Source organism: Varroa destructor, unplaced genomic scaffold (genome assembly GCF_002443255.2).
Source record: "Varroa destructor unplaced genomic scaffold, Vdes_3.0 BEIS01000003.1, whole genome shotgun sequence".
Taxonomy (NCBI): Eukaryota; Metazoa; Arthropoda; class Arachnida; order Mesostigmata; family Varroidae; genus Varroa; species Varroa destructor.
In genome coordinates this window covers 6,150,207-6,222,295 of record NW_019211456.1, presented here as the reverse complement: position 1 = coordinate 6,222,295, position 72,089 = coordinate 6,150,207, and the positions used below count along the sequence as shown (strand labels likewise).

At 39.3% G+C, this 72,089-nt stretch overlaps 4 protein-coding genes and 1 long non-coding RNA gene across 14 annotated transcripts; 2 read left to right on the top strand and 3 right to left on the bottom strand.

Moving 5' to 3' along the window:
- The first annotated feature begins 1,791 nt into the window (after nt 1-1,791).
- On the top strand, nt 1,792-6,300 carry Nthl1 (Nth-like DNA glycosylase 1). Of its 6 annotated transcripts, XR_002672383.2 has the most exons (7): nt 1,793-1,931; nt 2,495-2,695; nt 2,809-3,018; nt 4,153-4,426; nt 4,951-5,116; nt 5,465-5,856; nt 5,985-6,300. XR_002672383.2 is itself a non-coding variant. In XM_022799746.2 (6 exons), exons 1-6 carry the CDS (start codon nt 1,908-1,910, stop codon nt 5,589-5,591), a joined length of 1,002 nt encoding a protein of 333 aa, XP_022655481.1. In that variant the 5' UTR covers nt 1,793-1,907; the 3' UTR covers nt 5,592-6,300. The 6 variants fall into 6 exon arrangements, 5 of the variants coding, with proteins under 5 accessions (XP_086839747.1, XP_022655481.1, XP_022655482.1 ...); XM_022799746.2 differs by having other exon boundaries at nt 5,465-6,300; XM_022799747.2 differs by having other exon boundaries at nt 1,798-1,931; nt 2,362-2,695; nt 5,465-6,300.
- Nucleotides 6,301-12,410: 6,110 nt separating this feature from the next.
- LOC111248170 (uncharacterized) lies at nt 12,411-21,147 on the bottom strand. 5 transcript variants are annotated; one of them, XR_015323768.1, is made up of 5 exons: nt 21,015-21,147; nt 19,261-19,559; nt 16,734-16,850; nt 14,356-14,502; nt 12,411-13,636 (listed from the first exon to the last, which is right to left on the bottom strand). XR_015323768.1 is itself a non-coding variant. In XM_022800024.2 (4 exons), exons 1-3 carry the CDS (start codon nt 21,076-21,078, stop codon nt 16,734-16,736), a joined length of 480 nt encoding a protein of 159 aa, XP_022655759.1. In that variant the 5' UTR covers nt 21,079-21,147; the 3' UTR covers nt 12,411-14,502. The 5 variants fall into 5 exon arrangements, 3 of the variants coding, with proteins under 3 accessions (XP_022655759.1, XP_022655761.1, XP_086839748.1); XM_022800024.2 differs by having other exon boundaries at nt 12,411-14,502; XM_022800026.2 differs by lacking the exon at nt 14,356-14,502 and having other exon boundaries at nt 12,411-12,968.
- Nucleotides 21,148-27,844: 6,697 nt separating this feature from the next.
- Nucleotides 27,845-53,887, top strand: LOC147756450 (uncharacterized). The gene is made up of 3 exons (XR_015324675.1): nt 27,845-28,201; nt 52,111-52,486; nt 53,588-53,887. It is a non-coding gene; the product is annotated as an uncharacterized LOC147756450 (long non-coding RNA).
- On the bottom strand, nt 36,797-39,408 carry LOC111246380 (uncharacterized). Its single transcript, XM_022795874.2, has 2 exons — nt 39,378-39,408; nt 36,797-39,156 (listed from the first exon to the last, which is right to left on the bottom strand). Exons 1-2 carry the CDS (start codon nt 39,397-39,399, stop codon nt 37,259-37,261), a joined length of 1,920 nt encoding a protein of 639 aa, XP_022651609.2. The 5' UTR covers nt 39,400-39,408; the 3' UTR covers nt 36,797-37,258.
- A 243-nt stretch (nt 53,888-54,130) lies between the features above and the next one.
- Nucleotides 54,131-55,976, bottom strand: LOC147756449 (uncharacterized). The gene is made up of 2 exons (XM_086984857.1): nt 55,799-55,976; nt 54,131-54,976 (listed from the first exon to the last, which is right to left on the bottom strand). Exons 1-2 carry the CDS (start codon nt 55,962-55,964, stop codon nt 54,318-54,320), a joined length of 825 nt encoding a protein of 274 aa, XP_086840983.1. The 5' UTR covers nt 55,965-55,976; the 3' UTR covers nt 54,131-54,317.
- Between the last annotated feature and the right edge of the window lie 16,113 nt (nt 55,977-72,089).

Sequence of the window (72,089 nt, the reverse complement as noted above, 5' to 3'; positions counted from 1 at the left end):
GATTTAAGTCCACTGGATTACGATAACTTATAGGTGTCAAAAAGAGCAATAAATAGCGTCGCGTGTTATACCGTCGATTCTTTCAAACAAATCACAAAAGTACATAGCTATCGATAAGCTTTATTTTGCTCGGCGACAAAAGCTATATATACTGTACTGTACGTGCATGATTCGCAGATTCGCGCATCATGACACGTGTTAAAAGAAAGAATACAGCTGTTCAGAAAAAGGTGTAATTTGGTCTTTACTCAAGCTATTAAATAATATCTACAAATGATATAGCGAAAATAGAGAGATACATAAAGCATACACGTCATTTACCCGCTAAAACTTTATACAAAAAATAAATAATATGCTGTGATAGTGGAACAATAATAATTAATCTAACCTAATTGTTGGAGCTTAAGACTGTGCCTCGTTCTTACGCAATAATATTCGCAAACATTTTTGAGGAGTTTCGAGGCTATCTAGGCTTTTAGACGTGAACAGATATAGTACAATGGTATTTTAGCTTGCCATGTGTAATTGTGTGGTGATTTCAAATCAAGAGTCAAAATCATCTTAAAATAATCGCTGAAGAGTCGGCTAAAAAGCAAGTTACACGACTGTCAACGGCGCAACGTTCTCTTTACAGAAGAAATACAAAACACACTAATTATAGATAACTAGTCCAAAACATTCAACGGTATCGCCATAAAATTCGATTTGAAGAATCTGTTTTTTTTCTTACAGAACAGTTGAAAATAACAGTAGTAAACCAAATCAAATTTCCAAAGAAAACCGATACAGAAATATGGTTAATTTCATAATACATTACATAAGATATTAACAATCATTTTTATTTAGTTTAAAACTGTATTTTATCAATGGTAAACCACAAGGATTTGACCTTCATCTAGGTCCTCATTTTTAATTTTTTCGCCGCATTATGTGAAAAGTTCCCAAGAATGATAAAAACGATCTAAAGTTTTTTTCGAGTCGGGCTTAACAAGGAAAAGCAACTTAATTATCTCGACGATCTTAATTTGGGATACGATAGTATGATTAGAGGTAACTATATGTACTGTGTATACATATCAGTAACATGAATATAGTAATATGAAATTCAAGCATTCAACTTACATATTTGTAAGCATAGGACTTTCTGGAAAATTTAGTTGATCTAACCATTAGATCAGACGATGATATATGTATATTTTTGACCTATCTTCCACAATTTGCTAAACTTAGAGTTCAATTAAATTAGAATATGAGGATTTACAAATCTAAAAGACGTTTAAGAAAGACGAGTTGCGAATTAGTGCTACCTGGATACTTTCACGGATAAATGTTAAAATTCTGTCAGACCTTCCCCAAGCAGCGTTTTTTGGATAACCAGGCATGATCGCATAGGTATTTATAATAAGAGCCTATATGTACATTCAAGTTGTGTTGCAGACAACGATGTAATTCTCTATTGATTGACATAGCATCTTACCGTATATTACTCCACGTTCATTTTTTTTGGATCATTCGTTTTTACTAGATGGACAGGGACAATATGTTGTGCCCCACATAATCAGATAATGTCATCTGATTCTAATGTCATATTTCAATGAGCTTTAGAGTTCTTAATATACGGCAAACAGTGGCTTCTCCTGCAATTAGTGGCAATTAGATATATACATCACGTGTTTACGTGACTAATGCATTTTAATATGCATCTGCTGGGCATAGTATCGAAGAATGTTAAACATTTACATGATCAAAAAGCACACGTTTTAGCCCTCAGCTCGCTGTTCTAGAAAAAGCCAGTATTTGTTTTTGTTTATACAGATCAACCTGTCATAGCAGACGCTAATTCAGCTGGTAGTCAAACGGGTTGTGCGCCTTTGGTTAGCATTCGATTTCGACCAAGTGCTTGACTAATGCAAATTCAGCAAATTGAAAAGGTATACAATGCAAATGAGTTTTGTTAGATGACAATAAAGCTGTGTAGAAAAGGTGCCGTTTTACCTAGTTCAACCATTGCCGTTGAAGTTCATTAATCAATAAAGTTAGTACAAGTTGATTTTTCTACTCTGTTGTTGCTATTCCCGTTCGCATGATACCAGTGATATCAATGAATCAGGTAATTATTTTTCGTCTCCTTCAATCAATAGCATATTGAACATCTTCGGTACGCCATTAGTTCCATTCAAGTCACATGCTGTAATATAATAATACCTACTGATATTACCGACTTGTACAATGCACAGTCCAGACATAACTTGCCTCTGCTGGTTTATAGCAACGTCGATATTATTACTGTGATATACGTTTGCTTTACAGATAGTACCTTTGTAACTAATTTAATTTGTTTTTTTTTTTATGTATTTTCAGTTAATGCGTACGCTCGATCGAAATCATTCTTCGTTATCGGGACCATTATATTACTCTTTCTATTCTGTTTTTTTAAGTAGTGTCATTAATACGTCTAATACGTTTCTTTGAAACACCAATTTGATGATTTAAGATGCCTCAGACAAGGTCGAAGACGCAGTCATCTGATAAGGATGCTGCACAGCAGCTTAACAAGGCTGACTTCAAGTTAGCTAAACCTCGTCAGAGGCCTGCTAAGGGCGCTTCGCTGGAAGGAAAAAACTCTACTATAAAGAAGCCCGAGAAAACGAAGAGGCCGGCTGAACGTTTGGTCGAAGCAATTAAAAAAGAGGAAGTAAGTACAAGGTTTATGCATAACACACACTGTTCGCTGAACATAAATGCATTTTATATAGTCATGCGTAGCAGATGTGCTGGTTTGCAAGTAATGACAAACTGAATTTATAGGAAGGCCAAACTTCTTTGCGAAGTACTACATCTTGCGCGGGCGATATCGAAGATTTAAGCGATAGTCAGTACAAGGCCAAAAAAGCGCACTGGGAACCTTTGAGATGGATGGAACTGATTGATGGAGTTCGCGCTATGCGCTCCAAGAAAGATGCCCCGGTAGACACAATGGGCTGTCATATGTGCGCCGATCCTACGGCTTCACCAAAGGTACGCGACGTCTAACGTTTACTACAAAAAAAGCGTATGGCTTTACTATAACGTAATACAGATATGGATGAAGGTTATTTGAAGAATAGTCTCAGAAAAGTTTTCTGCACCGGAAACAGCGAGTTGGAAAATAGTGATTACTTTCCAATTGTGTACTTCTCAGGTACTCATATCACGCTAGACAGAGAAATAAAATATTAATAATATTCTTATATATATTCATAAAAAACACATATATGCTGTCATCAAAAGTTGTAAGACTTTTGGATTCGAGAAAGCTAAATCCGGCCCCAATACAAGGTCACATACTAATCGATTTTTAAATATCTACACACGAATACAGGATAATCTATTGATGATACATAAAATACCAACTTATGGATGCAGACAAACCACTTGTACTGAAATTGGCACAGAATACCATTTTTTCGGGTTTGTAAACTTGACCTGAATAAATTCGAATGTGAAAGTCAAGTAAATTGATCTATTTTGTTGTATTTACCAGCCATGTTTAGAGCGTCTATTCGTTTTGCGTCTGGGACACTAACGGCGAGTAGGCATGGAAGAAGTCATTAATACAGTGGCTCAGAACAGCTTGGAAATTTAAATACCTCAATTTCTCTTCAATCGTAGCAGCTAGGGCTATTCTACGTTGTTTTGAATGTACTGCACAAATGCCTAATGTCCTGTTCACACAACAGCTCAGTCTCACAGGCCAGGCGAAATATTGAAGTCTGGTTCAATAAGCAACTGGAAATCAACCTTAATTTTGTATCGAGAATCGTATTCTTAGTTGACTCACATTTCTACCTCTCTCTCGATTAATAAACATGTAGACATAGAAGATCATTCAGGCCATTTACAAAGAACGATTTACATAGATTAAGCAATCGCATCCGATTTACTTAACAATTTTGTGTTTCATTTTTTTTTAGCGTGTGAGGAAATCCCGAGCTAGTCACGTAGGAGATATAACATCGTAAGCGTAGTGGCAAGCATTGCCGCTTACAATATCATATCTGTGTATTGTGCATATTTGACAAGCTCATTTCATTTATCACAGCACGAAACCGAAACACCAGAAATGGATAGCCTTGTACAATTTAAAGAAATCTTTTTAATTTTTTTTGTCAGGAGACACGCTTTCAGATATTAATATCACTGCTTCTTTCGGCGCAAACAAAGGACGAAGTAAATTTTGCCGCGTGTTGTCGTCTACGAGAACATGGGTTCACTCCGGCCAAATTGAAGGACACACCTGAAGAGGAGATTTCGAAGTTGATCTTTCCCGTTGGATTCTATAAAACAAAGGCAAAGAATATTAAAGCGGTTTCTGCGATTTGCTACGAGAAGTATAAATCGGACATACCACACAGCATAGAAGATCTTTGCAAGCTACCGGGCATAGGTACACGCCAGGTCTCATGCGTTTGTAGTTAGTTTATTATACAATATAATAAAATTAATTACATATTCCTATATATCAATCAATATATGGGCTAGATACTGAACATATAATGCTGCGCTTGTAATTTCGACCTTTGCTTCCGTTCTAGTGTGCTTTCTGTTCTTTTCAACTACAGAACTAGGTATAATCGATAGGTCCCCGTGATAGCTTAGTGGGAAATATATTTGCCTGCTAGTCTTAGGGATACCTTGTAGTTCGAATCCGAGCATAGACAGGCTTCGTTTCGTGCTGGGAGCCAGCCGTCCGATGGAATGCCTGTCATACTAGGCGAAAAACACGAACCATCAGAGGTATTATCGATATGGCGAATATTGTATGTTTCAATACGATGTAACATGATAATTTTTTGAACAATGCGCATTTTGGTCTCGTATAAATTAGACAATTATCTGAGGCAGTAGTCTTATTTTTGGATTTAGATCTAAAATAGGATGATTTGAATGTTACTACATCGGTGTGCATAGGCCCAAAAATGGCGTATTTAGCAATGAATTGCGCATGGAACGAGACCGTTGGTATTGGCGTCGACACACACGTTCACCGCCTTGCGCAGAGATGGAAATGGCTTCCGAAAGGAACAACAAAATCACCGGAGGATACTCGTGTTCAGATAGAGTCGTGGGTGCCGAGGTAAATCTAAATCTGTGTATAAGCTTGCAAGCATCTCAGATCTGCGCAGCATTGATTGAATTGGTACCACGTGTTATATTCAAAGTTCTTTCGAATTTAGACAAGGATAATTTCTTCCGCACAGAGGCGGACTTAATGGCTTTGTAATATCTGTTTACGCTAGGTGAAAATATTATAATGACTGTCGTATTTGGATTAAGCTATTTCATTTTTCTAACATGGAAAGCAACCTAACTTAAATTGGCTGCTTGTGATTGAGCACCAGTTACTCGAAGTTCAGTTCTATTGATACAGCGGTGAAGTCCAAGCGTTCACGATATCAATATGCGTTTTGTTGCTTCTTTACAGTTCGTTGTGGCAAGAATTGAATTGGCTCCTGGTGGGTTTCGGCCAGACTGTTTGTCTACCAGTTAAACCGAGGTGTTCAGAATGCAACGTCAACCATATTTGTCCTAGCGCCTTCAAGGCTAAGTAGCAGGCATTGGTATAAGTGGAATTAAACGAATTCTTAATAGTGCTAAAGGAAAGTTAAATCGTACTCAATCGCACTTAATATAAGGAAGTCTCGCATTTCCTGCGTCCATTGCTGTACGCCCCTGTTGTTTGTTTTAAACACCAAACTGCTGTTCCTATAAAACCAGCATCTGTTTATTCCATAAAAGGCGCGTCTACGGTAATCTGATGGTGAGAAAAGTAAGTCACATTTCCTGCGTCCATCCGGCATACCGTGCAGGGAAAAGGTTTGTATCAGACGTTCAGTCGAAACCTTGATTAGGCTTGGTTTAGCATGAAGCCTGCTTTAACAAAAGATATTGCTTCCGAATCGAGTCGAAAGGCAACGGAGCTGTTACGTCTATGCTTGTTTCAGATGGCGAGTGGCAAGAACGGTATAGACAAGAAAAGCCATACTCAGCTGAATCTTGAAATGTATTCAATTGCCAGACGATTATAGTAATACGTTCGGTTTACCTATAAACTGTACTATGAAATCCAGTGAGCCTGTAGTACCTGTTATGCTGTAAAATCTCTAATGATTTTTTTAAAATTTAAGTATAAATGTGGTTATGTTGATTACGCTTTGCGGCCCAATGGTATAATGCTACAAGAGTGTGGAACAACGTAAAAATGGCACAGCGAAATAAACGAATTGAATTTATAGAGAGCTTTCGTGCTGTCATAACTAATTCCAAAATCCTTTTTCTTTTTTTTTTGTTGAACTATATAGGTTAACCTTCGGAACAATTTGTCTATGTCCCTCTCTATTGAGTGCGACAGGAGTATCAAATCGTAATATGCTGACGCTAAGGGTATAACGAGATATATACGTATTGCATTTAGTGGAACCAAGTTGTATAAAATCGCAGCGTGCCTAAGTATTTTTTGTCCTTGACATACCATTTACTTGGACCGCCACGGTGGCACGTAGGCAAAGCGTGAACTGACAAAGTCAGCAAAGCTCGTAATAGAGTCCGGACTGTAGTTGCCTTGATTTTGGAAACTGTTTTGTTTCTGCAATTTTTGTGGGAATATATATTAGATTTAATTCATAAACAACAATTACTGAATACAATGAGTTGTTGAATGACCTAAGCAGCAGCTAAGTAATACACTGGCATACTCAGTGAAATTAGTGCTTAATCACTATATACCAGTTTCATTTACCTGGGGGTAAATTGCGTAAGTCTAAAGAACCTAATATTCATTTTTCTATGCTTTTCGTATTACAAAGTATAGCCTATCTCTATCTAACGTGCACCACCTAAAACGTGCAGGTGACTTATGATGCTTACAGCTGTGGTTTCAAGTGGATCGACTGAAACACCACAACAAGCTATCCCTCAGTTGAGCATCAGCATGTTGTAGGTATGATTTTTTCTAATTCTGTTTGTAATTTTTTAAGCTCTCTTTTCAAACTCGAATTGGGAGTCCTTTTTTTTTCTGGTTTACTCCGCGTTTTGCCACGATTAAACTTCACTCAAAGCGATTGATAGGTTTGTTCTATGCGTAGGGAGAGCTAGAGTGTCCACTGTGTCCGAGTGGACTGCTGAACGTTGGCTTACCCAGCTTTGAAGTGGCTCCCTTTATCTAGAGGATGCACGCTGATGCAGGCAGCCACTCAAGTACGGCTGGGACGTGTTACTGAAAAAAGGCAGTCTCACAAACCGGCTGAAATCACATAGTCACATTAATTTAAGTTAGCGACAAACTAGTATGCCATGACTGCAAAAGATACGGCGGTTACTATTATTAATATTGCTCCCTTATATTGTATAAATATCTGCATTATAGAGATTTTTTGGTTGCCAGAAAAGAAGCTTAACTAACACGCCGTTGTCCTGTTTAAAAATTCCATTGTATCTTTGAAACGTCGCTTAAGATTCAACCCAGTACTAAACATCTGGTGACTTTACTTCTAAAATGTGTTGAGCTTTACAGAGTTGGTATATTTTGTTCACCGTAATGACTACCTGGTAAGTTTTTGTTACTGGGTCTTTATATTGCAATAATTTCTTTGTTTAGTGGAGCAGAAATAAAAGTGGCTTAAGGTTGAGTTGATTCGCGTTTGTTTTTGTAGCTAGGAATTATTACTATTGTTTCTAGAACAACTGTCCATTGAAAATGTACACAAGAAGCCGGAGAAAAATATGAATAAGCACGTACTCTCTAAACCGTAATTCTGCCAAGGAACTGCAATAATGGACTGGTGGATATCTGTATGGAGGAAGAAAGCGTTAAACTAAATATGATATAGAAATATATAAAGGAAAAAGTGGCTGAATGAATGGAGAATTATTTTCTGCAACAAAAAAGTGAGTAAAAAAAAGTTCTATCTCACTACTTAAATTATCTTGGACTATTGGATTTAATACGATAAAATTATAAGACTCATAATTTGCATGTAAGAAACAGGTTCTGGAATGGCAATCGGCACAAGGAGATCATTATGCCTGATTGAAATATATGCCAGGGTCATTATTATTAGATTTTTCATTGTTCGTATCGGAAAATACATACACAGTTAGAGTATTTCACAAGTCGATCACACTCACACTTGTCCCGAATTGATAATAAGATTTGCGCAACAAATAGTATTCGCAACCTCGCTTTTTTCATACAGATTGAAAGAACAACTACATCGTAATACATTAAAATCTTCCGCGGAGTTTGCCACAAGTATTACTTTAATGTTGATGAGGTTACGAGCAAGTTACGATCGGAAAAATTCTTTTTGTCACTGTAATTATCTGATTGACAAAGTTGCACACCGGAATGAAGCAAATGGAAGTGCTTTCTCGAAACAGTCCTCGACATTCTCCCTGTTTGCAAAACCTTCCATGACGATTACCGAACGCATGAGATTACTCATAGAGGGGCTTTTGCATTTGCATCTTTCTAAGAGGGATATACTTTAGTTTTTTAAAAAATTAACGTTGCGTTTATTAGCATTGAGGCCATGATGTTGAGTTCATTTATTTGCAATGCCAATTTAAACATTTCGAAATACAAAATGGCTGTCGCTTAATAGGACATTGTGTAATATTCAAGCTAACCTTTTAGCTCCAATTCTGCAATAAAAACGATGGTAAATTCTAGCCGACTTATTAATAACTTCCTTTATTGTGTAAATAAGAACGTCTTTTTAAAAAGCTTGCGGTATTTCAAATGCAATCTTAAACATCAGATTTATTCTTTGCGAAAGCGGTATGTATATATTTTTAGACATTTTAGCCTTTTGTCGTAGAAACAACATTAGAACGAAGTGTTAGTAAGTATACGCGCTTATTGAATAGGGTTGATTTAATGATTCATTTGAGCGGTTTCTTTCGGCCACAACTTATTACTAACGTCTTATTATATTGCCTAGATAATTTTTTACGTACATATTTAAAAACGCTTGATTTCTACTGCGTAAAGCAACGCGATTTTCAATAACTTGGTAGACGCTGCACATTTGGCTGGCGCAGCTTACTCGTATAGCGTATCGAACTCGTATAGAACTTATCTTACATTTACAAAAGGAAAAAAAACATACTTGCTGGAAGTCGCTGCACGCTTTTAAGAACCGCGACTATGCAGTACTCTAGAAATAGAGTAACCGCGATGTCGCGTGAGTCGCTACACGGTTCAAAATACGTTATGCTGAGCGGCTTATGTGTCTACACCACAGTTATTATAATGTACAGTTGATTTCTGGGTTTGTCATAGGGCCTGTTCGATATTGTCTTATATTATTTAATCAGCTGATATGCCTATCTCAGAATGAGTACCTAATAAAAAAAAATTTCAATGCGTTCAATTTTCTTGCATGTTGCCATTTGTCAGAGACAAAACAACATCGCTGCGGCAAGGCAGGCTGTCACCACTTGGGTAACCAAGGTGAGAATAAACACTGAAGTAAACATGCCCCTGTTGTTATATAGATACATGTAGATAATCTTCCTGAAACCATCTTCATAGATCATTGCAGTGCAGAAGTTCTGAGAGTTCAGACGATTCTTGACGTAATCTAGCGCATTCCGATCACCGCAGTACTCGAAGTACCCCTGGATAAATTCAAGCGTGGATGCGTCGATTTACCAATTTCGTCAGACGTCATTGCGATGAGTCCGAGCATAAGGTCAGACAAAAACTGTTTTACGTTCTGCTCGTTTAGGCGGACTCCGTGACGACGACAGTAGTTGTGATAATGACGAATGTGACCAGCACCCAACGCATACTAACACACATGCGGATCACCACATCCGATCTGGACAAAGAGCCCCAGTAGCATTCCGATGATAATGATTAGTATAATGGAGTCGGAAGCATGTGAAAAGTCTCATAGTCTATTAGGCGCCTGAACTCTATTCAGTATGTACAAAAAAGTGCGCCAATAAATAAAGCAATTAAAGCTATCACCGTAAGTACGACGCTCAAAGTAAAAAACACGCATTGCGTTATACGAAGGGTGTTCCTGTTGATCGTTGCCATTGTAATGAAACGTGTACGTTTCCTTGTGCCTTGAAAACAATGTGTTTTGTTTATGAGATTAAAATCATTTTGTAGAATAAGTAACATCTACAGAAGCGCGCATAGTCTCAGCGGTCACAAGTTTGGCCAACAGGGACTTACTTCAACCCTAGAGCCAGAACTTACTATTTGTCGGAGAGCTTTATTTTGGAACCGGTTAATGGTTCATTGAATACAGAGATGTTCGAAGGTTTATATGGCGCGTACATGTGTAATCTTTCTAAAGGCACACTAACAGCGTTTCATGTGGCCCTCATTTGCAACATAAAAAGCTTACTTCATCCACAATTTCATTCACATTTAACAGTGGTGATACATTAGGATTCGTCGAAAGAGATCAATCGGCAGACTACAAGCGAGTTCAGAATAATTATCAGGCCACTATTAACTATTAACTGATGACAATTAAAGTATAAAACTGTAGTTAAAAGGCATAGTAGAGATGAGTAATTAAATAAATAGAGTATAAACAGCTAATTTCCTGGTGGGTTTGGGAAAACCAATCGTGCTTCTCGCAGCAGATCTTAAGTTGGCCCGACAGAGACCACAGGATACGTAATCGCTCCATACAGGTTCAAAGGCTACTTCTATAGGAGCTTGTTGATTGATTAGATGAATTTATCAAAAATATTTTGTGTATTTTAAGTTCCATATATTTGTACTTGTTTTATCTGAGTCAGCTTATTGCAGTTTAAAGAGTTCAGAGTAGGCTGCTAGACAGAATTATACTATTATTTATTATGAATGGGGGCTTAAGGTAAGCACACAACTGTTGTTTGCGCGATCTGCGCACGTATACTATATATGTATTTTTACTATAAACCGTACTAAGGAAAATTCTAAGGATTATTTTACTCAGTTTTGGTGATACATATGCGGAACTTGTTGGGTTTGGTAGTCTAGAGCAATGCTCTACGGCGGTTCCGCACCTTAAACTCAGAAATATCTTTTAGGCTTGATACAGGCACTTGGTGTACTCTATAGTGAATACAAACTTCAACATGTTACCATAGTACAAGATATCGCGACTAGCCTGAAATTTACACGACAAAAGAAGCTATCCACTTTGTGAGAGTATCCTATGGAGATCCAAAATGCGGGCAAAATAATCACAGTCCTCGAAATGATAATTTGCTAGCCTCTGTCCACATCGACGTATAAACGGTCCTTGAGCCTATTTGACGGCCGATGAGAGCTATCGACTCGCAGTAAGGTTCAGCCTATATCATTGGCAATTATAGCTTTCACCAGGTGCAAAATAGACCGCACTTTTCTTGTCGACATTCCATGGTCAATCGTAGATTATAAATACAGAAATACTGTATGATTATTTGAGCTCAAACATAGATTACTTCTACGGCCCTACGCTCTTCCCCTTAGCAGCAGCGAGGCAAATTCTGGTCCGCTTGCGCAACTATACTAAACAATTCCACTTAATATAACGAGTAAGTGTCACCCGTCCTAGGGTCTTCATAGTTGAACGTATTACAGTAGTGAAGCTGCGGACAAAAGTGAACTTGGGAACACATTTTTCATTCTCGGATTAGATAATTAGACTGAACAAGTTCCCTTGCACTATGGAAAAATTTAGATTTTCCCAAATGGTCTCTAACTTGAGGGAATAACCATTAGGTACGAAAGCGTTAACATGCTAAATTTATTGGCACATAGAATTTAATTATTCGCTTAATGATTATCCAAATGCTTTTGTCTGTTCGAAACCGTCTGTTGATTTTACGTAGCAGTGAATTTGTCTCCTCCTTTACATCGAACATAACGGAGGTAACAAGGAAGATTATCATCAGTAACTCTAGTCACTTTCAAAAGTTTAGAGAGATCTAGAAAGCGTTTAGCGATCATTGAAAAATTATAGAGTGCGAGGTGTGAACCATTTTTAAACAGTAAGGAAAAATGAAATATGAAAGCGTAGAATTATTCTTAAACATTTAAAAATACTCAAAAAGAGATCTTGAAAAAATTGGACCAAAAGAAGAGCCTTTTTTCATGGACGACACACGCAAGACGAAGTATTGGACGGATGAAGCAGCTAATTCGTTAGAGGATAAAAAAAGGCTAACTACAGAATCAAGATGGATATTTATCATCGGTTTTCTCAGCTCATGTTTTTGCTAAGGGTATTATATTCTTAGCCCCATTGTATAGAAATTATAACTAGAATCAACTATTTTTGGATTATTGGTATTCATTATCAGATATTGTACTTTTTCCGTAGAAGATCATAGATAATTCTTATTTATTCTTTCTCATTTAACTTCTATCATCATTATTATTATTTCAACAATACAAGAAGAACACTTTGGGAATTAATCCTAGTCATAATCATTAGAATAGCAGTTTGCCTGCTGTTTATGCATCAGTTCTTTTTTTTTTACAAAATTTTGTTATTAATTAACGCAGTACGTGATAATTAAACTGCTCCAATTACTCCTCACGTTTTCGATGATAAATCAAATTCTATTTATTATTATAATATAATTATTGATATAATCATAATTATTATCGTCTGTTTATCATTTTTTCTGGTAATAGTCAAAAACTTCATAAATACAGCTCTGCAACACAATATATATTTCAATATCAGAAACAGTTTGCGTCATATGGATTGTATGAGTCTATATAAAACAAATTTGTTTTATATATATATATATAAGAAATGGTACTAGGGAATAACGTGCGACATGGTATCCACCGCAATTTCTTTTGCATCTGGGGCGCCTGTATGTATTGTTGGGTTCGGTTTCCTATAGAGTCTTTGGTGAAGCAAGTGACGACATTTTTGTTTAGAGGTTCGCCCCGTTTCGCTCGTTGTTCTTTATCACACCTGAAGCAAAGAATTTCCTATCAACCTCTGCCGATTTCTTTTTTCTCGGCTCTTGAGATTCGTCTTGAAGGCTTACGTTATTGAGAACTCGAAGCGACAGATTGCAATGGTGAGTCGATTAGAAGATACCCGAGACAATTTCGGGTCATTATGTCTATCTAGAGGAAGAAAGCTTTGATTCGACTCAAATGTTCGGGGTTCTTTACTGAAGGATCCTCGAAAATTATGTGCATTTCATACGTTGCCATCGGAACTATTTCGAAATCAGACCAGCTAAGACCGTTTGCGAGGGACATGTAGTGAGGCGGTGTAATCGTCTATGCGGCCAACACGGCTTTCCTGCATCTGTTGTTGACGTGTGCAGTGAAATATGTGTCGGTCACGGAAAGGAGCAAACCCCAAGTTTATATAGGCAGCGACCTGACAAAAAAACAATATGCCAATGACCGTTGTACTACGTCCCTTTTTCAACCCTATCGTCTTCGTCTTAGTCAGTTTATAAATATATATATATATATATATATAAGGTAGCTTAGAGAGGTGGTTATTTAGCCTGTAGCAGCAGGTGAGAAAACTTTATGACCTTCGTTTCGTTTCCTTCTATGACAGTTCTTCAGGTCTTTGTTGTAGCATGTTCCTACCACCTCATGTGCAGCTGGTATAATAACCTATGAGAAGTAATAAGATGGATACTATTAAACCAATCGTCATACCTAGTACTATAAGAGAAAGTTGAGCAAAAATAAATCAGTGACATTGGCTATTTGTAACATAGGAAGGTGGCATCGTTATACACAAGTGTGCAAATCTATATAACCTCCATGTGATCAGACGCCCTCTGTATTGAATCTTACTTTGCCTATTGCATCATACATATATATATATAAGGTTTACTATATATGTGTCGACATATAGATCGTCAAAAATGGGTTCAAAAAGCTGCAAATAACAAAAGATCAGAATGCCTCCTAAATATATCTATGTACATTCAGTGTGGAAAACAAACGATCAAATTATCTGTATCTTGTAGTTTAGTGATTCGGGGCTGTACGTATTTACCCCTACAACCAATCTAAAACAAGACAAACTGGGTTTTTTTTGCAGCTAGTTATGTTGAACGTTAATACATAGGAAAAAAAGCAAACATGCTTCGGCTAGTACCGCGTGCAATCCAGGGTTCCTATTACCTTACGACAATAACCAATAAAGCTGCTGCTGAGTCAAGTACTAGATTATTTACTGTGTGTATTACAGAGGATGATGTCTAACAGCTCAACGAGTCCGTACGATAACCCTCCTAGTAATACACGTGCATCTAATCCATATGTATACTGCGTACATGTCGTGCAAAATTAACAAGACTGTCTCAGGTCCTTTTCAGACCTACTTGCTACGAGCAACCGTCAACTTTTCCGCTGTAGGTTTAGGCTGTCCATTGTGTTTCCCGAAAGACGCTCAGTTGTACCCATCCCACTTTGCAGGTTTTATAACAGTGCTAATACGCAGTATTGTCCAACAGTATACCTGTAGAAACCTGAAATATGCACCAGACGAAATGTGCTGCAATATGGCCTATTCGCTTTAGATGTCTTTGGGATATGGTATCTAGCCATAATTTTACTCGACGAAATATCTCTTTCTTCGAAGATTAGCAAAAAATCTGCTAGTCAATTGCTGACTTTATACTTTACTTAGAGAAATATACATACATGCGGACTAGTAAAGTCTTCTCACAACGGCGACCTGCGGCCTATTCTTGGTCGAAGGCTGTAGTATCTAAGCAAACGTACCTCAAACTTTGCTTGTCTGAAGCCTATTGCTGGCGCAATATAAGGACACTCGTATAATCATGGCTGAAAAATCTAACTTGAGAACGCTTGAAGAAATATTGAATTGGGAAGTGAATATAGAAAGTTAGCTCCGCTACTTTGCTCCCCTGAGAAAGGCGCTGTAAGATATTCTAACTTCAAGATGCTTGGCTTTAAGAGTATATAGAAGTTTAGCATAAAAAGAATGTCTAATGAACATATGTATATATATATATACCTTTGTGTATACAGGCTACGGATTAAAATGTTATAATAGAATAAACTAGCATAGTTACGCCTAAATTATTAAATTTTACCCTGATATAAATGATCTTCAAAATCGACCATTCAATCAATTGTATAGAGTTAGCCGGTCACTTCATCCAAATCGATCAATCGGTACATTTTATGGTTCGATCTAAACTAAACAACAAAAATCCACCCGAGTGAGAGCCTTGGAGGTTCACGCCAGATTACGCCTATGTTTAGGTTCTTTAGTTAAACATTGTTTAGGTTTCTGATGAAAAGCTTAAGTGTGTTTTGCAGCAATTCCATACGAGTCTACAGTCAAGTAAGAAACCTACCTAACTCATTCACGTATTGAAGATAACTTCAATAAGTAATTAAGGCTAAACGTAGAAGTTGACTGCTGAAATGCTGCGGTATCTTGTGTACTTGTAAACATTATTACATAACGATTAGTTCATTACCAGATATGTTAGGTGCTTTACCGGAACCGAAGTTGTATGCGCTTGCAGTCTCAACTTTAAGCGTACGTTATGTATACAATAGAACCTAGTTATCTTCCCTCATCATGATCGGAACACTCTCTTGTATCTACTTTCAAACTCATTCAGGGCGCGCCACCTCTGAAGGGCACAGCTATCAACAGAGTGAATATGTGACTTCAAGTGAACGTCCTCTAGATGCATGCTACCGTGATAGAGATGAAATGGCTGGATTTCTGTATCATGTAAATGACGTGCCTCATACATAGATCATTTCGTCACTTCGATTCCGTCGTCTTGTTGCTTACAAGTTTTGTAAAGAGTACACGAACACAGACCCTGATAACCGACAAAATTCTACAGGCAAGAACTGGTGACCGGTTTTCACAAATCTTTGTGCCGGATCGTTATGCGACTGCAGATTGTATATGACATTAAGAATTATTAAATAAAGGAGAGTACTATGAACTAATCAACAGCTGGCGATCACTTCAGCGTTAACTCCATACAAGCATGGATCCTTGTTTTGATAGGACTCATGTTCTCATTCTCTGCTGAAAAATAAAGGTATCTATATCCGAAGAAATGACGTTGCCTTTATAAGCCTATTGACAGCGTTGAGATTAGACGAAATTTGCCATATGAAAGAATTCATTTTCGGTTGTATGGCTTCCTCTCTTTCCTCTCAAATTTCTTTCTACGATTCATTGGGTAACCGTTTAAAGGGGTACCTGCTGCATATGTTTTCTGTCCTAACATCTGAAACTATAAACTCACGAGTACCGGCGAATCACTTTGTAAGCTTAGGAGTCATATAAAAACGAGAAAATAGCGATTCAGATCATCTTGGCTCCTGTATAACTCACGTTGATAATATCAGCACACGGCCGCCATATGTAATTATCTTTGTCTAATGATTATCAACGTATTCAAGTCCCTGCTGTAGATAGCAAATGATAAAAATATTGAACGATTTCTTTAACTGAACTAAAGGGAGCTCCGAAAGGGGGACGTATCTAGATATGATTTCGATCCTTCTACAGACGCATTTCTGATTTAATCTGCGTGCAATAGGGGTATTCTAGGCTGTAAACCGGCGTCAGTCAGGTAATCTTTTCTTAACATAATAGCTGATGCCGTGCTTTTGCTGGGTAATCTAGGAGATACAAATAACAAAATAATTACACGAACAATAAACTTGATTTCTTGTCGTTGAACGCGGTACTCACCTAGACAGGGCTGTTGTTCGTGATGCCGTTGATAATATTGATTCGAAGTGAAGGCTCACGGCGAATCGCGAAACCGAACTCAGTTTCATTATCGCTTCGAGGCGAAAGCGGATACATCTGTTAGAGTAAACAGTGGCTTTAATAGAATTATTACAATAACTTCGAGTAGTTCTTCACATACGAGAGGTACATGTGAAAGTGAAGATCACTTTCTAAATCGCGTCTTACATACGCTTTCAGGTGACCAAAGGACAGGGACTTTAGCAAGTTGCGTCTTCCTTCATAAGATACCTTAATATCCTTTAAATAAGGATATTAGGCGATTCAAGCTAGAGCTAATACAATGACCGAAGTCACTAAGACTAGCCGACAAATATGCCTTGTTCTTTGTAAATCATTGAAGATCAAGACCGTTCGATATTGAAGTTCCACTGTTGCTATGACGCGCACAATGGTATATTATGTCCTAGGTGCTTCCGTCGTTACTGCTATATGAAGATCAGTTGTAAACTAATTGCATTTGTGCTGATCCTAGTGCGTCGTTACTACAATTGGCGGTGCGACAGGAGAGCAATTCGTCCGAACTGAAAGACTAGTCAAATCGAGTATAAATAGAGCGGTACGACAAGTTACAGAGCTACTGTCTGTATTAGAGAGCTTTACAAAATGTCCCGTTGCCGCTAAGTCTAGCATTTCTCGAGTAATTGAGGCCTGGGCAATCGATCAGGCTAGTCGCATAAGCGTTTGTTCGGGATTCTTAACGGATTTTCACCAGGTCCAGTTCAGCGCTATATTCATCTATAGGCAGCATTACGTTTTGGGATGAATTCGAAGCTCGCCTCTTCTAGTGGCTTCTATGGAAGCGATACCCTACACGAAAGAACGTTATGTGGTGTCTTAGGTGATAAAAGGTTGTCTATGTTCATCCGGAAGAAGCAGTTTCTACTCAGTTGCGTCCAAGACGTGCACTTCAAGGCGTTCAAAAGAGACACCAAGAAATCGTCCCTGTGTGACGACTTATGAACTACCAGACTGTAGCATCGCCGTCTGGCCTCGCGGAACTTGCGAAGCTTGCACACGACTATCGAACGCAACGAGATAGGCAAGAGCCGAAGTGTCGCCGGCGTACGTAGTTGGCTAAACTGCTGTCCCTGCTACGGTGTGTCAAGTCTTTTCTTTTAGTCTTTTTTTAGTGTGCAAAGTCTTCTCTTTAGCAACTAGATCGGTGCGTTTGCGCGGTGCCCGAAGCCATAATTATGTTTCGTCATTCTGGAAAGACAGGTAGACATGTAAGCATTCAAACAACCGCACAGCAGATACTGAAATGCTTCTATATTGGCCCTAGTATATATTCATAGATTAGGATGCTGGTGTGAAGGTTGCTGAAGTTTGAACTCTAGATGGCCGAAGGCGTGGGCTCCGATGCTTTTTTCCGGTTATTAAGGGCGGCTACAGTTACAAAGGCTATCGGTTGTAGGATATGTTAAGGGGCGTACGCTTTAACGCCGACGTGTGTCGTCTTCGCAGTCAAGGTGAATGGCTCAGGTTGAACACACGGAGCAGATCGAAACTAGCCTGGAGCGGAGATGGTCCTAGACCGTATATTAGGACACGCACGTCGGTAGCATAGCCGAATTCTATGCATTTCCTTCACCATTACTATATAAGAATAAGGCGTAGAGCAATTAAATCGCCCATACGTGACAATATGCCACATTGTCACGTATATCATTGGCTTTAAAAAATATATACATATGTATATTTATAAACAATGTAATAGCAAGCTAATAAAATGAGCTGAAATAGTGTAACAGTTGCGTAATGTCTACAATTCTGCGTAGGTCAGATTTATTGAGAGAGACGTATTGAGCTAAAGGGTTTTATCGTGAGTCACGAAGGCGATTTGAAAAAACAAAACATACGACGTTTGTGGGGGACAGCGAGTGGGAACTGTATTGATAACAAAGCTAGTGTAGCTTTAATTGGTTTGTTTACATATAATGTGTGATACGAGAATTATGTGAAATAAGTGTAATTCTCGTTTAACTTATCGATATGCTCGAAGAATAGTTATCTTCTTGAACTGTGAGAAGTCCACAATTGGTCAATGAAAAAACAACATTTAACTTTGTTGAAGCGAAATTGGTCTGGGTGGCTGATGTGCATCTATTCGCGCGTGTTGCCACGCTAGCTATGAACATGTCGCTATTACCGATTCAAAGTTCATGTCCAAAACGGCATATCATTAGATGAGTCAAAGATCCGTTCCCCCTAGTGGGGCAAAGTTCTTGATGCTATGCTGAAGCGTTCATTCCGCAGATTTGTTCATATAGTAGAAATAACTTGACGAGTTACAAAAACCCCATATCACGCAACTACTATTAAACAACGAACGTTTTCTGTTCAATAAAAATAAAACTGCGTCAAACGAGTCATTTTATCACTGCTAACTTAAACTGAAAGTCACCAAATAACTTATGTTTATTAGCATATAGAATAAACACTATTGGAAGTCGATTCTACTCACCTCTTGATTTCCATTTTCTGCGGCGAGTTGTGCTTTCGCTAGTTTTTTGTTCATGTAAAATCCAGCCTCGGCATACTTCATCTTAAGTACCTTATCATTTAGCCGTAAGTTAGTCGGCAGTAAACAAAACTGACGCGTGTGGAGAAATTGTCGGCCCGAATCCAGACTAAAGAGGGGCGGTTGTATAATGATCGAGATGTTCATAGACCGTGACTGCATTATTTGATTACGACATTGCCCACCCGGCGGGGGCATTCTATCGGCGAACATGTTCACGGTGTCCACTAATTTAACGTCAACTGCAATGATATAGAAATCGGATTAACAGTGGTCATCATCTCTATCAGTTTAAGTTCCAGCAAAGAGCTTCTTTCCCACTGTTACGCTTAGAAATGTCCAAATAAAAATCGTCTGACGCCTAAGACAAGATAAATACCTAATTGCGGCTTTAACTTTTTAAGGTGAAGATTCAGCAATTCTCCAAACCCTTACCAGCCTGTTGCATGCTTCTCGTTAGTGGTTTTTTGCTACATGACAAACAGCAGCAAAATGGTACTGAATAATTTTCGCAAACTCTTATCAACTGATACCAGGAAGATGTAGCAGCTTAAATGCCCGATGGTCTCAGAGTGATTAAATGGAACATAACTAAACATTATTAAACAGATTTGTCAGAAACTTATCTTAGCTCTCCCTATTTCTCGTATGACCTGAGTAGATGTAGCCGTGTCCTAGTGATGTATGAGCTGAGCAAATATTATTTTTTTACCGTCAACAGGCCTGACTTAACTGATCAGGTCAATACAATTGATACCTGCACAGATAATGAGAATAGCAACGGAAACATAGATATTCTATGCGGTTCTCCGAGAAACTGTACTTTTTCCTTATTCTGCCAGAAACAAAAATAGATTCGCCTTATAGTACGAGCGGTGATTCTTCCGATCGAGACTTGTTTTGAATGACACCAATAGCGACGAGATAAACAAACGCTTGCAGTTTTATCGCGATCGTAAGGGCAGGTCTTGATAACGTTATGGCGTATCGTACAACGGAAAAACAATAAGTTAATCTAGGCTCTAATTTCGTAAGTACATATAGAATGTATCCCTCAGCAAGGAGCAGAGCCTTGATTCGCTCCGTCCAAATAGAATACTAAGCGACATGGGCAATGCAGCTTGGTTCGGGTGCATTCGACCGTAGTCTGTGCGACGAACCGAAATCTGGGGCAGTAAAACCTGAAAATTGTTTTTGCCCACGACGCGACGACTTGTGATACTATGACCCTGTTCGGTCCATAACGCCCACGGGAAGAACACTAGCTTGCAGCAAGATAATATCGGTTGCACGCGTAATAGAAATACGATAGAACCGTGTCGGGTCTATACCTGTACACCCAGCTAGACATGGCCGCTTGGATGAACGCCAACTAAATGATACCGCGGTTTAGTCTGAGAGAAACCGTATGCAGTAAATTGGCAAGAATAACTTTGAGAGGTTCTGCTCATATCGTCCGTGTCATACGGTTCCAGATTAGTATTTTCCAGCAGTCATCGTGAGTCACGCAGGTTCACGTTGAGCGGACACGCATGTATACACGAGTTCAACGACAAACATATGAATGAGCGAGTTGTTCCTATTGTAAATTATACATATATGGATACATGTAACGTTGTATCGTCTACGTTGAATGAAGTAGGGCGTTTTCTGATCTAACTTCTTGGGCTTGGAAATTAATCCTCAGATTTATTCACCGGCATGAAGAATCAACTGTAGCTGTAGTTGTAACACAAATCGAACACCAACGAATTTACACATTTTATCTTCCCTGATTGTACTCGTTGTGGTGGTGGCGCTCACCGGCGATCTAACTGCAATAGGTAATGGATTATGACACTGATACTGGAACGGGCTCCGATTATACTATGGGTACTCACATATATAAACGAAACAGGAAAGGGTAATGGAGTACTGACTAGATATGAATTAAATTCAATGCGATCTTTCCGTCCATTTATGAAGAAATGAATGGAATAGTCTTATACGCATACGGACCGTTACGCTCAATTGACCTTTCGGTGCCCCTAATCACGCCACCCGCAAGTTCGTATCAAGGTTACGTCGGCGATCTCTGCGCCGCTGAATTAATTCACCATCCATCGCTCGGAGCTGATAAATGACAGAAGTCATAACGACGAACGCTGCATTATTCTAAGATCTGTTAGATCATTCCTACCATATGCAGGCAGTGGAACGGTTCAGGACGTTGTGGAATGACGTCATAGTGACTGTAGGCGGCACGTACAACAGAATTTCAGAATAGTACTTTGATTATATCGTCTTTCATCTCCCTCATCGCTTCAATTAGAAATAATGTAACAGATGATTGGATTATGAAACGCTTATGTTATTGACTGACCGCGCACCGTGGCCAGACAGAGCCGTCTGTTGCTTGTCATATGATGATGGTGATTCAGGAGCGGTGAACGCGTTAACGTACCGTTCAATCCTTCGGCGCGGTTCGTCTCACGAGCTATAGACGACCGTTGTCGCTACTGGTGGGTAGTAGAAGTGCTCGTAAACGGGATTTGGCCGGAAACGAATCTTTACAAAGCGTTTCTGTTGCCGCGTAATTTCCGGCCAACAAAGCTAAAATTATAAGGTGCGAGCTTTCCTTTGTGGACATGACAAGATGTATCTACTGGCTTCCCTGTAAATTACAGAAAAGTAGCGGTGCCACTATCACGAGCTATATGCAATGTAGCGTATAGTGACTGCTAGCTTAATAATTCTTGATGGCATCAGTGTTAAATAGGTACGATAATATCTTGCACTGGCCATCATTTCCCGCGCCCCAGGACGCAGCGATAAGCAGTAATTAGGGAGTTTAATTAGGCGTTTTATTCAATAGAACAATTTTTACCAGATACAATCTGTTTCTGTAAAAAGCCTGCGAGCCGCATATCGTATAAACTGGTGCATTTATTACCTGTCACGATGCCGTTTGAAATCGTCAATAATATTTGTTAGCAGTCGTCACAGGTAGTGGATTCACAAATGGTGGATAAAGCACAGAATACTATTAGTTTCTATCGATTTCGATCAGGACATTTTTGTTGTCACACGAGACGCATATGGAAAGTCCTTACTGCAGCCTGTACACGACGGACGATACACGGTTCAGAGCAATGGAGAAGAGCCTGCTTGTCGATAATATGTTACAACGAAACTAGACAAATCGAAATTACATCAACCGCTTGAAGTCAACTTAAACTGTATGTTTAATTTCACGGTGCACGTGGTATCGCTTGACCAGCATATGGGTTAATATCTAAATGTTGTCAAGCATTGAAAGCTAAATAACCCCGCTAGTGGGTAGGGGGTACTAGTTCTGTATACGTAATGTGCTTCACAAGAACAACCCTGTGTTTTCTTCCGTTTCACCATTAACGGTGACTCCCTTGATTCATTGCCTTCGTGTAACTGTTAATTACTTTACACTCAATGTAATCCCTTCACTAATTGCATTTTCCATAGCCAGTGATGCGAACCCTAATCTCTACTCTAATCCATGTGCTGTTCGGGAATCTATTCCACCCCATACTGTGCTACCGTTCAGTATCAATATACGCGTTCAATTTATACTTAAATGGAGTCATCTTAGCCTTGAAATAATATCGTACACGAGAGTTGACATCTCGTATGTATAAAACATTGTTATATGCTATGTGAATATTTCTAGCGCACCTATATTAATACAAGGCAAAAATAAACACACGTGGGCCTACTGTTTATTTAGAAGATTACACAGATTTAGGAAATTTTCCAGCCTAGAAGAAACCCAAAGTCGTGGTGGGATGGCAAACGCCATCCCATCGGTAATAACATGGTCGCGTTGCATGCATCCTGGAGAACGTCCTAGAGGTTTAGACAGTTACTTACAAGCCTGATACTTACATTAAATGTACGTGTTACGGCAAGAACGGCCGTGTGGAGGCCGCGTTCCATAACATTTTCCTATTTGCGCTATTGTTTACTATAGATAGCTCGTTCATTTTTCGCTTTTCCATGTTATCCATATCAGCTCAAAAATAGGTTACGATCCCCCTTAGTATAACACACTAAGATACAAAAGCTGTGGCTCTTCCCTCGAACTGGGCTTATCTCATGATACAAAACGTACACTTGTTTCACGATCCTAGAACTTACTTAAATAGGTTGATTGTCGTAGCATATTTTGCGCTTCGCGTGCAGATAACTAGGTACTCCTAGCCTTTGAACAGGATCCATCAAAACCTGCGATAAGTTAACACATAATAATGCAGCTTCAGAGGTGTAAGTACTGAACGCTGAAGTAATATCGGAGGCAATAACTAAATCGAAAGTCTTAGTACCTAAATGTATACGAAGATACATACAATCATTATAACTTTATTAAAACTGGAAAAACGTAACTCCTCATCACTAATGCTGACGTTGACGATGAGATGAACTCAGCCGGGATTCAGTAGTTAATGAGAAGCGAACAGAATGTGTTACTGAGGTATACTTTTACAGGCCTCAGGCAATACGCTAACTTTTCAATTTGCAACGTATCAAGCTGACCAAATTTCATCAATAGAGTAAGCAAAACTCTTTAGGTCCCTATAGTCCTGTCAGTTCTCAATGGAGCAAGTATGGAGTGGAAGTCCATAATCGAAGAGTTAGGGTATTTGTTCTGTACAGGCACGGGAATTGGCTAAACAAACAAACAAAAAAGCCGTAAACAGTGCACCCGGCACGAAAGCCCTATCACTTAGCGGATACAGGTCACTGTCTCCATTTGGATGCGGTCGTCCGACGAACATACGTACGCACACGTGGTTGTCAAGTCGACAAAGAAACAAGCCTGCTAATCAGAAAATAGCCTTCCATCTCATTCGCGCTGAAAAATAACATCGGCATATGCGGATCGGGACTGAGGCAATAAGACAAAATATAGGCAACCATTGAAAAGGGCATGATCCGCAAGTTAACGATTTTCGTTGACTACAACAACATTCGTTTAGATCAGCCTCAAGATCCCTTATAGCACTTTATTTGCACGTCCGGATCGTGGCCTTATCTGTAGATTTGGCGAAATCGTAGAATTCTAGTTCATAGCGTAAATTAGAACAACTTATGGTATAGAGTTTAAAAAAGCTAGCCGAAGATCAATCTTCCAAAACAACATTTCGTTTCTTACCTTATCAGAACGTGATGCACAGAGTACGCCTTATTGTTATATCCTATAGCCTCAACTGAGTGACAATTTGGATGGAGATGATAATGGAAGCAATGAGAAAGATGCCTTTTTACAATCATTTTATTCAGAAAGGTTTATTTTGAATTTCATGCAATAGGTACCAAAAATCTGATTTTCTGTTAGAGACTAAAATACGGTACCTTCTACAGGTTTTGCAAACACCGACGATTTCATATTAATTGCTGACTTTGTTTTGATAAAATACTTGGATTAGTTGATTAATTAATAATCGGAAGTGAAAAATCAGAAAAGAAGAAAAAAATTGGAAGTGTCGAGATCACTTCCACGTTGGAGCTGCGGAATAATCACAGGGGCGAAATGGGGTAAAAGTAGCGCGAAGACTTATTAGACTTAATGAAGACACGGCATGATTGACATAAACAAATAAAACGTATGAGAATATGACGGAATGACTTAGACAACACAACGGGTTTAAAAAAGAAGAGAAGCGATGAAAGAATCGCAGCAGGAAGGCTTTGGCTCAGGAAGCAACAAGGTTCACCATAAAGGGTAACAGGATAATAAAAAACTGCAACAGTTCTTATATATATATATATATATATATATAAATTTGAAATTTGTATTTAAGCCGAGCAGATGGGCTCGCTTTTAGGTTAAATTTGAAAAAGTAACAGGGTCATGTTAGGCAGACCTCTGCCTACACATACAATACGGAGTATGCGCCAAAAAAAAGTTATAATTAATTGGTGCGGATGCGCAAACGTGTCCGGGCTCTATGTGACGGCGTGTCGTTTTCAGGACCCCAACTTTGGTGCTCTCGTACTTTTAGTCTCATGTCACTCTGTATATGCCTGTATGAAAAGCGTTTTACCTTCTACTTATATACGTACATCATCCTTGTCAGTTGAACCAAAGCTGAAAAAAGTGCTTTTGCCACTGCCGGCACGTGTTATGTTTACGCGACCTCAGTTACCTCTTGCAAGGTAAAGGCACGATTTTGGGGACTGGGGTTTGGAACTACACCAGATTGATCTAGGTATGGAACTGTATAAGATAGTATTATTTCAATGGAAACAAGATATGTCCACAGCTAGATTCGTATCCAGGCCATCTCGTACGTGTTTTTATGGGGTCCCTCTTATAAGTTCGATATCCAAACCGAACTATTCATTGTGCACTATTAGAATGAACAAAGATTTCACAGTAGTAACATTTTGTCACCATTGTAGTGTTTCAAATTATCTTGCAAACATGACCTTTGATTGTTCTAAATAAATTCCAAATAAAAAGCTTTTTTTTCAATGCACTATAGTTCAGCAAAGTGCTTTCTATTATGTTATGAACGGAACCATACACACACATTTTAGGCATACGTGCTTTTGACCCGAGAACTTAAACGAATAACGCTTAAAAGTTACTGAAATGAGAAGCCAGTTAATTGTCTTAGTTCACAACACTTGGAACCGTAGGTTTGATGCTTTGACTCGGAGCGAATTTCCTACGCGTTCGACCATATATTCCTGCCAATCCTATTAGTACGGTTGAAGGATCAGGGCGCATCCCCAAAAAATGTGCAAACTTGTTCGGACGAACTGGAAAAACTGATTTTATATTTATGATGTACGCCTTTAACTTGAACGGCCTTGAAAACACGAGAGAAGCGCAACATTCTAGCTTTTATTTATTTAAAAGAAATAGTTATTAATCGTTCTAGTTTATATATGTATATATACATATATATTATACAGATTTTTGTGAATTCTTTGTTTATGTCAATGGAGACTTCTTTGGACAAAGGCGTGCCCTATTGGGCTTGCGTTCAAACTAGTAGTCAATAGCTGAATGTACCTGCTAGCAAATCATACGACGAAAAAATAATGCTGCACAATTCGTTTTTCAAGTATTTTATAACTGTAAGTTTTGAAAAATCATACAAAACTAAATTTTTAGCCAAGAGTGATCACCGGATATTCCTTGCCTCAGTTGGAAAGCTCAGTTGCCTTGCTATCAGGAGGCTATGGATAGAACCATGATACGACTGACGAATGCAGGAACCCTTGGAAAGAATTCGATTAACTTCCGGCTAGACAGCCGTTACGTAATGGGATGCCTTCGATGGGCCAACGTAAACGAAGCTTTTTTGAGAGGCGGCTCGTTCAAATGATTCAGCGAAATACGTTTATGTCGGCTGGGAGTTTTACGTGGTTCGCCGCACACGAACAGACGCCATCCTCTTGTGTTTCTCTAACTCGAAGGAGAATTTCTTATTAGCCTAATAAGATCGCTATCGTAGAGAGGCATTTGCATATGGTAGCGGTACACCAACAGTATGGGATACATTTCTAACTGTAACTAACGTGTGACGGAATTAAGGTTACCTTATTAAAATGGACAAATTTTCCGCTGCTCAATCTTTAGGCCCTTGCTGTCCGTTTAATGGACATTCACCGTTCATTTTTACGATGAAGGGTAACGTTCATACCCTTTTAATCCGGCAAAGAAAAAATCGATCGGATATTCTAGACGCCTGACATTTGTAATTTGTATCTACAAAAGACGCAACGATAATAAAATCCAAACAATGGTGATAAATTCACACTTCCTGAAGTGATTACCTTTACTATCCTTGAAAAGACGGAACGGGCTGAAAGCGTATAGACGTTCTAGCTCAACCAATGTTTGCGGTGTACTATTTCATATACTATTCAACGATTGAGCATTTAACTTTATCCGGAACATAACAGGAGAACGTAACGTTGTGTAAATTCGTTCGTAAAAACAAAGATGGATGCAGTCTAAGTGGGTAATTATTTTTATATAAATATAACAGGAAGCTTTTTCGCCCATAGTAGATCGTAGCAATATGGACAGTGGAGTACACCCGTTTTCCGGTGTACTACGCGGATGCTTTGTAACTTAAAGTCTAGGTTAGATTAAACATAGGTTCGACACAAGCAATAAGGTTAGACAAATCCTGTACAGGCCACTTGATAATGGCTTGCCATTCTTAGAATCTCCGACAGATTAACTTATAGGACGGACAGTGAGTAGTTAGCAAGAGCTACTACTCAATTTCTAAAGCATTGCGCACTAAACACTTACCTTAGTAATACCTCGATCACCGATATAATGGACACTTAGTAAGCTGAACAATTTTACAGAACCCACATGGACTTAGTCGTTCAAACTTGATAGATTGGCGTGCGCTCAAGGGATTAGTTCGCGTATAGGCCGTCCTAAAGTGTGGAAGGTATATTTTCATAAAAAAAACATTTATCTTTTCCCTACTTTGCGGCCTGTCGTCCCTTAAGTATCGCAGCGAATTGTCAAAAACCGTACTATTGTCTATTTTGTTGTCTCAGTTCAGGTACTGCGTTGTCGCGCTCACGCAGCGCTACAGAACCTTGTAAATGTTACCACTCCTGCCGATAACATGTTGATTTGTTTTTATGATCTACAGCGACAATAGATCATCAAAACTTATATCTTTAAAAATAAAAGAACGCGTAAGAGGTTGTCCATTTTCTAGCACGGTAATCAAAAACAGATTCTAATAGGAACGAACCGGTAAATCAACATAGAATCATCTGATTTAGCAATTCGTGATCAGAGATTTACGGTTTGAAAATCTATAAATATTTCAAGTTAAAGCTGAGACAGATGACCTACAGTGTTCCATCAATCCTTCACAACAACGTACGTAAATTGATAAACTATTTCATTCGAAAAATTTAATATTTTTGATGTTTATACATTTAAGGCTAAGAAGAGATTTAAGAAAACGTCCCATTTCTAAGATGAAAAATTACAGGTAGTTATTACAATGTCTCGCGGCGCTTGGATCATTGTTAGAATCCAATTCTTGTAATTACTTCTCCCTCTATACTTTATAGCAATGGGCCTTTATAATAGATTTGGTGGTTCGCAGGGCGATTATTTGTTCCAGTCTTCGCTGTCCCCTTCAGGGACGATGCAGCTCGTAAAAAAAATGTACGATCGCATGGCCAATTCGAGGGTGCATCTATTGGTAAAGCTTGATTTTTGTTTTACGGAACCTTAACCTTTTTTTGATGTGGGATTGCCCCTTAGAATTTATCCTCTTATTTTAAACAAAAAATGCCAATACTTTTTTACTGCTTTGAGTTTTTAGTGTCTCGCGCTTATGTTTAGGTACAGAAGAGTCGTTATCTAGTTATTTTTCTCTTAGTAGTTCTACTGTGTCTGCATGTGATTTTTTTGTCTAATGTATCTTTGTTTTCGATCGATTTTTTTAGATTGGCCTTTTTACTATTAGAACATAAACATAATAAGTTTTGCCAAATTCGAATTTGAAAACTGTCACTTTTTCTTAGAAATTTCTTAGAGATTACATTCAAATTTTTCACTACTTATTAAAATAAATATTGCAGGTTATCGTAATTTTAGAGAAGGGTTTAAATATTTTTACAACCGATTTTCTAACAAAAAACTAATAAAAATAGGTAGGTATTCTGCTGTGTCGCTGTACCATTTTGGCCAAACATGGGAAAAGTCATTGGGCGTAGTTGTCGTGAAACCTTTACGACGAATATACTGACGTATATTTGTAGTCAAATATATCACTAAAAAAAAAATAAAAAAAAAATAAATAAATAAATAAAATCACTGAAAAATCTCAAACCAATTTTAAAAAAACGTAGAAATGTGTTTGCTCGAAACTGGTATCTATCCAATGGGACAATTCCACGACCTTTTTCGATAGATGGAAAAGATTTGTATCGATGTCTCTGGAACGGTCCTACCCAAACGTTTCTTTCTATTATGCAATCCCGTTAAGCATAGCTGGTGGCCGGCACAAGACGATATGAGTCGAGACGTAATTTCGAATCTGGACGACTTGCCCTTGGCTCTAATAGGCAAACATGCTGCCACTGCATCACAAGGGGCCGAAAAAACAGTAGTATCTAGAAAAAAAACTAATTACATTTGTAGATGCTCCCTAATAATTTTACCAATGAATTATATTTTTTCGTAAATCCCATCGTTTTCGAGAGAAATGTCCAAACCCATCCTATGGTTACACCGTGTATTTATATATGCTAGACACAAGTGCAAATAATAAGTAAATTGTCTTTGATAGATTCTACCGGGAAACCAGATATCTTTTTAATTAAAGTACCATTGAACATAAGAAACTCTATTTAACGACACTGCGTTCGGCCAATACGCGGGTTCTCGCATAAACGCCGTTCCGAGATTCAGGATCGAATCAGAGCATCGATTAGAGACGTGTAGGCCATAGCATATCGAAACTGCCTCGTCTTGGAATGTATTCTCGCCAGGATTACATCGATAGGTTGGATGAATGAGTATTCATAAGCCACATCAGGCTAAATAATCATTTAGATCATTTCCGGTCTTCGAAGTCGAACGAAAAAGAAATACTGCCACCCCGTCTTAATAGTATCTGTCCCTCTCTCGTTGTTCAGATATATCAGCTGGAACGGTGCCGATTAGCGGAAGCACCCGCAGTTATAGTCAGTAGCTTGGCTGGAACTTTCCTCACCATAGACACCGTTTCGTTGGCAATTTTCTCCTGTATGCGTGTCGGTTTCTACTGCTATAGCTAATACAGCGAGCCAACTTCATACGGCAAATTCGATGCTGATCTGCTCGTGCCCTTTACAGGATTGGAGCACTAATGCACTAAACATTACTTCCAACAAATCCCTAGGCGCCATATGTCGTCTCTTTCCTTTACTCGAAATAAAGACGCACACGGATCGGCCTTCCCTCTTTGCCTAAGCAAATTATAATGAATCATAGTACTGAACGGATTTACTTGAATTTTATATAGATAGACCAGGATGAGGCGAACGAAAATGCATGATACCATGGGGAAACAATCCGGAATCGGAAATAGACTGGAAACATGAGCTGCCAGCATCTAACAGAATATATTAAGGTAAAACAAAGAGAATCCGGCAAGTTCTGACTCGAATATTGTTGTTCTGGTTTTTAGTAAACGAGTTTCAGTGAGCCATGAAAACTACTCGAGTCGAATAGCTTACGGATTTCGCGGCAGACCCAGCCCTTCGTACATATCTTGCCTTCCGGAAGAAATCTACTACTGGGTCTAGCGTACGCTATTGACCCAAAATATCGTGGGAACCAAATTTTCACTCTGGTGAAAGGCCCCGTATAGGGAGAACACGGTGAAGTGTTGCGGGTTGCGACAGAGACTGATCCACTTCAAAGTTTATAAGTGTTCGTATCGAACTATATTTATTTACTTCAAGCGAATTGACAGAGTGGGACGAGCAGGTGCCATATAATTGAAGTTGGGATGAAGAACGAATATGTAAATTACTTTTGTGTCAAATTGTCACTCTGATCATAAATAGATGTTTTACGGTAATCACAGTTACTGACATTAATAGGTCGATGCAACTAGGCCGTGGCATAAAGCACCTGTACAATTATATAGCTCAAGGTATCTGTCCGCGGGTCTACTGCAAATGTTATGTACCACAGCTTTGTAAGGCCTAGTCGGTCAATTGAAGGGCATCACTGTCAGCGATGAGCCTATAAATTAGGCAATCATAAGTAATAAGCAAAGGAAAACAAGTTTTTTTTTTAAGACAGCACTCGACGAAATTTCGAGGGGGCTCACAGTTGCCCGTTCTCTTTCATCTACCATAGTAATTAGAGATTTTCGCTACAAAGTATATTTTTATTATCCAGGCAATTTACTAATAAGAAAACCATTAAAGTCTCAATATAAGGCCGAAAATGCATTGTATAGCGTCGGACTAAGTGGGTTAGCACACAAATTGCATAAAGTTATGCGTAGTAATGGTGCATAATTTGACTGAAAATAAAATAACCACAAGGTTTAAAATCACTTTTATCTCGCTTTTTATGCTAAACAACCTAATATTACCCTTTGATCATATATGTCCTACGATTGATAAATCAGAGGATATACATATGGCTCCAAACATAAACTACCCGTCCATACATGCTGTAGTTACAGTGAGGATCTTTTTACTTATATACGGGTCTATGACCACATGCCTCTTTCCCATAAACGGACACGGCTGCTGAGAGCAAACATAGAAAGATAAAAACGAACGAAGCAACTCTATGCATAAACGAACACAGTCTGATTCTATTACTCTTTTTTTTTGAAGTGTATAGCGAACAGGGTTCTGTTCAGGAGCATGTATGTACTTGAAGATAATATGCGTTCTACAGTATTCCTGAGCTTCGTATGGCCATTTGGCTTCGGCCGGACGCAGACGGTGAACTCGTCAGCGCAAATTCGCACAGACACAGGTAGCGCGTGTCGTATTTTGGCGGCTAAAGAGCCTCTGGGTATTTAGTAGCGCTTCGTCAACTTCATATACTTAACCCGAGGGTGGCTGGTCCCACAGAGCTAAAAACTATGTAGGAGCAGGCGGCGTGCTGTATATGTTATATTCATGATGCGGTCCAACAGAGAGCAGTTGCTGAAATAGCGGTGGTAGCAGTGGTCATGGTAACGGCAGCGATCAATACGACGTAAGCGATAGCTGCTAAAGAACTCGTTCTACTGTCGAATTGGCTGGAGTTTCCAAGGCGGCTAAGCCCGCGCTTGGAAAAAGCTACCCCGCACACTTACTTATTCGGAAAAGTCGACGCCTCTACTACGGGTGTAGAGATAGCTGGGCGTATACATTCATTAGTCCAATTGTTCAGATATTGTTGTTTCAACGAAATCAAAAGAAGGAGGTTTCCTTAAAAAACAAATCTTAAATGACAGGCAGCCTATATCAGGCTGAATCGATATATAATTTGACTGAAACAGTACAATTACATTTGAGATGCCTGAACGATGTATGGAAAAGAGAGTCCTCCTGCCATAAACTACTGTTACTCCCACTAATTAGTTTTGGGAAAGCCGAAATAACGTGAAACGAAAATCCTTGAAGGGTTATTACTCAGTATATTTATTAAACAGATCTTCAATTACGTGCGATAATTAGAAAGTGATTCAACTCACGGGCACAACGCATTTCCCACTCATCATTGTCCGAATTTTTCGCTCGATTTTTTCCGCGTCGTATGATTTTTAAGGGCAACGAAGTCGTTAGTTGTTTCTATTTAAATTATCTTCCATTAAAAGCGATATACCTACTAGATGTATTACTTTTACTGTGATCATATTATATGCGGGGTCACGGTAAAGGTCACAGGTGGAATACTCGAGCTGCTAATATGTCCTTTTCAAAGAATCACTTGCCATTAGATAATTCGAAATTGTGATTGCTCGATACACATTATCCGTTAGCACAGGCGTACATGTCGCTTCGCTGATTGATGGGAGCGGCAAATTAATGTATTTATTTGCAATCTTCAATCAAGTGGCAACTTTCTTGTATTCCTCATAAGCGGCTATAGAAAATAAATACACAAAACACGATGGCCGCCATGGACGGCTCCAGCTATTGAATCAATGGTCTGAAGGTTTTAGTGTGGTAAAGGATTTGGATACGGTACGGGAACAACAACTGATGATTATAGGTATCCCTAATCTTATTTCGAAACTTCTGTTTGCTTGCTATGGTTACTACTTGTAACTGAAATCCTAATACTAAGAAAATGTTTTCTCGCATTCAATAATTCAACAGCGGATCATGATGGCGACTGACGCGTCATTTTCCAGCAAATGCTACAATATACATCTATGGATGCACGCGTCTCTACTGTTGACACATCAGATAGTGATTACCATAGCTAGGTAAAGCTCTGCATGCCCGTTCATATACGGTGGATCAGCATATTTAAGTTTTCTTCTATAGATAGCAAGCCAACCTCTGTAGATAACTTCCTGTGACTATGCATCCTTCTTCTTATTACTCCCGCTCCCACATATCGCGCCCCGTTTCCTCTTTCTTTTTCCCTTCCAGCAGCGGCAATAGAAATGCGAGAGAATTCAGTAATGAGATAGGCACATCCCACTAGGAAACGTTTGCGACAATAGAGTTACAGGAGCTCCTTGTTCTATACATTGCCATATGTATATATAATGTCCAAGTACACAGCAGCGTGCGAGGGGCCATCTCCTCAGTGAGGTCGGCTTTTTGAAGATGTCTAACTCTGTGTGGGGCCATCCCTGTTCATGTTGAGCACCTCTCGTTCAGCTCAGTTACTCTCTCTTTTTCTATTGGCTACTCTATCACGCGTCTATTGAGGGCGTCTGCTTGCCTCTTGCTAGATTTCCGTAAGAAGGACGACGCAGTCTCCTCCAGCGTTTCGCAGCGAACCCGACTGTTTTTTGAGTTCCCTTTAGATAGTGCAATTACCTCCCCCACCCCTGTAACACACCTGGCGCAAAGCTTTCTCCGTCTCGTCCCTCTATTCTAAACGGAAAAATGTCTAGATAGCGCTAAAAATAGAACCCCCTTTGTATTTCCATAGTTGTCTTCACCATGACTAAGACATTGATGTCAAATTTGGGAATTTGCGCTACTGGGAGTAACAATTCCTTCACGGAATTGGATTTTTGATTAGTAGAAAAAGACAGACTCTTTGTCTAGGTTGAACTCAAGCAAGGGTAAAAGCTTTCTGTAATTTATCCTTCTCGAAAAACTGCCCTCATTGATTTTTGATGAGGGCAATTTTTCGAGAGGGATACGTTAATCGAATAAATGCCAAGGAGTGTTTTTTTTTTTTTTTTTTCTCAATTAGTACTCGAATGCACCGTCGAACAATGTCTTGTGTATTAGTTTGTTCTGCTGTATCGAATATGCTTTGTTTAACAGTGCTCGAATGACTTTAAAGTTGCTCTTAGTACCATATTAAGTATATCTTCAAGCACTAGTCCACGTCTTTTATCAATAAATGTTTCTCCGTACTAGGATAATTTGAAGAAGTTTAGGTAACATTTATGATTTTGAAGTTGATGCGGCCGTGAGACAAACAGACAGGCCATCTTGTACGTTTTTTGCGTTATTATACATCGCAACAAGAAATATACAATAGAGCTGTGAAGTTTGAGAATAGAATACCTTTGGTAATAATAATATCGAAAAAAAGATAACTCACTCTAGAGTTATTAGCTGTGGTACATTAGGGGGATGAGATACTCAATGTTTTGAACAAACAATCGGAAAAAGCATCTCAATAATGTACAAACCGTTTACGTTACTACGAGAGTCAGGCATAATAAGATGAATCTTACGTATGGCAAAGGCTACCATTTGAAGTTGGTAAAAATTCACCTGTTTTGTGGTACGGCTCTTCTATGGCGATCCATGAATTTCTTGTTACTTAACTACCCAGTATGCGTGCAAAGGGAGGTACACGTCAAACGCAACTAGACATAGCCAAATGGAATACTTTATCTAGCGTATTCTTGAAGATAAGCTGATTTAGAAGAAAATAGCCACGCTAGATCTTATGGCCTAAAGGTAGAGGCGAAATATACATTGATCTTACTGCAAAACACGAATAAGTCGTTTCTAATATATAAATGAGTAACTAGCGTATACAAACATTTTTTTTTATCGTTCGTTTTTTAAGTTTAATTCTCGGAAAAATATGTAGCTCGCTCGCATTATTAGAAGTTAGTTGGTAAATATTTAATCTCCTTTGATTAGGCGCACCTTCGGCCTCTCGCAATCTAATTTAAAGGCTTCACTACAAATGAACGGCAGTGTTGTCAAGATAGCACTGTCCATGAACAATTTTGGTTCAATTCGAAAGGCCGCTTACAGGCGCATGACCGAATGGTACTGCAAAAACTTAAGCGCTTGCACGCAGACAAGCTATTTTTTTTAATAAACGGCCCAATTTAACAGTATCACTGTCGCTTTATTTGCTTTACGCTATGGCAAGACGCCGCATAGAAGAAAACGAATTTGTAGAGACGCGTGAGCGTAATGGGTTTCTTTCGAGTTCATTACTTGCGGTCGATTTCTTGAAAGTTTCTGCCAAAAAGTCGTTTTTTTTCTTTTAGAAGTGGAGTAGCTAAATGTTCTATCTCAACAAGCCATGTACGTAACCGTTATTCTTGAAACCCATCTACGGAAAAAGTCTATGGTGTGCGCTTCTGATTTTTTACAGTGAGAAATCTTCTAGCATTGCTAACAACCCTTATGCAATTCTAAAAGTTATTTTAGAAGGCGCAAAAACGAGTCTATAACTTGTGGAAATCGGCCATTCACGATGTATTCGGTTTGGCCACAACGCCGTCATGTGGGCATATAAATACTATATCGGCTGAAGATTGCCTAAATATCCGAAGGAATGAGGCACAGTCAATCGCGGTTACTATCGGCTATTTTTCTTCACGAGTCGCATATCTGCAAATTTAGCTCAGCGTTTGCACAATTCTCTGAAGTCGCTCTCAGGATACACAGCCCCATTACGTTAATTTAGCAATATTTTGCTTCCGTTTTCTTAACTCCCCGAGGTTAACACAAAAGTGCACCTGTGTCCTTAATCGAGTGTACTAGTTAATCCCATGCGTTGGTGTAAATAACGAACGTACCACACAACTTTCCGGCCAGGAACTCTCCGACGTTGACTGCTCGAATGTAGTTGACAAAGTCTAAACAGCCTACCTTTGCCGGCTCTCCTATACCGCGCGGCAGGTTGTCCATAAAAAAAATGAGGTAAATTTTATTTTATAGGTCAAATATGCACTGTAAACGCCTTAAGTTGCTTTGCGAGCCTTCCGTACAAATCCCATGCCAGCGAAATTAATTGATCCATAAGTAACCTATGTTTACTAGACTTACGTTTGAATCCGGGCAAGACACACGGTACGTTTCGTGGTGGGAGGCTGTTGTCCGATCAAACGGTGATATTGGACGTAGAACTCGAAACAAAGATATCCATAAGTTAAGGGGAGGGCTTCGTTCGACACAGCAGTTCTATGATAAACTAAATATAGCGTGACTAGATGGACAATGTTCTCGTCACGCAGGGCTGCTCATTTTAGCATGTTTATTACAATAACTCATGTATATAAGCACAATATGTAGTTTTTTTTTAATGCTACGTATAGTTATAAGGCACGTGGAGTACATAATGGAAGCGCAGCTAATAACCAATTGGTCACACTGTTGTTCTGTGGGCCAAGGGGAGTCTGCCTATTCTTAACCAGTTCCAGCAAGCCCTCTGTTTTTTCTCAATTTACATTATTATTATAGATAATTAACAAAACTGCATATCAGCTCTGAACTAGCAGATCTAAGCTTATATTCCTTAAATACGACTCGCTATAATAATCGATGATCACACCAATCTGTTAAATATCGTTGTTTCATAACATTTTATTGCATAAATAATTTATCTAATGTATGTACATGTAAATTTACATTTTTATACTGAAACGTTTTCTTCGAGACATTTCTAGGCAGTCATTATACAGGACTAGAAAAGTCGCAATGGCTGGGTTTGACACATGTACACTGTGGTCGGAATTTCGTGATAGAGTGTTATATTGTGTTCTAAATTCAATATATATAGATACACAGTAACAGTTTTAGACAGAGGGCGTACCCAGTTACCTTCTTCAATCTGATGAAAAGCTAAGAAAAATGTTTCTAGTTAAAGAAACGCTCTAGACATAATCAGCGTCCGCTGATGAGCTTAAACATGGTTACGAATTCTATAACATTGTCTAGGCAAGGGCAAGAATAAATTAGCTTAATTGTTAAAGCGAGGTTCGCTAGTTGGCACGTGGATAGAATGTACAGTTATAAGACGCTAAGTAGAATGTGTCTACTCTGACTTTTCGAAGTTGGGTTCATCCGATACGATCATAGGGTCGTGTTCTGTTATAGTACTAGAAGTGGCCAGAAGTGACGGGAGTGTCACTACGATCTTGGGAGAATCCGTACTGGTTTTACCTTGGCTCGCAGTACGAGCATCAGCTTTAAGATATGGTTGTTCAGATATTGCTTTAGGCTTGGCAGTAGTCAAAGTTGTTGCTGACGATGTTGCCTTGTTGGCCTTAGCTTTCGGTAATTCGCTGACAGGTACTAAGAAGGAACTCGTTTTATTTTGTTTCACAGAGCCTGCCTTATCAATAGTTTCTTCCGACGTGTTAACTGATTGTGGCTTTGAGGTTGGCAAAGGTAACGTTGACAGGAAAATTGTAGGTTCTGCTGTCGTGGATAAAGTGGTATCGGCCATGGCACTGCTGGAGGCAGATGTTGCAGTGGACACAGGCAATGTTGTTATTTCCTGGGCGGGCTTAGATGCAACGGGTGCTGAAGGAGAGGGCTTTTCGGGGGTTAAGGAAAATCTGCTGATGTTATGCCCTCCTTTGGCGGAAATAACCGAAGAAGTTGAAACAGGCGCTGAAGTCTGAGTGTCGGATTCGAGAGCGACCGGTTGCTCTGTGGAAGCTATTGCAGACGATGGTTTGGGTGTACTTTTTGTTAGCGTTGTGGTCTTTGTAGATTTTGACAAAATAGTACCTTTCTTATTTTTACCTGGCGTGGTTTTCTTTGCCGTTGGAACCAAGTCCGTTTGTTTTGACCGGTTCATCTTATCAGCATTACTTTGTGGCTCGTTAGGTAGTGCCTGATCGGACTCTGTCTGAAAACTATTCTTAGACGTAGGAGCTGACGTAGACGCCATTAATGCATTACTTGCGCCCTCGGATGCTCTTTTGGTTGATTCGGTAGTTGGTTCAATGATACGTGTAACTTCCTTGATAGGAGTTGCGGTTGTACGCTTTTGTTTCGTAACATCCTTTTTCACAGTTTTTGGAGCAACTATCGGACGTAGCATCGCCCTTTTCACCCCCACTTCAGGTACATTTTTATTTGCGACCGAATCTATTTTTCCGAAGGCCTCACCAGACTCAGCGGGAAGTCGCTCAACAGACGTCACGAACTTTTTCTCAGCTCGATCCCTTCTACGGATGCCTTCAGGAGAATCAAGGCCATCGTTTACACTTAGTTGACGCACTCTGAAGTTTTCATCACGGAAGTTAATCACATCTAGATTAAATCGGTTGCCATATCCTGGTAAGGACCCAAATGACGGGGTGGTCTTGCGTCTGGTAGTATTTTTGTATGATTGTCTTTGTGCTGCAGGATTCTTCCGAACGTTCAGAAGGCCACCATTATAGGGCACGTACTGACGATTTGGATTAATCTTTTCGCTGAGAGTAGTCACGTTCCGATCTTCTCGAATGAACGAGGCCGGATTCCTATGCCTCTTCTGAAAGCCTTGAGGTTTTCCGGCTGGGCGATTATTTCTTGTTGGTGCTTCCAAATATTTACTGTAGAAAGGTACCAACTTTTCAGCTTTGTCAATATCCTGAGCTCCATGGAGAAATATGTCCCTTTGTCCGATTCTATTATTAAGGTAGAAAAAGTCTGCAGCACTGCTACAGGGAATAGCATATTCGGGGATCATGCACGTTTGACTCAGTTGATCGAACACCGTCATGTTTCCGCACATAAACGAGTACTTTTCCACTTTAATTCGATCAATCTGTGGAACTGGATTACACACGTGGAAGATCTTACAGTCGTTATCAACGTCCGCATAGTAACCGTACTGCAAAGGGCAGCGAAAAGAAGTTTTTACTAACCCGATGATTAGCTCCGCTCCCGCTGGTAAGTGTAAAGTTTCCTGGGCAGAAGCGTACGCCAGCGCTAGAACTAGAAGAAACGCACACATTTATCAAGTTAGTAAGTAAATCTGAGTAGTAATCTAGAGCAAAGGAACAAGCACGCTAACCAAGTCTAGTTTACTGCTATGTAAATAAGCGTCTAGATTCCTAAAATGGAAATATTTTGAACTATTTTGAAAGAACTCGCCAACGTGCTGGCCAGGCAAAGCTATCCTTGCAGTTGCATACAGGACGAAGGCCTCGTTTTACCTAAGATTACAGCATGCCACATGTTGCCGGATGTTCGTAGTCGATCACGCCTTAACTAGCATGTTGAGCATTATTTTTATATAGCAGAAACGTCCGGCGAGGGCTAAACAACAGGCGAAGGTGGCCACTATACAATAAACTACCGTGTACCACAGGAAACCGGAAAAGTGAATGAATATGTGTGTACGCGCGTATGATTGTACATACATGTACACTACTATGGATTCGAAGTAAAGTTGCCACAATTGATGAGAGAAACGAAGGATGTAACCGGAAGGTTAGCTGGCACATAATCGGAAGAACGCAGGGGTCATGATTGGGTCGACCTTCGACACGTCATTCTATTCTGCACGGCCAGGGCGGATGCTACCATGTAATAAAGCGAACTACGAGACTGCCCAGAAATATTCCATAACGGCGATTAACAACTCCCATAACGGCAACTTCTCACCGAAAAAAAAAATCATCGTTTGAGTAAAAGGAGATCTTTCGGTTCAGACATACGTATTATTGAATGAGTGAACGTTGTGTGGAAAGAGTAAAGTACTTCTAAATGATATTAGTGAAATATTCGATTTCTTATAAAGCCCTTCATATACGTTTGCTTGATTTAAATTAGTCGATTACGACTTGGGAGTTAAATAAGCAGTGCCCAATTTGCCATTCTGTCTGCCTAACGAAAGACAGCCTTTCATTCGAGTTGCAGCAAAAATATATATCTACTATGTGGCCGCCATCACTCTCCAAAACTTCTCGCCAAATCTCAACAAATATATTTATTTTTTGTCGTCAAAGGGTCTTAGTTTTTGGGGCCCTACTCACTGCCAAATGTGCGGTGCTTATTATTGAATTTTTTTGTGTCTGAAACGAGTGGCAATGCTAAGCTTTGGTAAAGTTCTTGCCATGCATTGTTTGGCATTATCACGGGGAAGTATGACTTCGTCTTATCTATCGAGTTTTTTTTCTTTTGGATAGCCTCGTTGTGTGAATACAGCTGGGCTATATATAGATTCTTGTTGACTGTGTTATCATTTCAGGCATTTCATAATAAATAGGCTCCTTCTAGGCTAACGAGATGCGGATTATACTCTTTGATGAATAGAAGTCTGGCTTAACTTTTGGGCTTAGGCATGTCTCGCGAAGCTACCCATCCCTTTCTCTGCTCTATGTAAATATTGTGATGCCACTTTTTTTATTGAAGATAGTTCTGTGTAAAGTCAGTCATTGTGTCTGGGTTTGGGCCGGTAACTGGGGAGATGTTAAAGGTCGATGAAAAGGCGTTTCTTGCCTAGTCTACAGACCTAAGTTCTGACAAAATGCCATACATACCGAGTGCCTAATATTAGGCTAGTGTTTTTTTTGTTTATTTATTCCTATTATTTTACTCTATCAGCCTAGATCTTCTTCCACAGATTGCCTAGAGGGTTGCTGTTGCCGCCATCGGGTGCTAACTCCTGCCTGAGCACTTTCTGCCTCGGTAAATTTTGCCACCATTGGCAGTCTATTAGGAGCGCTGTAGCTAATCTGTCTGTATTTCTCCGGCATTTGGTGAACGTTCAAAGAGAACATGGACGAAAATGTATCTATGTGCCTGACTGTGCATTGCCAGCCTAGTTTTGCGACCAATCGGATCAATTGTTGTGAGATTCGTGATAGTCAGGTCTTGTTGTCGTTAAAGCTATAACGTTCTGGTAGGAAAGTAAAGCAGATACGTGGAGCTAGAAACATATAGATGGTAACATGTTGTTGCTGATATAGATATTTTACGAACTGCGCATTCAAAATCAAATTGCTAACCTCTTTTCTCAACTTCTCTAGAGGCACATTGTCGTATTCCAGTAGTCATGATATCCTATGAGCCTGAAACCAAGCTTATGGTCCTCCTTTACTTTAGACAGCTGAAACCGTAGCGGTTGAAACACTGTTTCTCTAACTTCATTTTATAGAACGTCTTGGATAGCTCCCCGTCATTTACGGTTGTTACATTACGGTGTTTGTCGTAAGCATCAGCCTTTATTGTTAACAAGGCTTGCATTTATAGCAAGTCCGCAACAACTCGAGTTGCTTTCACCTCCCTTTTCATGAATTTTGTCCTCTGTTGCTCTATTCCTTTAACCTGCCTCGCCTATAACTCGTTTTATACGCAAATGGATGGAGATAGCAGCCATTGAAAGACTCCGAGGAGTACAGTATTTCAGAGTTTGCTCAGATCGGCTACCTACATATCGTGCCAAAATAGAATGGCCTTATCTATAGATCTGAAGTTCAACGTTTCTGCAGAGTGCGACACTGTTTTCAGAAGATTCGAGATGAGATCACCCAAAAAGCATTTCCAAATTAGGTCTTATAGTAAACGAACACTAGTTGAACGAGGCGAACAGAAACCCTTTTGGTTTGCTTACTTTCCAAGTGTCAACCATGCGTTAAAAGAAGGGGTATTTAGATGCCGCCGATGCTGAACTTTCAGCATCCATTTTCCATGATCTTCAATTGAACTAAAAAAGAACATGAGAAATCAATTCTTCATGCAGTGTTCATTGTATATGTGTGTACATCGGACGCCAAGGAAGACCTAATTTAAGAAGAAAAAACGACCGTTCGTTTTTTCGAGCTGTCCATAACAACGAACCCCTCACCGCAAAAGCTGTACTCGTTAACGGACAACATTAGGTATTGATCTGAAAGGCGATGTATGAACAAACAAACAGACAGTCTAATGTCGCTGTTGTTTTCGTTCACGATGATGATGATGATGTGTTTATAGATAATCCCTGCAAAGGTGGGAAATTTTGGATGGATGCAGTTCATTGATCCTAGAGTTAAATCCTTCATTTCATTTTGAAATATGGCGTACGGGAAAGCGTCTGCACTCAAGCTCAAAGATATTATTTATATTATATATTATTTATAATATAGCACAACATGTCGCTCTTAACTCTGCGTTGATCCCCTTGATGATAAAAATATGGTCGATAAACCACGGCTACAAAATGATAAATTTTGCTTTGAAACATTCAAGTTATACGCGACCTATGCCAACAAAAGATATTTCTGTATCTGCAAAATACTATCAAGTAGTTCAATATGTAAATTTTATTAATAATCCTTTTTCAAGTGCTAAAATAAACCTCTTTTAGCTCTTTTCAAATACAATTACCTCAAAGGTGTATACGTAAAGATTTACGTACCCTTGTACACATTTCTGTATGTGTTCTTCGCCTAAATTTTAGATAATAAATTTTAGAAGACAACTGGACTATGGGAGTTGTTGGGATTTTATTAGAGGTTTGAACGGTCATGCCTGCTAGAGTACCCTGAAGCCATCTGAGCGCGGAGTCGAAGGTCCTTTCTTGTTCTCGTTGTTATTGCTAACCTTCGGCGGAGTGTTATCGTTTGCACACTTTTCCATTTATTCGATGCGATGCGATGCAAACGTTATTAGCGTTCTTTGTCCATTGCTCAAATTTGCCGGCTGACTGGGCATGCCAACTACCTTACAGGCACCCTTGATCCGCTTTCTGTCGTTTTGCAAATGATCTGTGGGCGAGCAGATACGTTCTCGACGTCCAGAGAATTGTATTTCAGGCGGAGTTACGCCAACAACTTTCCTTCTCTTTCGCTTTTTTGAGTTTATGGAAAAGAGGCTCCAGTTATAATTAGAGCACAAGCCGTAGAAAGCACTTATATACCAACGACTTCTTTTATTAGGTTTGCTTTTTTCGTTGATTTCGTCAACCGATTTCACTTTGCAACTGTAGAAATTTCCTGCAAACCTAAGAGCAAATTCTCCCGCAAATTGAATCAAGTGCCTTTTTTAAGGCGCAGAAATCGAATGCACCAAGAGCTCCATGGTGATACCCGATTACCTGATATACCAAGCGGATGACCGCATGTCTAATGGCAGCACAATCGCAATAACAGACAAGCGAAACCTATCGTAGAGCACGCTGAAGAGATAGTTGCTAGTCTAAAGTGCCTAAAAGTCGTCATAATTTTACACAACATAGAAACTTCCTGCCTGCAAGCTAATTGTCCAATTAACGCTTACAAAGATCGCTGCTTAATTTGTGCGTTCTATTAATTAAACAACAACAAAAGCACCTATTGTTGTTACCAACCGTAATTCGAAAAGTTGATACAGGGCAGCGAGCGGTGTCCATTCTCAAAAAAAAAAATGACCGTTGTTTTTTAGGTACTATTTTTTACGGCGGGCAGCTTAAAACATGAACGTATCTACTAGGCCGTACAGCAGGCAATACGAAAAATACTATTAATTATCTCATTAGTTATTATCTCATAGTAGCCCAACGTAACGCTATTTTACGTTACGGATATCGTCACTTGAACCCTCAGTAGGACAGTTACGGTCAGACAAGAAATATCAGAATGGTCTTCAGGTGCGAGCTTCATCTTAAGACCGCAACGGCTCGCTGTATAAACCTTATTCTTACTAAATGATCTACTGCAAGAAGGATCGTGAACCGATGATTTTTCCGAAAATTTCTAGCAGGAAATTTTGAACTCCAGTGGAAGGTCCCCTATAAACGTATATGACGGGGACGATGTCGCGGAGGTCAACTTCTTACAAACTTCTTCAACAAACTAATGGCATCGAAAGACTACATTTGTTCACTTGGGTTGGTGCCGCATAACTGGAGTGATGATCGAAGACAGAGACGTAGACGAACGTGTCTCTCTTTGCACCTCCACGTCACAACAATGACCCGTTCACGTGTTAAGTGGCGACATTGACGAAAGATGGATATTCTACGGTAATCGCAGCTGTCAGACGATGGCAACAATGCAAAAGTTAGGATTAGAGGCTTTCTATTTTCCATCATACTTACAAAAGACTGTTTTTGTAGAGTACTGCTTTTCTCGAAATTTTAAGAAGTTTGCAGCAGAAACATGCTGTCACAATCGAATCTCGCGACTTATGTACTATCGTATCTTAAGCCTGAATAAAGGTGGAGAGACTGAGTTACCGTACGAGTGACAGCAAGTGATATATAGCGACGATGCAGGCATTGATCAACAATAACAACTATGTTTACGTAAATAATTGTAAAAAAAAAAAGTTCACACGTCGTACCGAATAAACTGATCTAACAAACTGCATTATGATTCATCTATGAATAGAAATTTACATTTATTTAAATAGCATCAGTTAGCTTATAACGAGCCTAAACCTAATTGACTATAGAATTTTCTTTGTCCCGATGCCCTCGGCACAGGTCTAAATCGAAATAAATGTTCCGAGTGTTACTGCGGTTAAAGATTGTTCCACACGAATGAGAGCTTAAACCTAACATGTTTCTTCCGATTCGCTAAGGGTATGGCATGCAAGTGTTTCGGCTCTCTGGTCGTTCTGCCATAATCAGCCAGTTCCCATCTGGCTATCGAGTACCGCCGCGAGAGAAGCGCTGGGACGAAGAAAACGGCAGGCGCTTATTGTCTTCTTATCAAGTTTAGCTAAATGCTGCTTGCCTATGCCGTATTTTCTAAAAGTGTCAGTTCCGCTTTATCTTGACTATAAAAGCTCTCTATCTTGTGTTAGTGATAGGGGTTTCTCATAGTGAATCAGATACAGACGAACTAGGAATTAATAAATGTACTCTAGTCGTTCAACGCATTTCACTGGGTTCGGCCTGCCATTTCAGGTGGCTCTGCTATGTCCATTAAACCAGTTATCACAATGAAATGGCCCCAATGTATGACTGGGCTCGACAGCATCTTGTTGTATATATTGAATGATTTCTCCCAGATACAATGTTGAAATCACTAACATAAGCCTTTGAAGTGCAAATAAATGATAGTTTAGCATCGTAACAAGGCGCTGTTGCTGGAATACATTCGTTTTTTGATGGCAAATTATTTCTTTGTACTGTCAAAACGCGAAGATTCATGTATGGTTCAAGCGCTTAGCCAGGCAGTCTTGCGCCAAGGCAGCCTGATGTGTGCGAAACTTTAAGTTAGACGGAACTATGACCAGCGTTCTCTAACGTTGTCCCTTTATTAGCCGCCCGATAGTCGAAACTTCTTGTCTTTTAATGCTGTTGCATCAACAAATGTTCTTCTTTTTCTCTGCATAGCCTAGAATTTGGGTTTGCTAGGGTAAGTAAGTCCAGTCGCTCAAAGGTATAACGAAAGAATCGGGATATATTTTATCATATACGAGGCTCTGATGCGTAAATGCTCTCTCGCAGTGCGCTCGTGGAGTCCCTGCACTACTAATACAAAAACTGAGCCTGTGTTCTAGCCCTCATTCACTCGTACGACATATGGCACTATGCGATGCCTGCAAACGAATAACAGCCATTCTGCGAAGAAGTGCTCCTTTTCTATACTTCATATAAAGATAACCTAGGATATGGAGGGGATAAAAAATGCCTTTCGAAAAGAAGGCTAAAAAAGGCGGGCTCTAGGTGTAAGGAGGACGACTAAAGTTCCATCAGCTGGATCTAACTTGGAGCTTTTTTGCTGTCAAAGGCTTCTCGTTCAATTGAGTACCAAAAGGGACCGACCAGCAGCAGGAACTGAACCGTCAAAAATATATAACTTAAGTGCAAGTTGAACTCGGTTATCACTAACGTAGCAGCCTGATCTGAAGTGCAATTAAAACTACTTGAACTCACCCACATCCTGGGTTGATCTCATGTTATAAGGAACACTTACCACAAGCAAAAGTAGTTTTTATATGTTGGTTTTATTAGTACGAATAGTAGAAAACGAGTTTTGAAAAAATGCAATGGTAAAATATATACAGCCTCTGTATGTTGAGCTTTTTACGTCCTGTAGCGACGTCAGGAATTAGGTTAATACTAATCGATGCCGATAAAGCCTAGACACTGACATCCTCAACCAATATGCTTTGGTAATGAGCGGTTCTACTTTTAAATAACACTGATAGATCTAATTCGTACCCGTACGTTAACACATCTGAACAATGCATATAGAATGCACGCTTAAGTCGATATAGCGGCACGTGGTTGTAGGTAGCCTCATTTCTCCTTACGTTGTGACCTATCTAAATGGAAAATTAAAGTTTTTTCTGTTTTGTCTTGTCTGTAATATCTAACAAGCATGAACTTCGAGATTTAGCGCGACCCGGTGTTTTGATATCAGGTAGATTTATTTTGCAATCTAGGTAGAGTTTACACGATTTTGAACGTATCAGCTAGTTTGCTGGCGTATCATGTCAGCGGCGCTGTTGTGCATACCGTCCGATATCTGAGACTCGTAAAGTAAAAATATGCATCGCAGATCGCAATGGAAGATCTTTTTTTGTTTATTATGGCATTTTTAGCGATTGCCTTTATGCAACCTCTTCATCTTATGGAAATCAACCTTTTCAGATAGGACTTCATATGGCTGCATCTGACCGAGCTGGGTCCTGCAGAACCCGTCTAGATTTTCTCTAATAAATTTATGAGATGGTGCGGCAACCACACAAACAGTTCTTGACCCTAGTAATATCCTTGTTATTTCCTTTAAACTTGTCTATTATTCATTAATTGTTATCAGCCTATTTATTAATTTTCAGTAACATGTTCTGCCAGCGTCATGAAATTTGGGCAGCATGTGCCCATGCTTGTTAGCCATGGCAACCCACTCGAAGAGGTGCGCGTCAGCTGACAATCGTGGACGATGTGTAGGCACTGTAGTTAGGAGTTCGTAAGGCTACGATATGGAATTGATCTACCGTCAGAGTGGAGACAGCGACTGAACTCATGTTCTATACGGAAAATGTTAGACGAAATACGCGCCCGCAGGCCAAACGCGACTGCGTTGAGTTCGATTAATTGTACAAGACACTGTAAGCTGACAGTCAATAATAACCTGCAAGTAGCATTTACTGGACCCTCCTAGTCAACAGGTAATTTTAGGCTGCCGATATAGCAGTAGCTGTCTATTGCTACGATGTCATTGATGTTACTTCATCACCCACACTTCGGTCTAATGCTTACCCGAGCGTACCTAGTAATTCCCCATCACTCGCCGTCCACAAAAGACTTCTATTGATCCCTCTAGTCCACTTAACTGATATCTTAGTCTGGACGAGTGTTTGGTAGCTGTTCCCGCAGAGATACCTTTGTAGTAAGGGCTAAATTGCCATAAGAGCTTTTCTACGCATAGCTTTCGCCTTTGTGGATACGGATCTGCATTTTTCCCTTTGTATCGCTTTTCGCAATCGACCCTTGGGCTGGACTATACGTCAACTTCCAGCTCTGGAACTTTTCTTGACATTAGGTGTGCGCGCGCGCGCGCGCTCGGCTTCGTTCTACGAAAACTCTATTTTTCAGTGTCCTCGGTATTTTTCAAGGGACGTTAAAAAAAACTGTATGTATAAACCGAGATATTTGGCACTACCTAATAATAACAATTGTATCAATATGTAATAGTCCACTTTTATAGTTTGGCACGCATCGTTTTGTAACAATAACAACGCTTTTGGTCATAAGTAAGTTGCTAGTTTTGATCGGACTAGCTACAAACAATGAGCATCGGCATGGGATCGCTCCGTTTAGCTCAGCAGGAGAAAACTTCTCCGAGTTTGTCAATCCTATGATAGGACCCTTAGAGAACATTTTTTAGATCGTCTAACTATAAGATTGTGGGTGCGTCTGTCAGGCGCGTCAAGTGTTTCTTCTTAAGTTATGGACAACTGGACACGTCGGTAGAACATTTTCAAAAACTGGATGCAATTCGGAATCAGTGAGAGCTGTCAAAACATGCGGGAGCATCGACAATACGTCTTAAACATTTTTATGTTTAATCAAGGTTCATGAAACTGCTCAGCGTGGCATATATATCAAGAGGTTATTTTAAGGCAGGTTTTTCTTCAAAGCTATATACATAGGGAATGCTTTATATGGTATTTTTCATAGAAGTCCTTAACATCACTGTGGGTTGGATGCCCTCTATACGTATTAGTGCCTAAGTGTGAAGCAAGTAAGTCGACGCGGGTCGCTGAAAATGCTAAAGGCTCCGATATACACAAGGCCGCAGTCTGAGGACTAGCGGCTACGATTCAGGCAGTTTCAAATAGACTGTATTCTGCATCAGCGCATAGACAACAGCCGCAACTTAGCGATAAAACAAACTCGAGTTTTTTTTTTACCAGGCTAGAACGCAGTGCATGCGAAGCTAGACTTCAGCGGCAATCCGACTCTCTACGCGACTTAATGAGCTACGATATTTGATCGGACAGATATGGCTATAGTTTATAGCTGCGTAAATTTTCGATGTTGGTTGATCTGCTTGTGCTTTAGAAACTTTCTACGCTAACTTGCGTCGTTATAACTTCGTATATATATTTCACTGTTGAAAGTTGATAAACGCTGTTTCAAGCGAGCATCGAGTGGAAAGCAAAAGTAGGCGGATAGTTTTAAAAATTTCCCTGCAATAGCTTCCAACGCGCTAATCCGAAAAAATTTACTTCAATAATTGACAATTATCCGTAATATTTTATATATATACATATATTATAACTAAAACAAGGGCCAAGGACATTAGCTCGGTTTAAAAGCCTTCCTATATCGTCTCTCTGTTGTTGTTACTATAATTATCACTAACAGTGTTACAATCGACTGGTAAATAAAGTATGCTTTACTATAAACATCGGGTTTTTAGTTGTTTCGTAAATTTAAATGCGTATAATTTTATTAGACTCTTAGGACGAGCTAAGTATACGGGAAAATAGTTTCCTTGACATAGGCGCTGTCCTGAAGATGTCAACGGTAATGGCCGCATTTTTAGCCACCGTTCGAGCGATAACGACGGTGATAACATCCAGTCACTTCTATTCTATTGTAAGTAGCTGACCCGTTGTAAGCGTATTCTCTACCATTATTACCGTACCCCTGCGTATAGCATACGTCTTTCTGTTACCTCATACAAAAAAACGACGGACTGCTGAAACTTGAACATGGTCCACACAACTGCTTTGACCCTCGTCGACGATACGTTGTCTACTGGTGTCTTACCTATCTTGCCGTCATTTTGGCTAGGTAAACTCAACGAATACGCAAAAAAAAACTGTGTTAATCTCAGCCACAAACCTTCTCCTAAATATCGTATCTTTTTTGCTGTTTTCTTTTTTCTTTTTCTTTTTTACGGTAATGGTATGGCCGGCTCGTACATTATATCTATGGAAGGTTACAAATGTATCTCGTGTACATTTCAAGCTTCGAAGCGAATCAAGAAAATTTAAGGGTATAACTTATATGTACTACTATCGAACAAATGCGTTTCACCTGGATATTGAATCAGAGATGAACCGGCAGACCGAGTTTAGCGCTCTGAGGTGAATTTTGCTTTTAGAAAACATACCACCTAAATACATACGACTACGCATGAACGATTTTTTACCGGGCACTACAGGTAGCGTTTTAAAAAAATATGTCTTCCAGTAGTGCACTCATTGGTTCTTGTTCTTCACGAAGTTTGATAAATAACTACGATTCCATACCTGCGTCTAAACCTGCTTAATGGCGGTTCTCGTTATGGTTGCGGTTGCTTGTATTGTTTTTGCATATCTTGCTGTAAAACCATGCTTATTACCTTCAATTTCAGTTGAAATTTCAACTTGAATGGGAAGTAAAAAAAAAAAGCAATCACAAAAAATAAACTCATTCAAAACAATTACGTAAGTTGAAAGGTACCAATTAAATGACAACTTTTCTTTTTAACCCATTACTGTTGTTACTGAATTACCGCAAATTTTTCCTAACCATAAAACTTGTATATGCTATAGATTACGACAAGACAAGGTACGCTAGCTGCGCACAATCTACTATTGGCTAGCGGAAACTTACTAGGCACACCGAAATCCGTCGACTAGTCACGATATCTTTATATATTCAGCCATATTTCCCAGTATTCCCTTCACTACAGTCATTTTTTGCTACGTACTTCTACCCTTTATTTAAGGTAAAAGAAGATCCTAAATCGCAGCTAATCGTCGTCAAAAAAAACATTTAACTCTTTGTTCCACTGTAATGCGACACGTTAGAAAAATATACTGAGCTAAAAGTCTAAGAAGATAAAGCAAAATTTTGTGCTTTGATTTTAGCAGTTTTTGCGGACCGTAAAAACATTGGTTGGGGTGTTTGTTTAATGGCCATCAAAGGTGAGAATTACCGATTTGCCAACAGGGTTTCCAAAGTGTACATACGATCGTGTTCTGGATCACCCAAACGCCTACCGTTGCATGCTTTTTTTTAACCTATTTATGAAGCAAAGCCATCTACTCTTGTACGATCCTGATAGCGTCTTTGTTTCGCTCAATCTTAGATGTCAGACCTGTTTTCTAGGGTATTCTGCCAGACCGATACGGGACTTCTTCACATGCAGCCTTTTCTATAGTGTGATCAATCAAATAGCTTTTTACCAGTTTTCTGTAGAAAAAAAGATAGATAATAAAATTTGTTTGTCTTTCTCTGATAGTAACAGAATTTCAGAAATAAATTCTGACTCGAAGGAAATCCACATCGGAATCAAAAACAGATGACAATAAGTGATGAAATTTTTTTTTTTTTAACTTAATATTCGTGGGAAATGGGGTCGGTTAATCGTGCGTTTTTACTTTAATTCAAATTATACACCGACTAAGACTGACGAAATAGCATAAAAACAACAATTTGTTGAATTTTCACGTATACAAGCGGACGTCACAGATTACAAAGAAAAACTGAATCTATAAAGATAGAGGCACTAGACGTCGTTACGTTAATGTGGTGACTTATTCAAAATAGAATCAAGCTAAATTGCGAAGTTATACCACAAGTTTCGTGCCAAGTTATGCTAGAACCAGTCAGCCGATCGAAAATCTTTCATTAAGCTTGGACAAGCAATAGGAATAATATGACCAATGCTATAGGGCGTTGACAGTATCTTTTCTATGTCACAACTGAGAAAAATTTCAAAGGCTCTGATTAGTGCAAAAAAGCAGTCAGACACGGCAAGTACGGAGTCTATAATCACACTATACGAGAATGGTCTGTCGCGTACTCGCCGCAGCAGCCGCAACTGTTCAGCCTCGACTTTATGATTACTAGGTATTCTATTGTTACACTATAGCATGGCGGTTACCTAATCGTAGTCGCTGATAAGGTACCCGGGGGATCGCTATCGAAATGAAGAAGTATTTATTTGTTATCATCGTGACTAGGAGTCCGCTGATAAATCTGTAAAACATAGCGTGCATCACAATGTGGTGATTCAATAACGGTAAAGCAATGATATGATTAGCAGGATACGGGTTTTAGAAATAGCAAGATGACTTATTGATGGCTCTTCAAGAAATTGAACAAATCCTAATATTCTAAACATTGTATGCTTTTTTTTTGTTCAGCTGAAAAAAATGCCTCGAGCCAACGGTTTTGACTAATTTTTATTGGACAGGTATTGGGAAGCTGGTTTGAAAAATACCACGCGCCAAGGTACTGAAAACCCTTCAGGACAAACAACATAAATTATTCCATCGTCTAACATGGATATTACTTGTCAGTTGTACTCCAACGCATTTCAATGCACTATCGTAGATACGCATAACAATACGTCTAGCGTCTCCCGTTTCTTCAAATCTTAAATACGCAATTTCTCCTAAATCGGCTAAAAGGTACGAACCATGAAATGAACATCTGATCTATAGAAAATGATCCACTCTTACTCTGATAATCTGAAAATGATAAACTCTTAATGTGCTACGATTACTTCTGTAATTATTCAGAACGCGAAATCGGAATTCGTTCAACGCTGTGAGCAGTTACGTAGACGAGCGTCTGTGACGATAGCGTAAAGCTCTTGTCGCTTGTGCCGACCTGCCTTCGTTTTTCAGGCTTCCTATTATCAGCATCGTAATAATCAAACGACGCTCCTCAATTCGACGCTGCCGCGCTGGCAGATGTAGCGCTGTCAATGGATCGCATCGCTTCCAGTCAGACGACTTTTCTTCTTCGAACGGCTGGGTGCGGGCGGAGTGCGCCGTCCAAGAAATATACGCGACGCCCTTGAACCCTATCCCCAATAAGAAACGGTGGAAGCTAAACCGACTTTGATGATGAAAGAAGAACTGCAGAATCAAAATGGCCAGTATTGTAACAAAGGTAAATATTGATGTCATGAAAAGCAGTCTACTTATTTTTTTCAACCTCAATCAAACAATCAGCTGTGTTGGATTGCGGGAAAGCTATGCCGTCGGTGGCTGATGACCACTTATGAAATTAAATCAAAAAGGCTTACAATATCATCATCTGCAGGTCACGTAAGCCTCACAGGGATGGGGGATTCAATGGTTTCTCAGCTGTATCAGCCAATGGGTCAGTGATTCATTCTAGCCAAGGCATAACCGCTCTTCTATCGGATAGCATTTCATATATTTACAATATGATTATTCACTTAATAACAAAACACAGTAGTTTTTTACGTTGTTGTCAGCCATGACATTACCTCCCAAAGCTCTCTCTCTTAACGCTCCTCACCCCCGTAATGGCGAATATTCGGAAACGTCACAGAAACTACTATAGGATTATCGAAACACAACGTTAATAGAAATTAGTTTATTTAACTTTATTATATAAAGTTCCCTGAAACCTTACCTTTGTTTATACTGAACTGTTAAATGATAAACAGTATTAAACAGCATTATTGATTGGGAATTTTCAAGGTACGTTTAGTCCTCAGTCCAAAAGGCATTTCTTCTTCCTTATCTTGTGCTGATTTTTCAGTGAACATTCTATTTATTCCCATAACGGCACAATGGTCAATGGTTTGTTTATCGAACTTAGAGATGCTTGATGATACCTGTTGGTAAACACCTCGTTTCACGCTGGGAGCCAGCCGGGCAAACGAGTGTTTAATAGCTCACCTACCAAATATAAAGGACAAAAAACAGGTCCTTGACTTAAATCTAGCTGGCGTCCCTCGTACACCTTTTCCTTTTTGCTGTTCTATTCTTGGTTTGCGGTACTTCATAGCTTCCAAACTTTTTTCGAGACAATCAGGCAATATTAAACCGGCACGATGTTTGTACACGACTACCGTGGGTGTTCGTGATAATGGATGCTGTGTTCCAACGATATCTATCTACTTCATCGAGAGCTATGTGTATGCGCAGTGACAGCGAAACAATGACATGAGCTCAATAGTAATTTATTACTAAAAGTGATTTTCTTTAAACTTAAATATATTTTATGTTATTTTCACAGTTTATGCTTTGTCAACGAAGAACCCGTGCATACTATATCCTTCTCGGCTGAGTTGATTGTTTTCGACCTAGCAGCGTTTGATCATCTGATGTACACGATAATCCCTGCGCAATGTGTATGAAGAAATAACTGAGTGAGGCCTGCCTACACGAGAAAAACCGTCATGAACAGTCTGAAGGCAAGAACTTCCCTCATCTATGCTAGACTACATAGGCATATTACTGGATTTCCCTTAATAAACAAGTGTTTGTTTAACTAAACATTTTCAGATATGCTAATAGCATAAACACCCGTCAAAATCAGTTTAACGTCTTAAGTGGAATATCTATCAATTACTCTGATGCTACCTTTTTATTTTTTTCTTTTTGCTATGCCGCATGTATGCAATTCCTTCGGCGTTCGAAAATCTTGACAAGACATACCCTCTAATGTATATAGCCAACAGAAGCTTCTATAAAAACATAATCATTCATTGTTATGTTACATGTTTGGTCAATTTATTATTAGTTATTGATCATTGGGCTCATTTAGGGAGACCAGGACGATATGATCATTTCCACTATTATATCACAGTTACATTAGTTCTTCTAGTTTTTCGTTTTATTTGTGCGGTGCGATCGCGGTGCTATGGAGTCTTTCATAATAGGATTATCTTCCGGACGTTAACATATGAAACGATCGATCCACGATCGATGCATAACAGTGAACGATTACTATAAATATCCGTTATCTAGGACACAAAGCTGCTCCTAGCTCTCGGACGCCTCCTGATCGAGTTTCGCAGAGTACTTTTCTGTTTGCGGGACTGCGCATTCGAGGGGTTGCTTTGTGGATGATGTACGGTAAAGTCGTGTCCGTGACCTGGTGAGGTGCTCTGTCGTTGATGGCTTTGCAAGTCTCCTCCACCATCTTCTTGTGCCTGCGAGGCGGTAGAGTCGTGCTGCTGTTCTGACTCCTGAGGAATAGTTTGCTCCACTGGATCTTGGTAATCCTGTTGATGAGACTGTGCCTGCGCGAGCTTGTCGGCTTTGTTCGGAACATACGGCGCAGCACGCTCTATGTCTGCGTCATAGTGCAGGTGGTGTTCGGTTCCAAAACGTTCATTGATGTACGAGAAATGTTTCGAGTACTCGCAGGGAATCGCGTCTTCGGGATGGGAGCATGCAAGGTTGAGCTGGTCGAACACGGTCTGGTTACCGCAGACGAATGAAAACTGCTGCATGCCGGTTACCATAGGATTGCATACGTGGAACACTCTGCATTGGTGATCCTCGTCGGCGAAATAGCCTAGTGTTTCAGGGCACCGAAAAGAAGTTTCGAAGTGATCTACAAGGAGTTCTGCACCGCTCGGCAACTCCATCAGTCGAGCTTCGGTACAACCCATTAGCACTAAAATGCATAGACAAACGTTAGATTGAGGTGGCGGACAGTTGAATGATATTGTTATGGATGGCTAACAAATAGAAACAAAGAATCATCTACTTCGTTTTAACCTGAATTTGAGTAAATCCTGTCCAATATATAGGTAGAGAACGATCGTCAACTGTGATCAGGTTCAACATAAAAAATACAGTGAATAGGGTAAAAGCTAAGAAGACAAGGGAATTTGAAAGTTGCCCGATCATTCATTACCTGTAGCATGCCTACATACTTTTAGCTTCAATGCAGGCTTGATGAGTGACAAACTCTTTACAGCTAAACTTAATGGTTGTGAGAAATAGACTGGCAACAATAGGCATTCGTGATAAGTGTTTTAACTTAATGTCTGATGGCCCGCGAAATTTTGAATGACACGTACGGTAAAGATAAATCTGCGCAAAAGTAAACAAATCGTACGCATCGCGTTCAATACTTATGAACGAACGTATTAGCTTCATTTGGATTAGTGCTGTCAAATAATCTACTACACCCGCGACTAATATCCATAGCAGATATAACTAAGGATCTTAACAACGATCCAATAAGCTCGCGTGCATCTCGTAAGTGAAACATTAAAAGGTCCTCATGTCGCCGTATGCTCTGCACTCCGAGACTTTCACAGACAATCATCCTATTACCTGGGCGTTTCGCCGGCTATTTCATAATAACACTATTGTATCTCACTTATGCACTCTGAACTTCTGTAGTTTCGTATATCTATAGTAGCACCATAGATACACCTCCAAACATGTTTTCTCCTTAGGTATATTGAAATACAGAAAAGTCACACACCAAATATCAGAAAATAACGGGGCATCGTCAGTCTAAGCAGCATCTTGATCGGTGGTCCGTTCGTGAGGGATATTTTTGTGAGTGTTGTGCGGGGCTTTATGTAGCCCTCGGTAGAAGGAAGCAAGAAAGACCACGCCGCGGCGGCGGCGGCGGCGGCAGACGCCATTATATGAATGAAGAAGAGTGACGGTTATAATGATGGGCTGTACGCCTTCGCCCCAGGGTTGAGAAAACGATATCGAAGCTTCGGGAAGAATTGAACCCTATAGTCGTTTTACTGTTACCAGAAGTCAAGTAAAATAGCTATAGGTCAAAAATATATACCCATACAAGCACGTATAAACATCGTCTGTATAGTCACTTGCCTTCATAGCGCTGAAGCTAGCTGGCTTGCGGAGGACGCACCGTGACGATTGTTTTGACACAATGATATCTGGGTTCACAAAAACTTGCCAAGTTCGGTCAGTCTGGGACGTGGTACCAGCAACAAGCTGCCAAAAAGTATCGCAAGGTAGAATCTTATTAAGTCAATGCCGAACAGCACGTATCGCTGAACGGGATTACCTAGTATGCAAAGAAAGAGAGAATCGCTCGATCGGAGTGCCGCATACCTCATAATCACATAGACGTATTTGAAATACACCTGGTACATAACTGGTAAGTTAGCTAGCTAAAAATAGTGCCGTTAGCCGATTTAAACAGCAGTGGCTTAATCAGACGCGCGATACGCAAAACAAAGTACACCTGTTCGAAAGAAGACGTCGAACACGGTTACAAAATAGCTTATTTGACGTATGCGGCTAGAGAAAATGCAGCCGAAGCCGAAGAAGCGAAGTTGTCTACAGGAAGGAAAATAAGGTAGTAGTAGAATCAATAAAGCCATCATGGCAACGGAATGCCAGTAATTACGGAGTCCTCGAATCGTTCAGCTTGATATAGCCATCTTCAGACTATCGCTTTGCTCAGAAACGTGTCAGCTACTTTATAATTGCCAACAGTCAATGCAGTAAAGTACGCTTCCGTATGTTGCGTTGGCAATTTGTAATACTTTCATACTCATCTAACACTGGAAAAGTGTACGTAAGAAGCGTTCTCTACGTAAGTAACTGAATAGATGCCTATTTAGTTTCTGAGGGCTTTATCTTAAAGCTTCTGTCAGCATAAAACGATAGCCTCACCCTCAGAGACATCTTTAGGACCGCAACGAATTGAGGAAAACCTTTTTCTTTTTTACGTATTTATGTGAAAAATGGCAAAAAACCTTAGCGCGCTACAGCGCGTTTCGGTAAAAATCGATGAGTCCTAGAAACGCCTTGACTTAATTCAGCCAACTCAACCGGAGGGAACTATGGCTAAATACAAGTTTATCCGAAATTTCCCAGCAGTAAATAACCAACGGGGAAACAAGCAGTAAGCGTTCTCTCTCATGTCTCGCTTTAATAGCTGGGACGATTTTAACAAGACGCTACCGAAGCGTAATCGATCAGGAAAAATTCGTTGTCTCTTTTAAACGTATCGTTCCACGACAATTCAAAATTGGGTACCTTTTCAAACGGCCTGATGCGGTCTATAATTCTAAAAATTAGCTCCACCGCTGGCGTAACCGGGCCTGTTGTTGACTAGTAGCTACCGAATAGAGAAGCTGAGCTTTATTTTTGCAATAGATTCATTGGCTCCCTGATTTGCACGTAACTGGTCTATGCAAAGTGCAAAGCTGCCTTCTACCCGATTGATTTTACACAAGCTGAACAAAACGCGACTTTTACTAGTTTTTGCAGCTAGCAGTAAACTTGTGCTGAGGCAGACTTTTTTTGCAGTAGTGGACGGACACTTCTTCCGTTGGTTAACAGTTTTATGTCGCTCAACGTCTAGGCGCATGTATGGCCTTATATCAAGGACACACATAGGATTAATAATGAATATGGGTGTCAGACGGTGGATTGTCTTATGAAACGCATTTTTCAACGACAGGCATCACTGAAGTAAAATGCAGCCGGGTAAATTATATGTAATTGTTCCAAAGAAATCCCCAACGCTGCTATTATGAGGATGTAGCTCTAGATAAATTATGGCTATAAAAACTTATGACATACTAGCAAGTAATTAAAAGCCACGTTTTTCGGCCATAATTAAAAAGCTGTACAAGTTACAGAAGTTACCTGCTGTAATAATATGTGGTTGACAAGGTCATTGCGCACAATTTAAGGAACTGTTAGTTTTAGCTATTAGAGAATCGAACACCGGGATTAAATAGTGAACCATTTGGATATGACAAATTCTATCGCCTGAAAGAGATTTACTGACGTGCTTGAGCCGTAAACCGTTGCAATGAAACATTTAGCAGATTTTTGTAACCAGTAAAAAAAAAAGAAAAAAAAAAACTTATCACATCAATGCGCATGCCTTCAACGGGCCACAAAATGTTATATGCGCCCCTGACAGGAATTGGGACAGAGCAGTTGGGCGTTAGGTTCGTCCTGGACCTAGGAACAGCCACTTTCTTTCAAATTGGTTTTAATTATAATCGTTCTGGTTAACAAAACGCCAGCAAAGCTAGGAAAAAGCCTTATATAATAGCGAGGCGGTAATACGTCAACTTGTCAGCTTGAAAATTCGCAAATCCGCGAACATGGATTTAAGATCCATTTGTACATCATCTACAGTATGTTATGATTACTATTATTTTTGTATATTATTACATGCATCAAAGCATAAAAACGTATTACTCAGCTGTGAATTATATGTATCAGAGCCAGTGACCTTATATCTACAGATAAATTTGTATTTTGTGCATCAACAGAGTTGATGACGCACCCTGCTGAGTCCCTTGAAGAAAAATAAAGCTTGTTTGAGAATTACCTATAGCGCTTAGTCCACTTAGTTTGCCCTTGTTCAGCGTTTAGGCAATGAAGAACAAGTTCTTTTGATTTGTCGGTCCTAGCTCGCTGCGTGTCCTCTCTGCCAGAAAATGTTTCTGCGTTTTCATCGAATAGTTGCATTGACGTTAGGAAATAGAAAATAACTAGCCGGACTAGCCTGTAGCAAAAAGCTGCGAAAAAAATAAAGTGATTATTACTAACGCAAAACTACCTAGCCCCAGAAAAGTGGTCGAACAAGGTTTGGGCATAGCTGCGTTGATCTAATAGATAAATATATATTTAAATAAATACCCAATAAAAGCGCATTATCATAGATTCCACATTTGTAATTTAGAGCCCTCCATACTAATACGAATAAAATTTGTACAAATAATCGTGTAGTTGATTTCCTTTTATATATGGGTTCCGAATTTTAGAAACTATTAGATTAATTCTGTATCTGTAACAAGTTCTACAAACAGTAAGTTAGTCCTTCTCGTAGACTTAACGTCTAGATCTGAAAGGAATCGTTCGCCCTTGAAACTAGTTTTTTTTTTTGCACGTTGACTGATGAAATGCCATAAGAAAACTGAGTATAGGCACATGTCGTTTCGAATAGGTGGTCAACTTAACGGCACTATTAGACGTAAAACATGGGGCCTTTATGTATGGGTCAGGCCACGCTTTCAAACATAATATGTTAAAGATACTGGTTTTTCGAACCTGACATCAACCTGAAACTGAAAGAGAAAACGTTAGTGATTAGTTGTTACCATATATGTTTGCTGTGGCTTTCGCTTAAAACTAAGGCCGGAAGACATCGTTTTTGTCAATGCCACAATAAAGGTGTTCACTAATCTAAAGATAATGTTAAACGTCTTTTTTATTGGCCCTTATGATGGCTAGACAGTCGTGCCTCAGGATAGCTTTATTCCTTAGCACCTTAACTATTTTCTCTATGTGAACAAGCCTCCAGAATCACTTTTGCGGGTGAAGAATCAAGAATTTGCCTCAACTGAGAATACAGTTAGAGCAGGCGTTGTTGGGTGTTATGTGGAGCTTCCCTAACAGGTCTATGATACACAATTAGATACCTAAACTATGCCGCCCCCAAGCGATGCTCTCATACATTAATACCTTGGATACATTTGTATTATAATTGGGAAAATCGGAGGCCAAAATCATCGGAATCTTTTCCTAACACATTAACTTCACAATTCAGCTTTCACGATTCATTGATAAGGGCCTTAACCCTATTAGCTAGAAGTTTTGCTCGTCTGGTCAGCTTCAACACTTAGACATCTAAGCAATAAGTTCTTAGGTTTGAAGAAATTTGTGTTAAGAGAGTGCTAACAAACCACAGACGAGGTTCTTTTAGTAGCCCGTCCACGAAAAAACAATTATCGTCAAAACATAATCATCTGTCGTCGGGACGGCCAAGGATAGGTGCCGACTTTTATAAATAGTAACTATTTCAAGATGACTATTTTACCACGACTAAACATTTCCAGTTATTATATCTTTGATATGGGACTACAAAGGTCGATTGAAATAGTTTGCTGCGGGGCAAAGTTACCCAGTAAGTTGATTTCGAATAGTTTGAGAAATTTTAAAATCTGCGAGCATTAGATGTGAGCCAGTACTTCTTAGGCTTTTAAGTATTTCCATCTCAAATAGCACCATGGGCCATTTGAAAATAGGATAGTACAGGGTCGTGAGGACGGCATAGTTCTTGTGATTTTCTAATTATTATTTGTATAACAGCTATATCTTACAGACTCAGCATGCGTATGATCTCTTAAAATCAAGTCACTCTTAGTTTCTTGCTGACAAAAAAGTGAGAAACGTTATTGTACCACTATAATATAAGCCCATGCATGTTCATTTTTAAGCAAAATGCCCTTAAGTTTATAGGCGTTTACTTTAAGTGACAAACAGCTATAAACGCGGCAGTAAAATTAATGTGGATGAATCTTAAATAAGAAAAAAATTGTATTGATTACTATAAGTCCATCGGACTATAGTCTTGAATCCACAATGCAAACACCCCAGCCTGGAGCAATACGTTAGCCGTGCTAGACCAGACGATAAGGTCCTTAGTGTTAGAAAAAGAAAGCCAATGTTGATGATTAATGAAACGCAAAGAACGTTTCCCACGCCAATGTACGTGTGGGTTTGTGTTTCTTACAGTATATACAGGCAGGTATAAATTTTTACGCCACTAAGAAAATAGGCACTGCTTTCAAATTTTGATCGGTAGTACATCAGGCATTTACATACCCGTATGATACGGTTGAATATTCTAGCTCAACAGCACCCACATCTAACTTTGGAGTATCGTGGGCATAGGAGAAAATAAAGGTAGACCAATGACTTTGGCCTACACTTCTCTTCGAATGACTTTCTTTTTTAGCTGAACTATGAAGCTTGTCAAGATAAACCAACAATGATTTAATGTCCTTCCTAAAAGTATACTATAGAAATTTACTCCTAACATGCACTCCTAGTATTGGGCCTTGCTTGCATTCCTCGGCCATTCCAGCGGCCTACAGTACGTACGTAATGGTGTAACAGCAAACACTTCGTTAAAAGCTTTTCCCTTGCTGCTTCCGATACGAAATGCCGGTTCACCAATGGGGAATACAACAACCCTATCGCAACGGTCGACAGCCATAAGAATGAACGGAAACTTTTCTTTTCTGTGACAGTTGCCATAGCTAAGGTGAATATTATAGGACCAGGCCAGAAAATGCACGAGGAAACGCATCGCCAAATATTCAGCTGGATCATCTATAGATCAACACAATGTGATATTTTTATCCGAACACGGGGTAACCTTTCTTGTCGGTCTGGAATATACAAAAGCCGTACTCCTTTGGTGGGTACTATAAAATTTTGACAATATGTCATTTTTACATAATAACTTTCCTTATTCACTCAAATACACATATATCACAATAAGCATATTAGGCACTTATACAAGCAAATTGTTATTGTCTCTGTTTCCTGTTTTTTGTTATCATGAATTTGGTGATACACTATTGGAAAATATTGTTGACTCATTAAATCTTGTTAAACCGAGACATTCCTGTAACAATAAGTTCTTATGTCTATTCCGTTATCGTTCAGGACGTTCTTCTATAAGTCAACCAATTTATTAATTCCACCTCGAATTTCGGTGTTGAAAAAGTCGACAAGCCTGGTTCTAAAAGTTCTCTACTGTAATGTGTATGGTGACCAGTTTAATTTGCCAGTGCAAGAAAAGGATGAGAACCTGTCGGCCCAAGGTCTGGAGAATATAGGGGTGCAACGAAACCCCCATCCAAAAAAAGAATAGAAAGGCCTCGTAGAAGAAAACATAGAACAGAATGATCTAATCACGTTTGTCGAGACCCTTTTCTTAAATGGTCTAGTTCAGTTGGACTATTGGACCAAACAAGCAACTGGCTGGTTTGTAGGAAGCAATTTCAGTACATTAGACGCTTGCAGTCATAATGCAGATTATAGGCTTAGTCAATATCCTGGATGTTTCCGCAGCATCTAACCTCAGCGAAATGCAGAAGTAAACAAAGTGTCAAAATGCGCTAATTTTTCCATGTTTCCACGCTAATGCTTCGAGCTGAAGCTGCACTGATAATACAATACCGTTACAGAAATAGTGACACAACCGGAGGAGAGATCCGAAAAGATATATAGGAAGTAAATTTTGAGTAAGGGCAAGTGGAGAGAGGAAGTTTTTAGGGCGCGGGAACTTCCTTTCAAACCAAATAAATGCTCTTTGAATGAACTAGTTATCCCTAGAACGCACACATTTAATGGCTTGAGCGCAGTCGGATACCATAACAACAAACGGTCTACAAAAGATTACTATCCGCCGTGTTTTGGAAATCAATCAACTTCAGTCCAAGGTGTCGGTGTCAACAAATTGAAATCGTGGAAATTTTATACGGGACGCCGAAAAACAATTTTTCCCCTGTTCTTTCTGTGTGAACAAGTCTTCGAATAGCGTCTAAAAGGCTTAACTATGGTGGGTTTTAGTGGACTAATCTGAGGCTTCTCCAATAGACCGAAAAAGTGGCTTTCTAACCATATAAGCAATGCCTTTGTATCTTAATTACCGGTATTCTTCGTCCTTGCTTTGTACGTCTATAGGCTAATTTTGTTATGTCTATCTATATAGTAACTCGCTATAATGGTAATTACGTTAATGCTGGAATTTTGACCATCGATGGCCGCATGTCTCCATATTCGTTCATAATCACTACGTCAACAGGCTCATACGATGCGCATTAGTCTTCGCACGACTTGTGTTTGTGTGGTACAAACTAAGGACAAAATACCAAGTTCTTGTTCTCTTTGGTAACTACACTTCAACGGCAAAAATGGTAGTTTTTCATTACCTGTACAGTATGAAAGCCCCCCAGTAGTACGAAACGAAGTCTAGACTTTCTTGGTGTACCGCCACTTCAGTATATGTATATATATATATATATATATATATACAGACTTGTGCGACTTGAATTGTTAGTAAATGCATGGACTTGTGAAACTCATTAGGAGTACAAACGCAATTGATTAAATGATAACCCCCTATGCGGTTTTTTAAGCACGAGGCTAGGTATAATTTAATATTTAGATAGGGTAATTTAGAGGTAGGTGTAATTTAATATTTAGATATTATCGTGTATACGTAAACTACAACGACTCTTGTGTATGACAATAGTTTCGTAGGCAATCCCAGCGACAAGTAAAAATCGATATATGCCAACTTCAGGCCACTCAACAATCAATTATACTTACGAAAAGATATAACTACATGAGATCGGAACCATATGGGTTACTCAAGCAAAGAAACATTGATACATACGAAACCTTCAGGTACCGCATATAGACTGAGTTGTATCTCCAGGTACAACCCAGTCTATATGCGTGTCTATATATTCCGTGTTGTAGTTTCGCGCTCGTTGGATTACAAGTCGTTGTCATTTTTAATAATTTTTGAGAGAGATTCTAACGACCTTTCTGGCATAACAAACACATTATCTGATACCGTATAGCAAGTAAATCTGGTCATAGGTCAGAATTTACCATGGGTGATTATTTATACCAGAATCATGCATAACCATGATCCTCGTACCGGGTTCGGTATGGTCAGTTTCGACCATGGTTTCCACTGCGTAGCATAACTTATGTAGACCTGTATTAGGCCTCTTTGATTTGTCCCAGTTGGCAGTGAATGATACTCAAGCTTTAACTTATCTCTCCATAATCGCAAACTTTTTTTAGGGAAAAAGCACTTTCGTTGGTCCAGACCATTCCATTTTGTGAAAACACCGAGGTGTCTTCAATTGTTAGCTTCTCGAAAACAGATGAATCGTAATGAGCCCATTCTAGCCACGCGTTGGAAGAGTCGTTGAAGAATATACTAGTATCATCACTTTCTTTTCCATAGGATCGGTTATTTCAACAATAACGTTAAGCGAATTTGGCCCTTATAGCCCTAATCTTCGCTATACATAATCTCTTTATGCTTTAGCTGATTAGGAAGTTTTCACGATAAATATTTATGTGTGTGCATAGTAGATACCGTCGGATCTGCATCAAAACAATCGGCACTTAGCACAAGGAGGCGCCTTTTCTTCATAGGCAAAACATCATAGATGGGTATAGCAGTAATTTAATGCGTTTTCTCGGACTGAAAGCATATACACATATACGTACAATGATCTTTCCAATTACCAGAGTATATAGAAGTGGATGACCTGTACACTTTCTTCGTGAAAGGCCTGGATAGGCGTCAAACTATAGTCGGATAAAGACTAAAACGCAGCTGTTTACCTACCTCAACACTTCTGGTTATTTCTGTCATTCGAAGAGCATTTTTCAAAGCTGCTAGAACTGCCACCATCCAACAACCTGTCTAGTAGCTCTTCTGCGAGCTAAGGGTAAGCACTTCAGAGTGCTCGGGTGATCACCCACCGTGGGAATTTGACCTTTGGCTACCTAGAATATACTGGAAAGACAACCTGTAGCGTAGAAGTGCCGAACTGAGGAACGCGTTCTTTACAGCGTTCACTATAAGCAAGGACAAAGCAGCTGTTGTAGGTTCAAGTGGCTGGGCTTTAGGCGCTGCCTAGTGTCGGCCGCTTCTCTGCCAGTTGGCGAATTAAGGAAATTGCTACAAGAGCCATCGATAGAAAACAGCTTAGCCAACAAAAATTAACTTAGTTTATTGAGAAACTAACTATCATTTACAGCCTGTGAAAAAGTTTTCTTTAGTAAAACAGTCTATGTACATTACATTGGACTGCTGTAAAGCATTGCATACATTTTGTTTAGAAGTGATTCCACAGCAAAAGCACTAAAAACAAATCAACATAGAAGCTAAGAAGGGGCCCGAGGTACAGTTGATCATTTGTGTGTAAAATAACGGAGTAAACTTCTGTCCTTTGCAGCCTTTTTTTTTGTAGCTTTATTTTCGAGTGGCCTGGTGCTCGTTATCTGTATCTCGAATAGTACAAATAAATAGAAAATTTGACATGAGTCAATTGGTGGTATTAAATTGGTAAAAATAGCGACGAAAGACTATCTAACAGCTTCTTACCGATAACAGAAGACTGGTGACTTTGCTAAAGATCCCAATAGTACTTGGATCATTAATCATTTTGTGAGTGACCCCGAAAACACTTTCTTTTCAAATAACGACTATAAAAATTCACCTATTGAAATATTTATCTGTAATGTAAAGATGGCAGTATCGTAAATTTAGAATCGGAAACTTCTAATTTGAAGCTTGTTTGAAGAACCGACCCCCTCTTGAGCGTGTCCAACAAAGTGCGTACTGTATATATTATGACTAAGCATCTAGATAAGTAGGCACACGACGTTATTTATTTTTTGTAAGAAAAACAAAAAATTGTTGTTAAACACATAAATATATAGATAAAAAGCTGTTGAACAACTAGTCGCTTCTTACTATTGTACAGTCGCGCGACTACTGATCACCTTAAGGTTAATAAGAGGTTACTAACTTTAAACTAGCTATTTAAAAATACCTAACTTTAACCTGACGACGCCAGCTCATTAGGTAAATGAATAGATATTTTAGATAGGTCTGACGAGTGAATGAACTATTACAGTAAGTATATCGCTCTCCCTATGAATTGAATCCTTACTCTATATGTTATTGTCAAAAACAATTCTGTTAAACATACTTTACTAATTGCACGAGACGTTGTTTTTTCTATAGACACACTTAGAGGTAGCATATTGAATATGTATATTTTTAGGTTTGTGTTAATGAATCCGAATAGAAAGCAGGATCCTAGAGAGTGGCTGAGAATCTATTGTTGTCCATTCAGGCGAGACTATTAGAAGCCATAAAATCTGTAAACTCTCTCCATTTGGGTCTTCGTTGTACCCGGCGAACTTACGCTTCAGATGAATATCATTAACTTTGCATACTTCAACTTCATACGCAAGGTCGTTCGTACGTTCATAGGCAACCGCAAAGCAATAAAATATAACGTATTATAGACATTTTGTTAAAAATTAGTTTTTTTCATGTTCTATATGAAAACTATATGTGTAACTCAGTAAGGCTCATGCTGATTGATCGACTCCGCTAAAAACAATTAGTCCAACATTAATTCGACGGACAATCTTGCTCTTCTAAGCATGGGCTTCATTACAATTCCTGATCAGATAGAAGCGAAGTAGATAGAAGTTCGCTCAGATGTTTTTGTTACGTTAGTTAAAAGAAAACTATGTTATCCAACGCAAATACTGATTAATAACGATCATATTTGATTAAACAAAAATATCCAAGGTATTGTCATTAGGAAATCCTAACGTATACGAATATGTTGCTAGATGTTGCAACGTCTGGTAGATGGTGACCGTGAAATAGCGTGAGATCGTCTGCCGAAGTTGACATGATTTCGGAGCGTCCGTAACCCTCCATTACACAGATACAACGAAACCATATATTATGTTTTGTAGCTACTATTTATTTATAAAAATATATATTAAATTGTATGGATTTGTAAGTTTGTATTTTGCTCTGCCCTAGCTCTTACTAATTATATACTAACAATTATTGTCTATAAATAAGCATTGATTGATGCATAATGTAAGCATGAGACATCATAGTTTTTTATGAATATCGAAAGTGATAAATATGGTTATGAAATTATTTAGTAATTCTGGGTTTGGGAATTTTTGGTAACCTCACGGCCACGTTCTTTATCCACACGGGCTTTTAGATCCAAAAAATTAGAGAGCCAATCCATTCCTATGGAATAACAAGAGCCTCAACATTACACAAAGCTACAAACGACCCAATTTACTGGAATTTTTGATAGGATGCTCATTTATTACTTCGGCCAAGTTACGAGCACTCGTGGGCTCTTGAGTTGGTTAAAAGATGCCACCAGGACACAGAGCCCAATGTAAATTAGTCTGTTTGTCTAGCGCCATTAACGAAACTCAATTTGCCTTCAGTGGCATCTCCTCTATCCCTCCGTGCTACTTCTTAGCCTCTGAGTGAGGCTGCCAGCGCTCACATGCGCCTATACGTCGATTGCAGCTCTTTTATGCCCTTGAAGCCCAAAAAGAAGCTATCTTTTCGAGCTTCCATTTCTATTTCTTTCATGCTGATTCCGCATTCATTCCCCTTGGCATAAAACGCACAATTCTAACCTGAATGGCAATTACGTACAGCAGCAGAGCGTTCGCTCTTCAAGGTGGCCCCGTTTTTTTACCTTTCCTTTTTCTTTCAGGACAACCTGAAGTTGATACACATTAGTACTATAACAAACGTAGCTATTGATGGTGCTAGTCAATGCAGCTACTGCCATTTCCTGCCGCGAATGCACAGGGCTCACACAGAGAACAACTGTTGCTTGGGCGCAAAACAGTTCATCTAAGTATGAAAAGTCTATCACTGCAGTTCTCTTAAGGTCGTTTACCACCAGTTTCCATAGTAATACTACATATGCATTGCCATCTTGACGGCGGCTTGAACATGAAACTACGGAAAGTTGCCACTGTGACACCTATGAAAAAGACATACAGCTCCAGCAAGCAAATTTACTGCTTCTGACGTAAGGGGTCGCCATAACGAAAAAATTTACGAATTAGGGATTGAGAAGGCCGGCATAATTACGAACGCCTGTTTTGCATCGTCAGATGCCAGCTACTATTTGGAAGGAGATGACAGCGTCGTTAAAAAAGTGTGGATTTACAAAACGACTATGTTGAGACATGTAATGGCAAGACTTGGTTCTGCCTTAGCTTGAAAACTTTTTAGGTTGTCTATGCAATTTAATCAATTGAAGAATTTTACACATTCTATTCGAAGGTTTTATGAACAATAAATAGCCTTAAACACACAAGCTTCCAAAAACAAATATGGCCAATTCTAGTTAAGTTGACAAGTTAGACAAACAGATCTTGTATCATAGCAACATTCGTATATAGATAGGTGTTCTCTTGTTCACGTACGCTTCCCTAATTTCGGCTGTATTATTACTGAATCGCTCCAAATCCCTCAAGTGAGTCCGAACGTCGTCCTGGTTTCGAATCAAGCCTAGGGGATCGCTGTGACCAGGTACAGAAACTAAGCTTGTAATCATGAAGTACACGCATTACATATACGCAAACCACCTCGCATTCACTGTGCCGTAAACCAACAGCAGCCAATACTCTTAGCAGACTCATTCATTTCCTTCTTTCTTTTTTCGTTTTAGCTTCAAATAAACATCGCTCGTATTTACCCACAGTGCGTGATCGCCGGTATGTATGTAAGTGTTGTGGTTTCTCATTCGATACCCTTAAACTCTAATTCAAAGGATACGGTATATTATATTTTAACACATGTTATACTCTTGTATTTTCGTTCGTGACAGGGTCACGGTTTTCCAGGTTCTTGGCTCTTTCAATATATGAAACTTACTTACACTTTCAGTTGCACCCCATCGATACTCTGTGGCAACCAACCCGACCGCTAATTAAAAAATCTATGTTTAATGTCATTACCCCGCGACGCATACGTTTGACAAATTAGGATGTTGAATCCCGATAAGTCCACCGAATACCCATGGCTAATAGACGTGGTTGAAACCTTTGTTAAAACGGGTGGAGTGAGGCGCCCTGAGTAAAAGGGGAATTAAAAATGGGTCAAGATAAAAGCAAACTGCGATTTAGCAGGCTCGTGTTGGCAATTGAACACTTGAGGGAAAAAGAAGGATTTTATTCTGACACAGTTTCTGATTCAACAGTCGTCAACGATTTCCAATAAAGCGAAGATTTCATAGTGGAAACGTTTGCTTTCGATCCCCGTTCTTTGTTCCTTTTCATTGTTCGGCTTCTTTCCAACCTAGTTATATTTTTCCCTTGTACTCTTCTTATTCTTCTCGAAGAGCGAGGTAGATACTGAGGCTTCGGCTCAGATATTTTGACGATAACATTATGGCTAGTTGCTAGACGAAATGCACTCGTGTGTGCCGTGTTCCCACGGTACCACTGATGACGCGTCTTTTACTTGACAGCGTTTTGATAATATTGATAAAGCTTTCAGCCTCAGAGCAGTCAGATAGATAAGTACAAATTTCCATACGAAATCAAAATATGCAGAGAACTATTCAGTGCAATTCGATCTAGCCAGGACATATTGACGGAAAACAGAAACTACAAATCTACCGAAGATGGTATTTAATATCGATAAAATAAGACTTTTCACGTTCATTTATATTGGGCATCTGCTTTGCTGCTATACGATATTTTGTAAGATTAAATAGTTGGCCTTTCCTGTGGATACGTAATGTGACAGACAGCAAATGCTTATCAGAAGGCCAATCCAGGCGTACCCAGATGATCCTTACCGTCTTCTTAGGTCGTCATAAATCGTGCAAAAGGACGTCGAATAAGCAAACGTATCAAGCATCGTGTTTTCTTGATTTTCAACTCAAGGGGTTAACATCAGCCTCTATTACACTTACGATCATCTCTAACCTTATATTTTTTGGGTATATTCACTAATACTAATTTTTGTTTTATGTTTCCCATAAGGTCATCTTATAGGTCCGATGTCTGTAAGCTTTCTAAAACGACCCACAACTTCCGACTGCAGAAATTCGAATATTTAGGGCATATTATTTTGCCAGCGAAGGCAACAAGCATTCTAAGTTTATTTTATAAACCTTTCGGGATGTACCAGCCCCTGATTGAGAGCGATCCATATACACTAACCGTCTTAGACCCATGTTCGTACCCCACTTTTAAATAACAGAACGATGTTAACAAACTGTGTAGTCATTTACTGTAAATGACGCGAATATCTGATATAGTTTTTTATGGTCATTTTTTAATTTTTAATAAAAAAGAAAAATAGTCCAGTTTTCAGATTAGGGCGAGGTACGTTAGAAATACATGCCCGCACATCACACTAAGCCCTGAGCAATACTTTAGAATACGTAGTAATACCTTAGAATATTTTGTGTATAAGGTAACGCATACATATGTAACAAAAAAAACAGCTGGAAGATTGAATACTTGAATAAAAAGTAGTTTTATATATGCTCTACTTTACAGCCTCGATGACTGGTTTTCAGCTGAGAAATTGGTTCCAAAGCTCGTTGTTATTGCCGTTGTCTAGTTTGAAGTCGACTGAAATTACAAAGCACCCGTACACGTCTTCACTTATGTTGTACGCTCGATATAACGTTTTGTGTAGCACGCATCTGGGATCAGTTCCTCTGTTGGTATCAGTACGGGTTGTTTCTCTGTGAGATGTCACCTGAAAGAAAGCCGATATAATATACTACTGTGTGTTACGAGTATATACAGTACTAAGCCGACGCTCCCTAGCGTCTCTTCTCTGCATAACCAAAAGCATGCCTACCCACTCGTTCCGATTTACGATATCTATCCAGTATGCGTAAGAAAGGAAGGAACTGAGTACTCTAGCGTCGAGCCCTGAAAATCGCAAACTTCTAATTTTGTCTGAATTCCGGCTGAATACAACGTAGACGGAACCGATGATGACTATGTTTCTCCAAGTTAACCATCGGTACCCATTGCTGTATCCTCTTACCGACAGGCTGGCAGATCTATGGCTGCAACAGCTGTTTTGTTGTCGGGGGGCTAACACGTCCTCTGCCCAACGGCCAACGCTGTGTCGTCTCCTGTCACACCGACAACCATCTTCTTTGCGTCACATACAACAGTATGTTTTAGCTTAGTCTCAACGGTGATTCAGAAACATAAAAACAATATGATTACGAAATGATGGACTTGAGCCCCAAAAAGGGCCCAAATGGTGTAACTCTTATTCAGTTGTCTTACGTACATTGTCCTAAGCTTATGTCCATCGTCAAATTTTTTTTTTCGTTTCTTAAACGCAAGGTAGCAAAAAAACATGTATAATTTAAGTGACATAATAAGTCTAAATTAGTCAGTATACCAGTCTCTACGTGCGGTAGATTTTTCGTCAATGCGCTCGTAACGTAACGAACGCTCTCATTCTGACAGCTTCCTGATATTTGAATATAGTGTGCGACGATGCCAAATATAAAGCAATAAGTGTGTACTTTCAATACTTCTTCGTGGATCAGTAACTCGTTTTATATCATCTTGGTGGCATTTGGTAATAGTCTATTTATTGTATTTTTTTGACAAATCACTACGGTGTCTCCCTCTTGCGTCTGTTCAGCTGCCTATTGTTATTAAGTGATTTATTATAACTTCATTGTTTTCTCGGTCATCGTTATACATGAACGGCTTAGCAGCTGAGAGGTAGCGGCGTAGAAGTTTTTTTTTTTGAAAATCGCCTGACTTGGTTAAACAATGCGTCTACGGAAGCTGTAAATATTCTGACATTTTGAATGTTTCCGAAAAATCACTATTTATAGATTTCATATATGTATCTCAAGCCTACCGATGGACTAGCTCGATATTCCGTTTGGCCTTGTACGCTTTCAGTGGAGAGTGCGTGCTTTTAGGCAAGCATAGCTCAAGGATACTGCTTGAGGAGCAGGTTAACAGTCCACAAACTTCAGGGCAACGAGCAGCCCTGCGAAGAGCATGCAAAAAAACTATCAGGACAGTATTGTCCTGCTAACGCGGCTTATGCTTCTAGGACGAATAGAAAAGAAATCGTCGGTCGAATCAAGTTACTCAGAGCTATTTGATTTTAGATATGTTTCAGTAACTTATGAATAACATAAGCCAATCATGAGAGTTTTTTTTTTTGTAACCGTTCACAACGTCGGTCAGTATCGTGCTCATTTATATTGTAAGTAAGTTAGATTTTTTCCTTTTTAATGAATGGGTTTTTTTGACTTTGGACGATGACTCAGACCTAGCTTCGCTGTGTAGACCGTGATTCGTACTTAACAGCTGTTTAAGCATAATATTTCATGAATATAAAAATA

Bases quoted from the DNA above. Each gene is read 5' to 3' on its own strand.
- LOC111248170 (XM_022800024.2), bottom strand. From the start codon at position 21,078: ATGTGTAAATTCGTTGGTGTTCGATTTGTGTTACAACTACAGCTACAG. The intron at 19,560-21,014 runs GTGAATAAATCT...ATATCATTGCAG, and splicing joins ACAGTTGATTCTTCATGCCG to TTGACGTTAAATTAGTGGAC. The intron at 16,851-19,260 runs GTGAGTAGAATC...TTACTCTAACAG, and splicing joins CAGAAAATGGAAATCAAGAG to ATGTATCCGCTTTCGCCTCG.
- Nthl1 (XM_022799746.2), top strand. From the start codon at position 1,908: ATGCAAATTCAGCAAATTGAAAAG. The intron at 3,019-4,152 runs GTACGCGACGTC...TTTTTTTGTCAG, and splicing joins ATCCTACGGCTTCACCAAAG to GAGACACGCTTTCAGATATT. The intron at 4,427-4,950 runs GTACACGCCAGG...CGGTGTGCATAG, and splicing joins TTGCAAGCTACCGGGCATAG to GCCCAAAAATGGCGTATTTA.
- LOC111246380 (XM_022795874.2), bottom strand. From the start codon at position 39,399: ATGTGGCATGCTGTAATCTTAG. The intron at 39,157-39,377 runs GTAAAACGAGGC...CGTTTCTTCTAG, and splicing joins GTGGCATGCTGTAATCTTAG to TTCTAGCGCTGGCGTACGCT.
- LOC147756449 (XM_086984857.1), bottom strand. From the start codon at position 55,964: ATGGCGTCTGCCGCCGCCGCCGCCGCCGCGGCGTGGTCTTTCTTGCTT. The intron at 54,977-55,798 runs GTGTGTGACTTT...TATGCATTTTAG, and splicing joins CCGTTATTTTCTGATATTTG to TGCTAATGGGTTGTACCGAA.